We start from the raw sequence: 72,089 nt of genomic DNA, 5'->3' as shown, positions 1-72,089 counted from the left end.
AATTATGATGGAAGCCCATCATATTTTCATCCATGGCCTTATCCAGAAGGTTCCATGGGCTGATTAGAGTTTAAGCTGTCCATTAGGGTTTTGACTGAAACCCTAGCAGCCCACACAAGTATATAAAGGACCCCTTAGGCTCCAAAAACGGGGACAACTGATTCTCTAGGGTTTCTGGCCGTTTTTGGTGCCTCCCCTCTCTTGTCTTCTTCATCCAAGTTGCATAAGGTGTTTGTGACTCCATTAGAGGTGCAACATTTGAGGCACTAAGCTTTTGAAGCCAATTCAAGCAAGGATTTGATTGTTATTGCTATATAACAATCAAAGGTAATTCTATAAACCCTAATTCATTTTATAATATGTTAGATCTAAGTTTGTTAGTCTTGGATTCAAAGCATGTACAATAGAGAAACCTACATCCAAGCATTAGGGTTTGTATGAGCACATAGGATTGTTCTTATGCATAAAACCCATCAGTGGTATCAGAGCCTTGATTGGTTTCAGTTGTATGTGATGCTTAACTGCTTTTTTGCTGAAAAAATTCGATTTTTGGCCTCTGCCCGACTTGACTCGGCGAGTCAGTGGATGAACTCGGCGAGTCTGTCCCTGACTCGGCGAGTCCAGTCCCTGACTCGGCGAGTCTGTCCCTGACTCGGCGAGTCCAGGGGTCAGACAGAGGGAATTCCGGGTTTTTGCTGCTGTTTTGACTTGGATTTGATACCTAATTCGTTTTTTGAAGTTAAAATCCGATTTTTATCTTAAATTAGTGATTATCCTTGCCAAAACAATAGATAATTTCAAATCTTTTAAATAATAGTTTGTTATATGATAAATATGGATTATTTCAAATTATTTGGTAATTATCTAATGACTAAAATAAGATTAGGTCAAATATAGATAATTGTGAAATTAATTGTTTAATTTGAATTATTTGTTATTTGATCCCTTATGTTTTGAAATGTTTCAAAAACTTGCCCTCAAGTTTTTTTTGGAATTTAAAAGTTAACTAAAAGGTTAATTTTGAAATGTTAAATTCTAAAACCCTAGTATTTTGAAAAGTTCAAATCACACCCTTATGGTTTATTAATTAAAGTGTATAATTAAAAGTGATTTAATAAACCCATAAAGTTTTGGTTTATATTTAATTAAATTAAAAGCATAATTTTACTAAATTAAACCACCTAGTGTTTTAAAAGTGTAAAATACACCCTATACTATATATAATATTAAAAGTCTAATATTATATATGTATGAGTAAACAGTCAGTCTTACCGTTAGTAGGCCTCATTCACGAAGCTGGTCTATAAGGGGTGTTTAAGGAAATTGCCTATAAAATGGCGATTGAATGGGTATCCACTCTTACCCACCGCACTCTTGACTAGTGGAGGGTCGTTAGCCGAACGGGTAGGATAGGACAGAAACCTTCCATTATAAGTATAATGAAGTACAAAGTAACTAAATGCTTTTTCAAATTCCCAAATCATAGTTACTTTAGGCAAAATGTGAAATTGTATGCTAACCCATGGAATTACACTTCGTACCCTTGTCAAACGTTAGTGGAGCGTGTGTGGTTAACCGGCACACTAATTTGGGGATGACATTGGTGGCGAAGGGTGGCTCGATGCTTATCATAGATCAATGGAGCGTGTGTGGCTAACCGGCACATTGATTAGGTGATTATAGCATTGGGTGCACCACATGATTCATATGGTTATTCACACCTTGTTTGTGATCCTCGGCATCCCAATCACAAATAGTAGGGCATAATCGAGATTAAACATGCCATTGAAAAGTTCAATGAATCTCAAAAGATCTAGGAGTTTCAATTCATTTAAAACTTAATCTTCCTTTTCGTTTTTCATGGTGGAAATTGGTAAATCGTCATTTACCTACCTTCAAATATTCTGCAACTAGATTACGACATCCCTCTTCTAGGTTGTAGAGTATTGTGTTGGATCCTAGCTTGATGTTTCATTTGGGTGTTGCATCAAGAATTCTAATCAAGTTAACTTGAATTTTCTCCCATTTTGTAGATGTCTACATCTTACAATGGTCTTCCTAAATCCTTTGGAACAAGCTTTCCAAATGAAGATGACGGAAATGAGAGTCATGCTTCACTTCCTCCACCTCCTCCAATTATTCTCCCTAACCCACAAGTTCAAAGGCTTGAAAAGTTCAAGCTCACTCAAGCCCTTTTGGCAAGTAAACACGAAGATGGGAAACCTGTGTGTGCACACGTCTTAGAGATGAAAACACACATTGATAGGTTAAACATGTTGGGTGTCGAGATTTCAAGTGAGTTGGCTGTTGACTGGGTTCTTCAGTCACTTCCTGAATCATATAGTGAGTTCGTTAGAGAGTACTATATGATGGACCACGACGTGACCCTTATTGATCTCACCTATTTGCTTATAGCTGCTGAATCAGCAATGATTTGGCGTGCTAATCAAGCAAATTTGTCTGGTGAATCAAACTCCCAAACTTCAATGGACATTGGCAACATTGGAAGTCCAGAAAGAACTAAGTCTGTGATTGTCCGATGTGCTGTGCCAAAGGAGTCCATTTTCTTTTATTGCCAAGAGAAGAGGCATTGGAGACGAAGTTGCCCTAACTACCTGAGAGATCTAAGAGATGGGAGAGTCAAGACGTATGGCTCTACTTCAGGTAAAATCCATTATCTAACTCTTTTAAGTTCCTATTCTAGATTCTTAATACATGATGTGATAAGATTGCATTTTGATGTTTTGTAGGATCAAAGAAAAGAGTGGAAGCTTAAGGGAAGAAGTGAGTTGAATCTAATCGTGAAGAAATGGATTTCGATCGCGTTACTTGAAGAATGGATTCTTGAGCTACTACTTGGAGTTAGAATAGATTGTTAAGAAATATGTAATGACATAGTTTTTCAATTGAATTGCATTGTAAGGACAAATTTTTCCGCAATAAAACGAATTTTGAATTTATCTTATTTGTTTATCCTTGCAATGAAATATATGAAAAATTGATGTTTGTGTACTTCTATTATTAGCAAAATGGATTTGATTCTTAATTATGTGATTTGTGGAAATGTCAAAAGTTTACCAAATAGGGAGAGTTTCTCATCGCCCAAGTTTCAATTGGACAGAAACTTGGAATCATGCAATATGTATTGTATGATGAATGAAAAACTTTCACATTTGGGAAACTTAAACTAATTCTTTGGCAAAGTGTCTATTGAAGGACAAGGAGATCAAGTACACAAGGTTGTGCGTTGATCAAGTCCACCACAAGAGTGAAAAAGATATTCGTCATGATTTACTAAAGTTTAGTAAATATGGTTATACTTATAAGATTGAGTATAACTCTGAGTTAACTGAAATAGTTTCAATCAATAGCAGAACGAATAAGAAGAATCAAGAAGGCAGAAAGATAAAAGTTTCTCCATTCTAAGAAGAAGGGAGAGTACCTTTTATTGTGTTTTATGATGAAGTCTTAATGATTAAGAACCATATCTCAATTGATCCTCTAAGTGAGTCTTAGTGCATTTGCATGTCTAAGAAGAGGAATCAAGAACTGTAGAAATGGTTAAATCAAAGAGTCAATCATACTTCGTTCCAATATCAAGTCTTGGAGTCATACTCCAAGATTGTGACATTGAGTGAAAAGTCTTAAGAAGGTTTATAACACTCATCAAATGTGGAATTTGGAAAAGTTTTCTTATTCTTTCACATTAGAAATTGGTAAGTTGTGATGTCTTGGATAAGACGAAGGCCAACTAGGACCAATTTATGAAGTGTTTTGACTTGATAAGAACTACACTAACTCTTGAGTATTTGCTTTGTGAAGAAATGTTTCTTGACAAGAGAATCTTATATGTCAAAGAGTCAGTGGGAGTCTTAATGGTCCTGAAAGGTTTCAAGAACAAATCAAGAATATACCTTATCGATTATCACTAGCACACGACTTGAGGTTTGTAACCTATCGTGCTGACATTATTTTGTTTCTATGCCATTACAATTAAGTTAATTGTATATGTGAGTTCTATGAGTTCTCATTTGAATGCATACTAGAGCCTTAGTCGATGCAAAGTACATTGATATGTAAGGACAAGTTACTAAACTACTTGAAAGACATGGTGGGCACTCGTGTTACCATAAGGCAAGAAATCAAGATTAAGAAAATTCAGTCCATATGAGTTTGGATTTGTCGCAAACCTTGGTTTTGGCAAATTCACATGGATAGGAACTCATACACCATAAAATCTAAGTGTCATAAGATTCCCTCCTTCATGAAAATGACTGTGAGGAAATGCTTTCACTAAAAGAGATTTTAAGAAGATAGCGATTGTGAAAATTGTATTCTCAAAATTCGATTATGGTTACTACATCCCTTTCCATAGTTCGAATTATGAGATTTGGCAATTAGTTTGAACATTTGGAACTTAGTAACATAAGTTCTAAATTGTTTAAGCACACATATGAGCTGTTTTAGGCAAAGGTGTATAAGTTTAAGAAGCTTAGATAAAGGCTTATCGAAGCATCTGGTATTAGAAATATGAATTTCAGAAATTCAATAGGCATTGTTTTCTGGAAGTTCATTTGTTTTCTGAATACATGTCAAAGCTAGTGGGAGCATAAGTGTTATGCTTATATGATAATAATCATCATGATAGTGGGAGCATAAGTGTTATGCTTGTACGATTATTATGGCGAGTATTGCAAGTTAGCAATATTAATTATAGAAAAACAAAGATTCAATTTGCAAAGTTGCATGGGTTGAAAAGTTGTTTTAATATAATTAAGGGAGAGAATATTATACTCCATTTCAAAATCCAAAGCTTAGATTAAGAAATTTTAATAGTTTCAGTCAAAGGATACATTGTGAGTTCTTAAAATTCGATTATGATTATGGCATCCCTCTTCATAGTTCGAATTATGAGAACATGACACATAAAATATTATGGCAAAAGATTGGTAAAGTATCATATCTTTATGTGAGACATTATGCATCGTGTCCCATACACTTCGGGTATAGGATCGATTGCAAATGCTATAATAATTTACCATTCTAAAATTTTTCAAATGTCTAGAGCATTAAGAGGGAAAAAGGACTAGAATGGGTTTTGACTAAAATTATTAAACAACTATCAAAGGACGATCCAAAGTTCGCTGAGGATTGGTCGCTTGTGAGTAGTTGGAAGTATGATATTGGATGGACCATATCGACATTATTATGAATAGATAAGATTCTATTAAGAATGAGTTGTCATATGGCAAATGTGGAAATGTTTCCATATTGGGAGTTGGATATTGAGAATCTATGTCTAGATTAGAAACTTTTATGCAAGAAGGATGTTCAAAGGAATGTACTTTGAATGTGAGACTTCACGTCTATGGAATTGTCTTGTAACAATTTCTGAGAAAGTACTTTGTAATTTCATTAGCCAAGTCTTGGTGACCTTTGTGCTATGACTTTACGAAAGGATCGTTGCGTAAAATGTTAGAATCTAGCATATTCTAATAGTAGCAAAGAACCTTGTGTTCTTACACTAATGATAAGAATTGGGAATTGTGAAATTAGCATCATTAAAAAGGTTTTTCAATTGATCTATTTCAAAAAGTAAGGACCATAGGAAACATAGTATGCATGCTTTATGCATGGGATAACTATTGTTGTAATTCGAGTAATAAGTTGATTTTCTGAAACAGTAAACGATAATAATGAGTAATCAATATGGTGGTTAAATAGAAGTGTTTTATTTACTCTCACAAGTTTGAGGCCATATAGGATTAAGTATTATTGTTATGTTTCAATTTGCATGTTTTGACTTCCATAATAACTAGGTTATTCAAACATCCACAGTCGGTCATACGTTGGGAGTAGGTATGAATAAAGACTGTCATGAATCTGTCTGTAGATTATCTGAAGTGTTTAGACATGGCACAAGTTTGCTGCAGAGTTCACTAGTGCTTTGATAAGATTAGAGTATTGGATTAAACCCACGCTTACTTGGATCACTTCATGGATTTATCACGAGTGATTAGTGAGACAATAATATTGTATATTCTTGAAACCGAGACATGTGAGTTGTTATTTGTTGGTCGGTTGCACATTGATAATAAGTAAACGCACCAGTAACTTGGTGTTATAAAACTTATTGTTGTGTGTGATTCGATCAATAAATGCAAGCGAGCATTTGAGTCAAAGTTTATCCATTCCTTTTACTCAAAGTGGGATAAAAGCGATATATGTGGGCCTCTCGATGATTTAGTGATGACACCTAAGCGCTTGGCCAAGTCGGGGCTAAGTTGATGTGTTCAATTGTAGTCTGTTGTCAGTCGTCATAAATCGGAAGTCGGGAAATAGTATAGAGAGAATGATTGAAATTCATGTCTTATGTCTATACGATATCTTGAGAATGGAGGAATATATAATCCCTTATCTAAAGGACACGCTATTTGATAAGATCAGAGTTGACAGCGGCTTTTGAAAGCTACGATTGTTGATCAGGTTCTGAAGTCAAACGGAAAATAGTTATTAGACTTATCCAAGTGGGAGACTGTTGGATTAGTGTCTAAGTCCATAACTATTTTGTTATGTACTTGACCCGATTATGAGCATGGTCCTTTTGGGTTGCCTTCACCATTGCAATATGTAGGATGATTTAGGGAGAGAAAGGTTTAAATATGATTTATTAATATATTATGAGAATTATATATTAAAGGAGAAATCATATTGTTTAATTAATATTAGTCAAGAATTAATTGTTAATTAATTTTGTGGCTAAAAGAGATTAATTAAACTTAGGGGACTGGACTGCAATTATTGGATAATTGAGTTATTGGGCTAAGGAATGCTAAAGGATCAAGGGGTGAATGAAATTATGATGGAAGCCCATCATATTTTCGTCCATGGCCTTATCCAGAAGGTTCCATGGGCTGATTAGAGTTTAAGCTGTCCATTAGGGTTTTGACTGAAACCCTAGCAGCCCACACAAGTATATAAAGGACCCCTTAGGCTCCAAAAACGGGGACAACTGATTCTCTAGGGTTTCCAGCCGTTTTTGGTGCCTCCCCTCTCTTGTCTTCTTCATCCAAGTTGCATAAGGTGTTTGTGACTCCATTAGAGGTGCAACATTTGAGGCACTAAGCTTTTGAAGCCAATTCAAGCAAGGATTTGATTGTTATTGCTATATAACAATCAAAGGTAATTCTATAAACCCTAATTCAGTTTATAATATGTTAGATCTAAGTTTGTTAGTCTTGGATTCAAAGCATGTACAATAGAGAAACCTACATCCAAGCATTAGGGTTTGTATGAGCACATAGGATTGTTCTTATGCATAAAACCCATCACTATATTGGGAAGGTTGGTGTGCCTCTTTAGCCTTATCTTGGAGGTCCGAGTTTGACTTATTCTCTCTGGAGTTTGGAGTGCTTGTGAAGGCCAAGAACACCTCAAGAACATCTTGATTTCATCTCTTGATTATTGTGAAATGTTTGGTACAATCTCATCTAACTTTGTTCCTTTGAGTTTACCCATGCCTGGCTAAAAAAATATTGGTTGATTTCTTGTTGAATCCTTTTAACTTTTGTTGATTGTTGAAGAATCCATGAACTTGTTCTTAAATCTTTATGGAAATGTTTTGTGTCTTATCTTGTTATCACTACTAGTATGTTTTTATTCATGAGTTTAAATGTGTTTGTGGTGATTAGTTGGCTAATTTCTTGATTAAGTAAATGATCCTCAAATTAGCAAGCAACAAATGATTTTTGTGTTATTTTTGCTTCACACAATCATAAAAGCATTCCCTCCAACATAGTGGCGAAAGCATTTGACCCCTTTTGGATTTGGTGACTTTTTGGTTCTTAATGCTAGTTGACTTTCACTAATCACATGCTATTTGGAATTAGTGACTTTGACTAAGGAAATTGTTATGAGCTTCTCTAGCCATTTCAACAATTAAGAAAAGTCTAGGTAATCTCAAGCTCCTTGGATTACTACAGCCAAATTAAGGATTTAAATCAAAATATTGCACCATTGGATTCTAATGATATGTTCATCAAAAGTCAAAGTGAGGAAAGTTTAAGTCAACCATCTCTCTCTTATTGATTTTACATCAAATCCTTATTTTTGTTGAAATTGTCTATTTAATTCATAGTTAAATCTAGTTTGTTTAAAGTATTTCAATACACCAAATTCCACCCATTTTATTTTTATTGTTATTTTACAAGTATTTTTACAAAGAGATTTTTCATAGAGTTATAAATTGAACTAATCTTCGTGGATTCGATCCCTTTACCACTATACACTATTTTAGTGTGTAATATTTAGGGTTATTATTTGTGTTGGCCTCGACAACCACCAAATTTTTGGCGCTGTTGCCGGGGATTGGTTTATTTTTAATCAATTTGTTTCTCTATGCCCAGATCTCAGCATACATGTGACTTGACTTACAACCCAGAAATCGAAAAAGAAGCAAGGCGTTTGGCTAAGGAAAAACGAGTTGAACGTGGTCAAACTTCTAACCCCCACGGGGACCCGGAGGTTGAAACCGCTTCATTAAGTGATATAGAACCCGATTCTAGTCCCGTCCCTCGTCAAGAAATTCCCGAAACACCACCCCCACAACAAAATCCAGCCATTATTGAACCAATTGCAATGGCGGACGGAGGAGAAGTTCCCGAGAGAATCTTGAGGCAAATGATGGAGACCGATGTTACACAAACTCCAACCGGTATCAATTACCCGGTTTTGGAAGGAGGTTCGGAATTGAAGTCAAGTTTAGTCCATCATCTCCCAACTTTTAATGGATTGGAGAACGAAGACCCGCATAAGCACTTGAAGATGTTCCACATTATTTGCACTAGTATGAAGCCACAAGGGTCAACCGATGACCAAATCAAGCTAAGGGCATTCCCCTTTTCATTGGCCGATAGAGCAAAAGATTGATTATTCTATCTTCCACCGGGGTCGATCAACTCATGGATCGACATGGCAAGAGCTTTCCTTGATAAATTCTATCCCGCCTCAAGAGCCTCAAGTCTTAGAAACGAGATTTGTGGAATCCGCCAAGGTCAAAATGAGACTTTTCATGATTATTGGGAGAGGTTCAACAACTTGTGCTATAGTTGCCCACAACACCAAATTCCGGAACAACTCCTCATTCAACAATTCTATGAGGGATTGTTGCCAATGGAGAGAAGACTAGTTGATGCCTCAAGTGGTGGAGATGTCTTTAGTAAAACCCCATAACAAACAAGACAACTTTTCAACACCATAGCCACAAATTCACAACATTTTGGCCCTCGCCAAGACATGAAGAGAGACATACAACACAAAGTCAATGAAGTGGGGACATCAAATCTTGAGTCTCAAATAAAAGATCTAACCTCCGTTGTCCAAAAGCTAGCCATGGGACAAACTCCACAAGTGATGGTTTTTGGAATATATGCAACAATAGGACATCCTACGGATATGTGCCCCATCCTTCAAGAAGATGCGGAGCATGTGAATGCCACGGGAGAGTTCCAAAACTACCACAACAAACCATCTGGTTACCAAAATGCATATAATTCAAGTTGGAAGCCAAATCCCAACATTAGATACAACCCAAGACCATTGCCTCAAAATGCATTGGTTAGACCATCCTATCCACCACCACAACCTCATTACCAACATCAACAACCACACTATCAACCCAAACCGCACCCTCTACATCATCATCAACAACCTCCTCAATCTCAACCAAGTAGCTCCAGAATGTCTCTTTAAGACATTGTCAAGTCCCTAGCCACTAGTACCCAACAATTCCAAAAAGAGACAAGGACTAGTATCTCCAACCTTGAAGCACAAATGGGAGATATAGTTACATCCATAAGCAAGTTGGAATCCCATGGTAAACTCCCTACTCAAACCGAAAAGAACCCAAATGTCAATGTGGTGACCTTGAGAAGTGGCAAACAAGCCGGAGAAAGTAGTTCAAAGAAGAAGCCAAGGGAAGAAGAGGAAGAGATAGAGATCATTCCCATTGAAGAACCTATAATCAAGAATGATGCACAAGCTGGAGTTCCAAAGAAGACTACCCCTCTAGTAACACCAATATCCACTCAACCACCATTCCGCTCCCGACTTGCGACTTCAAAGAAGAATATGGAGGATAAAGCGATTTTGGACACCTTCCGAAAGGTGGAAGTAAACATCCCTTTACTTGATGCAATCAAACAAATCCCAAGATATGCAAAATTCTTAAAGGATCTTTGCACCAACAAGAGGAAGTTGAAGGGAAATGAGAAAATTTGATGAATGAAAATGCATCCGCGGTTTTACAAAGGAAACTTCCACCCAAATGCAAAGATCCCGGAATGTTCACGGTTCCTTGCAAGATTGGAGATGTCACGTTTAGTAGTGCTATGCTTGATCTTGGTGCCTCTATCAATGTCATGCCCTATTCGGTGTATGAATCATTAAATTCGGACCCTTAAGTGAAACCGGTGTCATAATCTCTCTTGCGGATAAATCAAGTATCTTTCCTAGAGGTGTTTTGGAAGATGTCCTAGTGCAAGTGAGCCAATTAGTCTTCCCGACAGATTTCTATGTGATTGATCTAGATGAGCAAGTGTCCTCCAAATCGACTCTAATCTTGCTTGGGAGACCGTTTTTGAAGACGGCTAGGATGAAGATCGATGTGTATGCGGGAAGTTTGACAATGGAGTTTGATGGCGAAACAATAAGTTTTAATATCTATGATGTCATGAGATATTTTAGTGATGTTTCATCTTTGTACTTTGTTGATGTTGTTGAGCCAATTACTCAAGAACTGTTTAACTTATCTAATGGTGATATGTTGGGGATGATCTTAAGCAAAGGATTCAATTGTGGGAAGCTAGACGAGCAATTAAAGCTTTATTCTTTGGATCCGGAAGTTGAGAAGTTGGTAAATAAAATGGAGATGAAGAAATCCACGAGATTAGATGTCAAGCAAATTGAATTGCCCCTAACTCATACAAAATTGTCTCCATCCCTTGTTCAACCACCCGAATTGGAATTGAAGGTCTTACCTCAACACTTGAAGTATGCCTACTTGGGAAAGAATGAAACCCTTCCGGTTATCATTTTAACTCACTTAACCGAATTCGAAGACGAACAACTCATCAAGGTGTTGAAGGAGCATAAAGAAGCCATGGGTTGGACGATTGTGGATATTAAAGGATTGAGTCCCTCCACTTTTATGCATAAGATCTTAATGGAGGATGAATGCAAGCCAAGCTGGGACGCACAAAGAAGGTTGAATCCGCCAATGATGGAAGTGGTCAAGAAAGAGATTTTGAAGCTGCTAGATAGCAAGTGGGTGAGACCGGTGCAAGTTGTTCCAAAAAAGACGGGAATCACGGTGGTCGAAAACAACAAAGGTATGATGGTCCCTACCCGTGTGCAAAACGGGTGGAGAGTATGTATTGACTACCGCAAGCTCAATGTAGTGCAAAACGGGTGGAGAGTATGTATTGACTACCGCAAGCTCAATGCAAGCACACGAAAAGATCATTTCCCATTGCCTTTCATTGACCAAATGTTAGAAAGGTTGGCCGGGAAATCTCATTATTGTTGTCTCAACGGGTATTCCGGTTTTCACCAAATCCCGGTGGCACCGGAAGACCAAGAAAATATGACATTTACATGTCCATTTGGTACTTTTGCATACCGGAGCATGCCATTTGGATTGTGTAACGCCCCGGCCACTTTCCAACGTTGTTTGGTTAGTATCTTTTCGGAATACGTTGAAAACATAATTGAGGTTTTTATAGACGATTTCACGGTATATGGAAACTCTTTTCAAGAATGTTTGACCAATCTTACAAAAAATTTAAAAAGATGCATTGAAACAAACTTGGTTTTGAATTTTGAGAAATGTCATTTCATGGTGAGTCAAGGTCTCATTTTGGGTCACATTGTGTCTAAAAAAGGAATTGAGGTAGATAAGGCCAAAATTGATGTTATTCAAAGCTTACCTTACCCGACTTGTGTTCGGGAAGTTCGTTCTTTTTTGGGCCATGCAGGTTTCTACCGAAGGTTCATCAAGGATTTTTCAAAGATAACAAGACCAATGTGCCAACTCTTGCAAAAGGAGGTTGATTTCGATTTCAACGAGGCGTGCAAAGAAGCTTTTGACAAGCTCAAAGAGTTGCTTACATCCGCTCCCATCATGCAAGCACCAAATTGGGATCTTCCCATTGAGATCATGTGTGATGCAAGCAACTATGAGATAGGCGCCGTTTTGGGTCAAAAGAATGGGAGGGCCTCCCACGTGATCTATTATGCATCAAGGACACTAGACAATGCTCAAAGCAACTACTCTACCACGGAGAAGGAGCTATTGGCCATAGTGTTCGCTTTGGAGAAGTTTCGGCAATATCTACTTGGCACCAAAGTTATAGTGTATTCAGATCAAAGCCGAGACTCATCCGGTGGATCCTATTGTTACAAGAATTTGACTTGGAAATCCGGGACAAGAGCGGATGTGAGAACCTCATTGCCGATCATCTAAGCCGGATCACTTCAAATGAAACTCCTCTCCCGTTGCGGGACGAGTTTCCGGATGAGCATCTCTTTTCCCTTACTCAATCTGCTCCTTGGTATGTCGATATCGTTAACTTTTTGGTCACAAAAAGGTATCCTGACACATTCATACGTGCTCAAAAAGACAAGATCAAAGGTGATGCAAAATACTATGTGTGGGATGAGCCTTATTTGTGGAAACATTGTCCCGATCAAATCATTAGGCGATGTGTACCCCAACAAGAGCATCAATCTATTTTTCAATTCTGTCATGAATTTGCTTGTAGGGGACACTTCGGTCCTAGCCGAACCTTGAGAAAGGTTCTTAAATGTGGACTATTTTGGCCAACCATGTCACGCGACTGTTACTTGTTTTGCAAAAGTTGTGAACGGTGTCAAATGACGGGAAACATTTCGCAAAAGAACCAAATGCCACAAAATCCAATCCTCGTTTGTGAGATTTTTGACGTATGGGGGATTGATTTCATGGGCCCATTTCCTGTTTCGTTTTGCAACGTTTACATCTTGCTCGCGATTGACTATGTTTCTAAGTGGGTTGAGGCTAAATGTAACACCCAAAGTTTTGAAGGCCAAGAAAGGAAAGAAAACCCTAACTTTAAGGGGGGGACTCGGCGAGTCCAAGGAACAACTCGGCGAGTCCAAGCGGGATCCGGGTCGAGGAGTAAGTGACCGACTCGGCGAGTCGGCCAAGGAGACTCGACGAGTCAGGTCTGTTCGAGGAAAACCCTAAATACAGGACTTTGGGCACTATTTAAACTCCTTATTCTCTCCATTAGGGTTCCTTAGAGCCTCCCTCATACAGAAAACGAACCCTAAGCCCCCATTGTTGTGCATTCAAGCGTCCAAGTCATTTTTTGGGTCATTTTTGGGTGAATTGAAGGAAGAAGAAAGAGGGAAATCATTGAAGTCTCAAGGATTGGCCTTAGATCCAGAGTTTGTGGAACCTTTCTGAGTTATTGAAGGTAATAAGTCGTTTCTTTCCTTTAGATCTTCTTTGGTTGTGAGATTTGGGGCTTTTTAAGCCATGGATAGTCATCCATTTGAGTTAGAAGCCGGATCTGGAGTTGCTACTTCAGATCCAAGCATATTATGGTCTTGAGAAGCATAAAGTTTCAGCCCTTGAGTTGATTATGGAGCCTCCTTGCCTTAAACCCTAGTTTATGGTGTATCTTGCCTAGATCTCCTTCTCTACACGTAAAGTTTGCAACTTTACGTGAGGAATAGGCTTGGGAAGGGTAGATCTACGGTTTGGAGTCCATGCATGACTCAAAAGTCCTCTGCATGTATAGAGATCTGAATGGACTCGGCGAGTCCTTTGAGTGGACTCGGCGAGTAGCATGAAGATGAGGAGGAACTCGATGATTGGGATGAACAGCTCGTCGAGTCAGATGAAGTTAGGTAGGAACTCGACGAGTTGGATGAACAACTCGATGAGTCTGTTGAAGGTTGTCTTGGACTCGGCGAGTCTGATCTTGGACTTGGCGATTCAGGTCACGAAACCTCAAACCCTTCGAGTTGAGACTCGAATCAGTGAGTCGAGTGGAGACTCGGTGTGTTGGACAGGTCAGGACTCGGAAATCGGTAGACTCGGCGAGTCATGGACTGACTCGGCGAGTCGAGACACGAATGGAAGAACTCTGAACATATGAACTCGGCGAGTCAATAGGGTGACCCGACGAGTAGGGTTGACCTGGAAGGTTGACTTTGACCAGGACTTTGACTTTGACCGGAGTTAACTTGGTTGACTGTCGGGAGTCAGCTAAACTAAGTGTTACATTGATTTTGGTAGCTCGGGGAGCTAGTGGAGCAGGAGTTCAGAGAGTTGCCGGTCAGCAGCCAGTGGGATCATCAGCGAGTTCAGCCAGTGCAGGTGAGTTTCCCTTGTATGAATGGGTCTACGACCACAATGCCAGCCCATGTAGTTATGAGTAGAAGACTCGGGGGTTAGCCCTAGGCACAGTATGCTAGTATGATATTCGGGACAAGGTCCAATGATAGAGGGCGGGTGCCCAAGGATTGGTTTATGTGATAGTTTATACTTGTTGTCTGTGTGATACTTGTATGTGCCTGGTAGGGAGGTGAGTGTGGGAGAGGTCCTGTATCTCACCAATAGCAGAGTGTGGATGGTGTTCCACATCTCAGTAGCAGCAGATCAGGGGCGAGGCCCAAGTTAGGGAAGGAGTGAGGGTGGGCTGGGCCCATACCTCACTATCAGCAGGAGTATAGACGGGGTTCCATGACTCATCAGTAGCGGGACAAGGGCGGGGCCCAGAGATAGGCGAGGCCTTAGGACAAGATCCGTTAGAATGTGTTAAGCTTATGTGATGTGATGTGATATGTTTATATGTTATTATATGTTAGTGGGCAAGGCCCTGTGACAGGCGAGGCCTAAATGAAACAGATATGTATCCGAGCGGGGCTCGAAGCCAGGCGGGGCCTGGAGTGGCGGGGCCGTTGTAGCGGGCGAGGCCCGAGGTAGGGGTGGGCGAGGCCCAGGATAGCTGGCGTGGCCCAGTATGTGCAGTATGTGGTTATGCATGGTATGTGGTAGGGTGGGGAACTCACTAAGCTTTGTGCTTACGGTTTTTAGTTTTGGTTTCAGGTACTTCCGGTAGCAGATGATGGAGCTCGGGGTGATCGCATGGCACACACCATAAATTAGTCAGCCTGGGAATGTTTACTCTGATAACAATCATGTATTTTGGAAACTATTACTCTGTTTATGTTTTGAAAAGATGAATTTGCTTAAAGTGATGTTTTATTAAAAGAAATTTTTAGTCTTGAATTTTGGAACGTTACAGGTTGGTATCAGAGCCTTGGTTTGAGGGATTCGGACATGCTCTCGGGGTTGTCTGAACTCAAACTGAGGAATTGGTATAGAAGTTTTCAAAAGGAAAAGACAGATTTGTAAAAATAGAGTTTTGGGAAAGAAAACAGTTTTAGAAAGGCAAAAATAATTCAGAAAGAAAAGAACTTTGAAAAGAGAAAAAGGGTATGGTGCATGCAATCAACCGAGCTCAAGTAAGTAACCCAAAATACCCATACAAGTTTATGATTTGATTATCAGTTAGTAGAACAGCATGCTAGAATAGGGCTAAGGATCTAGGGATGATGCTTTATGTGCCTGTTATATGTGCTTTCGAGCTGCATGATAGTGCTAATTAGATAGTAGTAGGATAGCATGTTTAGGTTATGCCTAAGTCTATGAGTTGTGTTGCATGCTAGTTCAGATTCTTGCTGCGTGGATGTGATTGCTTGAGTATATTATGGTTAGATTTTCCCTTGTCTAAATGCTGCTTGCTTTGTGCATTATGGGATACTAAGTGATGGGAGTTAGCCATTAGGTGGATACGACACGTCACATGTGATCAGGGTTGAATAATCTCAGAGTGTTGGATTTGGTCCTATTGCGCAGCTCTTGTTTGAGTCCAACCGTTGTAGGGACGAGTCTTTTACTTGAAGGATTATCTGAGCCTTGTCACATGTGATGGTATTCAGGTGATGGCTAATTCGCATCACAAGGAGACCCTCAGCAGCTGAGGACTGGTTTGAGTTGAGTTAGAGGTTTTCCTAGGGTAAGCCTAGGATGAGATAGTGCTGGGAGCAGTAGTAGTGGTTAAGGGACCTGGTGGAGTCAAAGCAGTTCCTGAGGAAAGTACGGATAGATGTGAAAGGTAGTATGGGCCCGTACTACTGAAAGCAGAGGATCCGTACTCGATTCGGGAAAGGCCGAGACAAGACCGAGAACCTGGTAGGGTGTGTTTGGTCTTGCATCAGTGATGAGTATTCTGATAGTGGTTGTGGTATATTTTCAGCATGGTGACGTTGCGAGAGAGACCAGCTGGCGGATCAGGCGCCGGAGAGGGATCAGGCTCGGGTTCAGGGGCCGAGCAGCTCGAGGAGCGAATGAGGGAGTTGATATTCGTCGAGGTTACGCGCAGTATTTTGAATCAGACTCCTGTGATCTTTGGCACGGTCAAGGAGGGTATATTGGAGATTTTGGATGAGAGGTTGGGAGCCTTCCGAACTGAGATGATGGCTTTAATGGGAGTGCGTTCCTTGACATTTCGGTATTTTAGGGCTTGCGGGGCACCAAATTATCATGGGGCTAGGGACCCCATCTCTAGCAGCAGATGGTTGGCTGATGTTGCCAATGCATTTCGTACGAGCCGATGCCCTGAGGGGGACAAGGTTAGACTCGCTTCCTGTCTTCTGAAGGACAGAGTGAAGGATTGGTGGGAGGAGATTGGTCATGCTTTGGGGGATGATGCCGCGTTGGACACGATGAATTGGAGCGATTTCTCGGCCAGGTTCAGGGTGGAGTTTTCGCCGATTATTGAGGTGCAGCAGTTGGCACGGGAGTTTCAGGATTTGACGCAGACCACTGAGACTGTGGCGGAGATCACCGCCAAGTTCAGGGAGAGGGCTCTTCTTGTACCGCAGTATGTCGCGGACGAGGAGATGAAGAAGGCCCGATACCATGAGATGTTGAGGGATGACATCAGGGAGTTCGTGAGCAGATCCAGCTGTAAGACGCTGGAAGATATGATTTCTCAGGCTAGAGAGGGAAATTGATTTGGAGCAGATCCGGAAGAGGAAACCGGATGAGGTTCAGGTAGCTGTAGGTTCGGGCAAAAGGCCCAAGGGATCGGATTCGAGATCGAGGGATTATCAGGACCGCAATCAGTGCGGGAAGTGTGGTAGGGCGCTCGGGGGCACGTGCAGGAGTGGTTGTAGTGGTGAGTCTGGCTGTTTCAAGTGCGGTCGGACTGGTCATTTCAGCAGGGATTGTACTGTTACCACCGCGCAGGGATCAGACTTGTTATGTTTTCATTTCCATCAGCGGGGCCACAAGAAGGCCCAGTGCCCCAGTTTGTTTTCAGCAGGGCGGGTGATGGCACCTGCCCCTGCAACTTTGAGGATCATAGACGGCCGTCAGGGCCGTGTAGAGGCCCCTGCGGTGGGAGGCAGGGCTCTTCAGATGACTACCTTAGAGGCGCGAACAGCACCGGACGTTGCAGGTATGCGATTTTTGTTCTCAGTTCTTTTATCTGTGCATGATTATATTGTTATGGTTCTGCATCATTATCGGTATGAGTATTTTACTTTTTGAGCGGTTGATTGTGATCGAGTTATATGCCATCTGCATACCTTGGATATTCGAATGGTAGTGAGGGGATGTGCCCTATTGGAGAAGGTTACATGGGATGCAGTAACTGTAGCATGCTTGGGAGGGACTTGGTATGTCTCGCTAGATCGGAGTTGTATAGTGTTAGAAATGGATTGGTTAGATCCCTAGTTATGGTAAGCTTGGGTTCCTCAGCAGATCGATTATGGAATGGTAGCAAGGATTTCTTTTGAGTATTGAGCAACAAGGGGTAAGCAGGATCGAAGTGGGGGAGAATCCTCTGAGTGTGCAAAGGTAGGAGCACGCATACCCGGAATGAGCGCGCGACCTCCGAGAAGGAAAAGAAGTGGTTCAGCGTTTGACGGATTGAGGATTTCAGGGTTGGGAGTTTGAGAAAACTCCCCATCAGCTAGTGCGTGTGATGGTAATGGTTAGTACGTGGTTGGGAATTCAGGTTGTGGATCACCCGTAGGACTCGAGGGAGTTGGAATGAGGATCTTGAGAGCTAATGGCACATGGGTGCTTTCGTAGTAGAAGTCAGTGGTAGAAAGTGATGTAAGACTACGGGGCAGCCGTAGCATTCACTAGCAGTCAGTGGTAGAAAGTGATGTAAGACTACGAGGCAGCCGTAGCATTCACTAGCAGTCAGCAATGGATGGTGATGTAAGACTATGGGTAAGCCGTAGCATTCCTTAGTAGCTTCGATAGCAGAGTTGGGGCGAGGCCCTTACCTCCTAGTGATCGGTCAGGGATCAGGAATGGGTAGTGGATGAGAATGATAGGGAGTTTGCCTATATAGCCCTAGAGAGGTGAGACCTTGGGAGAGGCCGCTCCAGGATATGGTTGGGTGAGACCCGTGGGCGAGGCCCGAGCGAGAGTGATTAGAGTAGTAGGACTAGAAGGATAGAGGCGGGTGGGACCCGTGGGCGAGGCCCGTGAGTTTTAGTAGCGCAGGTGGGACCTGGTAGGGACCTTAGTGTCGATTTAGGGGATCGGGGATCCTAGGATTGTAGCTCCTGAATGGCAAGAATAGGTTGAGCAGTTATAGGTGGTCGAAGTTTCTTCGGAAGTCGCTGGGAGCGACTAGTGGTGGTGTTCGGACTAGCTACCGGTGTGAGCCAGTAATCCAGACATTGATAGGTTGGTAGGGACCAGGGTGGTCTTAGTTCATATGGAAGGCAGACAAGGAATAGCATAATTTTCAGTCAGTAGTACTGCGGGTAAGCAGTGTATGATGGAATTCAGTTAGTTGAATCGAGGGGTGCTCGGCACCAAGTTTTGAGAGAGAAGAGTGCCATTGGTTACTGACGGTGATGACCCGTACTGGAAATAGCGGGGGTGATGGAGTTGGTGAAGAATATGACCTTCACAGTAACAGAGGAAATAGTTGGATATGGAGCATCGCCTTAGGAAGGCAAGGGAATCGCGTAAGGAAAGAAGGGGTCAACCCCTATGAGTTCAAGTGCAGTACTCGGAGAATACCAGAAGGATTGTCGGTTGAGTAAGTTGTGTTTCTAAGTTGTCCAGGGTCAGGTTTGACCCGAGGTTTTATCCGCGAGGTTTATGTTAGTCAGAATGACCAGGTGGAAGACCAACGAAGGTAGGCAGCTGGTGTTGGGATAATTGGTGGGTTTTGGAAGCAGATCGCAGGCGATGGACCATGGCAAACTTCGAGGACGAAGTTTAGTTTAAGTGGGGGAGAGTTGTAACACCCAAAGTTTTGAAGGCCAAGAAAGGAAAGAAAACCCTAACTTTAAGGGGGGGACTCGGCGAGTCCAAGCGGGATCCGGGTCGAGGAGTAAGTGACCGACTCGGCGAGTCGGCCAAGGAGACTCGGCGAGTCAGGTCTGTTCGAGGAAAACGAACCCTAAGCCCCCATTTTTGTGCATTCAAGCTTCCAAGTCATTTTTTGGGTGAATTGAAGGAAGAAGAAAGAGGGAAATCATTGAAGTCTCAAGGATTGGCCTTAGATCCGGAGTTTGTGGAACCTTTATGAGTTATTGAAGGTAATAAGTCGTTTCTTTCCTTTAGATCTTCTTTGGTTGTGAGATTTGGGGATTTTTAAGCCATGGATAGTCATCCATTTGAGTTAGAAGCCGGATCTGGAGTTGCTACTTCAGATCCAAGCATATTATGGTCTTGAGAAGCATAAAGTTTCAGCCCTTGAGTTGATTATGGAGCCTCCTTGCCTTAAACCCTAGTTTATGGTGTATTTTGCCTAGATCTCCTTCTCTACATGTAAAGTTTGCAACTTTACGTGAGGAATAGGCTTGGGAAGGGTAGATCTACGGTTTGGAGTCCATGCAAGACTCAAAAGTCCTCTGCATGTATAGAGATCTGAATGGACTCGGCGAGTCCTTTGAGTGGACTCGGCGAGTAGCATGAAGATGAGGAGGAACTCGACGATTGGGATGAACAGCTCGTCGAGTCAGATGAAGTTAGGTAGGAACTCGGTGAGTTGGATGAAGAACTCGACGAGTCTGTTGAAGGTTGTCTTGGACTCGGAAAGTCTGATCTTGGAGACTCGGTGAGTTGGACAGGTCAGGACTCGGAAATCGGTAGACTCGGCGAGTCATGGACTGACTCGGCGAGTCGAGACACGAATGGAAGAACTCTGAACATATGAACTCGGCGAGTCAATAGGGTGACCCGACGAGTAGGGTTGACCTGGAAGGTTGACTTTGACCAGGACTTTGACTTTGACCGGAGTTAACTTGGTTGACTGTCGGGAGTCAGCTAAACTAAGTGTTACATTGATTTTGGTAGCTCGGGGAGCTAGTGGAGCAGGAGTTCAGAGAGTTGCCGGTCAGCAGCCAGTGGGATCATCAGCGAGTTCAGCCAGTGCAGGTGAGTTTCCCTTGTATGAATGGGTCTACGACCACAATGTCGGCCCATGTAGTTATGAGTAGAAGACCCGGGGGTTAACCCTAGGCACAGTATGCTAGTATGATATTCGGGACGAGGTCCAATGATAGAGGGTGGGTGCCCAAGGAATGGTTTATGTGATAGTTTATACTTGTTGTCTGTATGATACTTGTATGTTCCTGGTAGGGAGGTGAGTGTGGGAGAGGTCCCGTATCTCACCAATAGCAGAGTGTGGATGGTGTTCCACATCTCAGTAGCAGCAGATCAGGTGCGAGGCCCAAGTTAGGGATGGAGTGAGGGTGGGCTGGGCCCATACCTCACTATCAGCAGGAGTATGGACGGGGTTCCATGACTCATCAGTAGCGGGACAAGGGCGGGGCCCAGAGATAGGCGAGGCCTTGGGACAAGATCTGTTAGAATGTGTTAAGCTTATGGGATGTGATGTGATATGTTTATGTGCTATTATATGTTAGTGGGCGAGGCCCTGTGACAGGCGAGGCCTAAATGAAACAGATATGTATCCGAGCGGGGCTCGAAGCCAGGCGGGGCCTGGAGCGGCAGGGCCGTTGTAGCGGGCGAGGCCCGAGGTAGGGGTGGGCGAGTCCCAGGATAGCAGGTGTGGCCCAGTATGTGCAGTATGTGGTTATGCATGGTATGTGGTAGGGCGGGGAACTTACTAAGCTTTGTGCTTACGGTTTTTAGTTTTGGTTTCAGGTACTTTCGGTAGCGGATGATGGAGATCGGGGTGATCGCATGGCACACACCATAAATTAGTTAGCCTGGGAATGTTTACTCTGATAACGATCATGTATTTTGGAAACTATTACTCTGTTTATGTTTTGAAAAGATGAATTTGCTTAAAGTGATGTTTTATTAAAAGAAATTTTTAGTCTTGAATTTTGGGATGTTACACCAAAGCCACAAGATCAGATGATGCCAAAATGGTTATCGAGTTTTTAAAATCTAATGTGTTTGTGAGATTTGGTGTACCTAGGGCTTTGATTAGTGATAGAGGGACGCACTTTTGCAACATAATGATGGAGGCTTTATTGAAAAAGTACAACGTGACCCATCGTGTCTCTACCGCCTACCACCCTCAAATGAATGGTCAAGCGGAGGTCTCGAATTGTGAAGTGAAGTCTATTCTAGAGAAAATGGTGAATCCGACAAAGAAGGATTGGAGTTTGAGACTTGACGATGCCTTATGGGTCTATCGGACCGCATATAAGACCCCGATAGGAATGTCACCCTTCAGATTGGTTTTTGGAAAACCATGTTATCTTCCCGTCGAATTAGAGCACCGTGCATTTTTGGCGGTCAAGCAATGCAATTTCAACATTGACGAGGCAGGAAGGCATAGGAAACTTCAACTCCAAGAGCTAGAAGAATTGAGAAACGACTCCTATGAAAACACAAGGATTTACAAGGAGAAAACGAAGCTCTTCCACGACAAGTCCATCACCCGGAAGCATTTTGAACCGAGGCATAGGGTCTTACTATACCATTCACGATTGAAGTTATTTCCACGCAAGCTAAGGTCAAGATGGATTGGACCTTTTGTTGTGATAAAGACCTTTGACCATGGGGCGGTGGAAATTCAAAGCAAAAAGACGGGACAAATTTTCAAAGTCAATGGGTACCGGTTGAAGCCATGCTATGAAGGTTTCAGTTCTAATTCCCTTGAAATCATCCATTTGGATGACCCAATGTGTTGAAGAAAGCTAGGAAGACGTCTCGCCAAAGACGTTAAAGAATGGCATTTTTGGAAAGCAATGTGCTTTCACCATTTTTCAAATTCAAATAAATCATTTTGCAAAGCGTTTTTTATGGGATTCAAATAAATTTTTGAAAGGTATCACCAATCGTTCCCCGTTTTACTCCAAATTTTGTCAAAAATTTGATACCGGACCTTAAGGGGACCGTTTTGGCTTAAAAATCAAGTTTTTTGGAAAAATCTCATTTTTGATGTGCAGACATACCCGCGGCCCGCGTAAGATGCATGAAGGATTACTCGTGGCCCGCGTAGGTCAAAAGATCCAATTGTCAATCAGTACCCGCGGCCAGCCCACGGCCCGAGCCCAACCCGCGTGACAGATTAGAGTTTTTCTCAGCAACTAGACGCGGCCTACCCGCGGCCCGAGCCTTGCCCGCGTGGAGGATTCGAGCACTTAGAATTTTTTTTCCCATTCCGTACCCGCGGCCCGAGCCCAACCCGCGCGTAATGATCAGAAACTCAGTAGATTTTTGGGGACGAGACGCAGCCAACACACGGCCTGCGCCCTGCCCGTGTGTTGGTCGTTTGGCTGATTTCTTGTAGCTGTTGACTGCTTTGACTTTTGTTGACCAAGAGGTTTAATGAGTTGACCAACATTGACCCGGGTTTGACCCTTCTTGACCTTAGATTAAACTCCTCCTGCCTTCTTCTTCCTCATTCAAACTCCACAAATTCCTCCATTCTCTCCCTAGAAGCTCAAGAACACTAAACCCACTTCTCACAAAAATCCACTTTCCCGGAGTTCTACCGGTCGGAATCTCATGAAACCACCGCCATTCTTCGCCATTTTTCACCCTCTACAAACCCCACCCAAATTCCGGTATGATTTGTGGCCGGAATTCCGGGTGCCACCACCACCCACCACCACCTTCTTTCGCGTTTTCCGGCCAACTCCGGCCACCATTGGAGATTCTGAGCACGGGGTTTTGTTTCTCTCATCAATGGCTTTCTAACCATACCAATCTTTCCGCAAAAACTCACGAAAAAATTCCGTCTAATTCTGGGTGCCGCCACTGTAGTCGCCGAAAAGTCATCTTGAAGCTAGTTTGTGGGGTTGTTTTAGCGATTAAAGCGTCAAATACGGAGGAAAATTGCAAGCTTGGGGTATGTCTTGACGAAATCTTTTTGGTGCCACTAGTTCATCCCGGGTCTAAGAAATTGGGTAATCTCATTCCTTTAACTTGATTGTTTACATCCCAATTTCCCATTTGTCGTTGGTATTGTGTGCCTTTGTTATGGCTTGAAAGTTATTATTGGTAAAATTTTGTCCCAATTAAATGTCCAAGCGTGCAAAAACGGGGACGGGAGCAACTTCCTCTAAAGGAGGGTCGAAGGGAAAATCCAAGGATCCCCCGTTTCGTTTGTTGAATCGCGAGGACCGTAAAACTTATGATTTTCTCGTTTCAAATAAGCGTCAAGTCAAGTCAACAAAATTCCTCCATAGGGAATCTTTTTCTAGTCTTGGGGTGCTCGATGGAGTCCAAGCGTTATTTAACAACATAGGGTGGGGTCAATTCCTCTATAACCGCGCCGCCACCTATGTTGAACCCACCTTGGAATTTCTTGCCACATTCAATCCCGAGGAGGAAGCTCAAACCGTCACCTTCCAAATGCTCGGTGAGAAATGATCCCTACCGCATCGGGTCGTGAACGCCCTGATGGGCACTCCAGTGGACAACCTATATTACCAACAAGACCCATGGCCTGGAAACTTCAATGAGCATTACTTTTGGCAACAAATTACCAACGAGCCATAATATTCATCGTCTTCGTCAAAGGCCTCCTCCATAATTCACCCATGTTTGCGCCTAGCGCATCGTGTTCTCACATGCACCATTTTCGCCCGCTCCGAAGTGGGACAAATTTCAAAGGCGAAATTATTTTTTATTTTGTGCATGACTCGTGAGAACGGTCAGCGGCCGGATTTTGCCTCCTTTTTCTTCACCAAATGTTACAACCTCACAACTATGGACAAAGGAGACATTTTCAATGGGGGATTGATCACCCTCATTGCATCTCGGCCACCGCTTCAACTTCATCTCTCTACTCTTCCATTCGAGAAGGCTTACGACCCCTCTAGCCTTGACGGCCACGCACTTCGCCGAATGCAACTCATCCGGGATTCGGTCGTCGGTCCCATGTGGATTCTTGACAACCAACCATACCTCATTCTCCCCCATGAGTATATAGGGAGTTTTGAGCCAACCGATCCCGAGACTACCCTCCACCTGTACATGATGAGGATGACTAGTTTCAGCCTGCACAACAATTCGCCGAGCCTCAGTTTCAGCCGCAACAGAAGGGGGGACACGAAGTCCCACCATATTTCCCCCCTACGTTCTTTGAACAATTCACCACCATGTTCTCCACGGTGCAGCGCATCGATGCCCAAACGCAAGAGAACACCCGGGCTATCCATGATGCGGTGACCCGTGTTGACCAGCTGGAGCAGTCTTTCTCGTCCACTTCCCGCCAGGTCCAAGATATGTGGGACTACCATTATCGCCACGGGCATTTCCCGCCGCCCGACCCCCCGATTTAGGTCCTTTCCGCCCTTTCCTTAAGCATTGAGGACAATGCTTGTTCTTAAGCTTGGGGTGGGGCATTTCCCTTATCTTTTACTTTTTCATGCATTTTTAGCTAGGTTGCATAACATTTTAGTATTAAGCTAATTTTCATTCATTTTTTTTTATTTATTTAAAATTTCAAAAAGATTTTATTTTCTTCTTTGTCACCTTTTATATTTTTGCATAACATTTAGCCTAAGGCATTAGCATTCATGCATTTTTGTTGTCTGTTTATTCTCACCTCTCTTGGATGCCATGGAACAGGTTCACAGTTATTGTATCATTATTGGTCCAGGATCTTGTCGCTATCTCACCCATCGAACCGGGACCACTAGTTGTAGTTTGGGATTTCATACTTAGGATCAGATGCTGGTAGCTTAAAGGGGTAAGTGATCATGGCCAGGTAGTTTCATGAAAAATTATGCATACAATACTAACAACTGTAGGATATACTATAGCAATGGATGTTCTTAGCCTTGCAGTCACTACCACTGAGAGGATCACACTTGATCATGTTTGAACTGTTAGGATGAAGCATTGGGGCTTGTCCCCGAGTAGAATCCATATCCGGTCTCTTTACATCACCATATCTTTTTTGCAATTTTCTTAGAATTTTAGAGAGTCTTTTAGTCCACATTTGGACATTTTCATTATCTTTGAAAAACCACAAGTTTGAAAAGGGGCTTACGCTACATCTTTATGCTCCACACATGGTCATTTTCACACTTAGGCCATTCGGATTATATCATTACCCTTTCGGTTCCATTTACACACTTTTGGGAACCAAATTTTGAGTCAAAGGGTTTTCTTGTTAAAAAAAAAAAGAATCATGCAAATTTTCAGTTGCAACTATCTTAGATAGGTGGTCGGTTCAATTATTGAACAAATTTTCCAACATCTTGGTCACCCGGCGTTTGAAGGTCTGTTTTACTGTATATAGATCGAGTTGTTTTTTTCGCAAATTGGTGATGTTAGGGAGACTGTCGAGTCGGATACTACGGGAGGTTTGGGCCAACACTAAGTGAACTGATTCCTACAATGGTGCCCGAGCGATTAAACCAAGTTACACATGAGAGAAACCGGCAGACGTGAGATCAGAGTGTGCACTTAAAGAAGAGCTCCACCCGAGCCCATCCAATTGTTTTCTCCTTACTATGGATGCTCTTCATTGTATGCATGTTCCATTAAGACTACGACTGACCATCCCTCCTTATTCACCTAGAGGAGTTGTCCTGACTGTGGTTTATGGTCCCATTGTTATCGGATGAAAAAGTTGTGAGACAGCAGCGAGATCAATTCTGACCATGTTGACTAGCATCGAACAGGTTCCATGGTTCTATCCATTCTTTTTATTTCTAGGGTAGTTCGTCCCAAGTTCATTTTAGTCTTGTCTTACTTGAGGACAAGTAAGGTTTAAGCTTGGGTTGATTTGATAGCTTCATTTTATTTACTTCTTTTTAAAGTTTTTTTAGCACATTCCATTCGCATTTTAGTTAATTTCCATGCATATTCTCCTTTTTGTTATTTTTATGACCATTTCGGGTACTTTCTAGTTTCTTGAGAATTATTGCAGATTTTAAGGAAACTAGAGGAGCGGGAGTGTGCGGGATCTTTTGGAAGGCGATTGGAGTTGAAGAGCAGTGGGGATGTCATGCTTGATAGCTTTGGAGGTGATCCAGGGAGTAGGCTTGTGCATTGCTTGAAGGCGCTTAAATGTTGAACTTTAAATTTGAAAGGGCGCGAGAGAATTCTTGAGTGTGCAAGATCGATGTTTAAGAGTTTGCGGAAGTTTTGAGTGATGAGGAAAGACAAATTGGGCTTTAATTGAAGAAATATTGAAGAAAAATGGACTAGGAGCTGATTGGATTCGAACTGGGCCAATGGATTAGCTTTGGGGGCCCAAGACTTGAAGAAGCCCAAAAATCCCGTCGAAGCCCGCGGCCCGCGTGAGATTACCCGCGACCCGCGTGGATTCCTGACAAGGGCATTTTCAGGATTTTGCTTAGAGCTCTATATTGGGAAGGTTGGTGTGCCTCTTTAGCCTTATCTTGGAGGTCCGAGTTTGACTTGTTCTCTCTAGAGTTTGGAGTGCTTGTGAAGGCCAAGAACACCTCAAGAACATCTTGATTTCATCTCTTGACTATTGTGAAATGTTTGGTACAATCTCATCTAACTTTGTTCCTTTGAGTTTACCCATGCTTGGCTAAACAAATATTGGTTGATTTCTTGTTGAATCCTTTGAACTTTTGTTGAATGTTGAAGAATCCATGAACTTGTTCTTAAATCTTTATGGAAATGTTTTGTGTTTTATCTTGTTATCACTACTAGTATGTTTTTATTCATGAGTTTAAATGTGTTTGTGGTGATTAGTTGGTTAATTTCTTGATTAAGTAAATGATCCTCAAATTAGCAAGCAACAAATGGTTTTTGTGTTGTTTTTGCTTCACACGATCATAAAATCATTCCCTCCAACATGGTGGCAAAAGCATTTGACCCCTTTTGGATTTGGTGACTTTTTGGTTCTTAATGCTAGTTGACTTTCACTAATCACATGCTATTTGGAATTAGTGACTTTGACTAAGGAAATTGTTATGAGCTTCTCTAGCCATTTCAACAATTAAGAAAAGTCTAGGTAATCTCAAGCTCCTTGGATTACTACAGCCAAATTAAGGATTTAAATCAAAATATTACACCATTGGATTCTAATGATATGCTCATCAAAAGTCAAAGTGAGGAAAGTTTAAGTCAACCATCTCTCCCTTATTGATTTTACATCAAATCCTTATTTTTGTTGAAATTGTTTATTTAATTCATAGTTAAATCTAGTTTGTTTAAAGTATTTCAATACACCAAATTCCCCCCATTTTATTTTTATTGTTATTTTACAAGTATTTTTACAAAGAGATTTTTCATAGAGTTATAAATTGAACCAATCTCCGTGGATTCGATCCCTTTACCACTATACACTATTTTAGTGTGTAATATTTAGGGTTATTATTTGTGTTGGCCTCGACAACTACCAGGACAGTACTTTAGTATCATGTTTTATGATTGTCTTGTTTATTATGAAACCATATCACAATTAATCCTCTAAGGACACCTTAGTGCACTAGTATGGCTAAGAAGAGGAATTGGAAATTGTTGAAATGGTTAAATCAAAAGGATTAGTCATACTTCGTTCCAAAATCAAGTCTTAGAGTCATACCCCAAGATTGTGACGTGAGTGACACATCTTAATAAGTTCTAACACACTTATCAAATGTGGAGTAGAAAAATGTTTTCTTACTCTTGCATATTTGAAATTGGTAAGTTGTGATGTCTTGGATAAGACAACGACCAACTAAGACCAATTGTGTGTAGTGTTTGTCTTGATAAAAATCCGCACTAACTCTTGAATATTTGTTTGTCAAGAAATGTTTCTTGACAAAAGAATCTTATATGTCAAGAGGTCAGTGAGAGTCTAAATGATCTTGAAAAGGTTCAAGAACAAATCAAGAATAAACCTAGTTAAACACTGGCACATGACTTAAGGTTTGTAACCTATCGTGTTGACATATTCTTGTTTTTGTGCCATTCCAGTTTGGTCAAATATGCATATGAGTTCTATAAGTTCTCAATAGAATGCATAAAGATAAGCACCTTGTTCAATGAAAGTACATTGACTAGTATAGGTGAGCTGCTAATAAACTTGGAAGCAATGTAGGGACCCTTTATGGAAAGAAATTAAGAATGAACAAGTTCAGTCCATATGAGTTTGGATTTGTCACAAACATTGTCTTTTGATGATGGTTATGACAAATTCATATGGAGAGGAACACATACACCGTAAAATCTAAGTGTCATAAGGTTTCTCTCCTTCATGAAAATGATTGTGAGGAAATGCTTTCACTAGGAAGATTTTAAGGAGATAGCGATTATGTAAACTGCATTCTCAAATTCGATTATGATTATGGCATCCCTCTTCATAGTTCAAATTGTGAGATTTGACAATTAGTTTTAACATTCGAGACTTATTGTTATAAGTTCTAAAGACTTATCGAAGCATGTCGTATTAGAAATATGAATTTTGGAAGTTAATAAGTATTGCTTTCTAGAAGTCCAACTGTTTTCTGAATACGTGTCAAAGCTAATGGGAGCATAAATGTTATGTTGGTATGGATATAATCATCATGTTAGTGGGAGCATGATTATTATTATTTTAAGTGTTGCAGGATATCAATATTAATTATAGAAAACAAAAGTTTCACTTTGCGAATTTGCAAATTAAGTTTGAATAGTTGTTTTTCTATAATTAAGGGAGAGAATATTATACTTCGTTTTGAAATCTAAAAGCTTAGATCGATAAATTTTAATTGAATTTAATCTAAGGACATATATGGAAGTTATGTTGAAAAGATTAAACATAAAGGAATTCTATATATGGCAATATTATAGCAAGAAACTGGTACAGTATCACGTTTTTCATTATGGATCGTGTCCCATACGCTTCGGGTATAGGATCGATTCCATTTGCTGTAATATTTGACTGTTCTAAAATTTTCCAAATGCCTAGGGCATTAAGAGGGAAAAGGGACTAGAACCGAATTTGACTAAATTAATTAAACAACCGTCAAGTACAATCTAAGGTTTGCCAAGGATTGGTCTCTTGTGAGTAGTTGGGAGTATAGTAATGGATGGACCATATTGACATTATTATGAATAAATAGGAATCTAGTTAGAATGAGTTGTCATATGGCAAGTATGGAAATGTTTCCATATTGGGAGTTGGACGTTAAGAATTTATGTCTAGATTAGAAACTTTTATGCAGGAAGGATGTTCAAAGGAATGTACTTTGAATGTGAGACTTTGTATCTATGGAATTGTCTTGTAACAATCTCCAATAGAGAAATTTGTAATTTCATTGGAAAAGTCATGGTGACTTTGGCTCTATGACATTACAAAAGGATCATTGCATAAAATGTTAGAATCTAACATATACCAGTAGTGGCGTGAACTTTGTGATCTTACACTAACGATAAGGATTAGGAGTTGTGAAATGAGTATCATTGGAAATGTGTTCAATTGATCTACTTCACAAAGTATGGACCATAGGATAACAGAGTGTACATGCTTGGAGCATGGGACAACTATTGTTATAATTCAAGTATTAAGTTGATTACCCGACACATTATACAATAAATAATGTGTAATCAATATGGTGACTAAATAAAAAGAGTTTTATTTATACTCAAAAGTTTAGGGCCATATTAGATTTGATTATTCATGTGTTTCACTTTGCATGTTTTGACTTCCCGAATAATAAGATTATTCAAACCATCCACAGTCGATCATACTTTGGAAGTAGGTATGAAAGAAGATTGTCATGAATCTGACTGTAGATTGTCTAAAGCGTTTTAGACATAGCAAAAGTTTGCTTCAGGGTTCATGATTGCTCCTATAAGATTAGAGTATTGGATTAAACTCACGCTCACTTGGATCGCTTCATGGATTTTATCAAGAGTGATTGGTGAGACGATAATATCTTATATTCTTGAAACCGAGACATGTGAGTTGTATTCTGCAACTCGGTTGCACATTGATAATATGTAAATGCACCAGTAACTTGGTGTTATAAAACATATTGTTGTGTGTGATTTGATGAGTAGGTACAAGCAAGAATTTGAGTCGAAGTTTATTCGTTCCTTTTACCCAAAGTGGGATAAAAGCGATATATGTGGGTCCGTCGATGATTTAGTGATGGTACCCTAAGCGCTTGTCCAAGGTGGGACTAAGTTGATGTGTTCAATTGTAGTCTATTGTCGGTCGTCATAAATCGGAAATCGGGAAACAACACATGAACAGAGAGTATGATTAAAATCCATTTCTCACTTCATACGATATCTAGAATGAAGGAATATATGATCCCTTATCTAAAGGACGCTTTACTGATAATATCAGAGTTGACAGCGGCTTTTGAAAGCTACGATTGCTGATCAAGTTTTGAAGTCATATGCAAAATAGTTATTAGACTTATCCAAGTGGGAGACTGTTGGATTAGGTGTCTAAGCCCATAACTATTTTGGTATTTACTTGACCCGATTGCGAGCATGGTCCTTTTGGGTTGCCTTCGCCATAGCAATTGATAGGATGAATTAAGTGTTGGATTAGTGTCTAATCCCATAACTATATTTGGTAAGTACTTGACTTGGTTGTGCATGGTCCTTTTGGGTTGCCTTCACCATAGCAACTTGACAGGGTTAACTTATGGAGAGAGAGAGAGAGAGAAGATATTTTGGTTTATTAATATATTATAAGAATAATATATTAAAGGAGAAATCATATTATTTAATTAATATTAGCCATAAATCAATTAGGAATTAATTTGGTGAATAAAAGAGATTAATTGAAAAAAGGGGCTTAAACTGTCAAATGTTTGATAGTTGAATTTTGGGCTGGGAAGCCTAATGGATAAAGGGATGAACGAAATTATGATGGGAGCCTATCATATTTTCGTCCATGGCCTTATTACAGAAGGTGCCATGGGTTGCTTAATGTTTAAGTTACACATTAGGGTTTTTTACTGAAACCCTAGTTGCTCACAGTATAAATAGAAACCCTAGGGTACAGAAATCGGCCACTCCTTTTCCTAGAACCCTAGAGTTGTTTTTGTGTGCCTCCTCCCGCTGTCATATACTACCCTCTAGCTAGTTGGTGTTTGTAATCCATTGGAGGAGTTACACTTGTGACTCTAAGCTTAAGGAAGAAGAAAGATCAAGAGTTATTCAAGAGGTAATCATCTAGATCTCATTAGTTACATTGATTTTGTAATACATATGCTAGATCTAGGGTTTCAAATCTTGGATGAATTGCATGTTCAATAGTGAAACCTAGATCCAAGTATTTAGGGTTTGCATGTACACATAGGAATGTTCTTATGGCTCAAACCCATCAGAACGTTCTCCAGGCCTTCGACCTGACTGGTACGCCCCACTGGCCTTCAGTCTATCCGGGACACCCTGGGGCTGTTGGCCTTCAACACAAATCAGGTTCGCCTCAACCCACCTACACATAACATGTCGACATATACATAACAATTAAACATATAACCAGTCAATCAAGCAAACAAACAGATCATACAAATCACTAAGCATAGCATCATCTTTTAATCAGGATACAGATCTAACAGATCACTACAATACTCAAACATGTAATAATCAGTATAAAAATCCAAAAGGGCTGGCCTTGGTGCCTTCGACCCAACAAGTATAGTTAGGAACACTCATCTCACAAGTAGTGTTGAACCGGTAAAATCCAACTCCAAAACTCAGCTCCGGGATCAAGAGCCTACAACCACCTTCTCTCTAAATAGTCGTAAGCTCCATTATCAATTATATATAGCACAGTAACATACAAGGATAAGGATTACAATCATTTAAATAAACTAGACCTTATCTATATAACAACTCACATATATACGTTATCTCTAAGGCTTCTCTTTACATTCCCCCTCAATCTTAACTGGTACAAGGTTTAGATTGTATCTTAGATGCTCGAGCATATTGAGAGTGACCGGCTTAGTAAATCCATCAGCCACTTGATCATTGGAAGATATAAATCGGACATCAAGAGCACCCATTGCCACCTTCTCTCTAACGAAATGAAAATCCACTTCTATGTGCTTTGTACGTGCATGGAAAACAGGATTTGTTGTTAAATAGGTTGCTCCGAGATTATCACACTATAAGACCGATGGTCTTGACTGATGCACCCATAACTCTTTGAGTATAGATTGTATCCATACTACTTCCGTTGTACCACTAGCCAAGGCTTTATATTCTGCCTCAGTACTCGATCGAGACACAGTAGGTTGTTTGCGTGAGCTCCAAGAAATTAAGTTTGGACCTAGAAATATTGCAAACCCTCCGGTAGACCTGCGGTCCAAACATCCTGCCCAGTCCGCATCTATAAACACACTCAAAAGTGTAGAACTAGACTTTCGAATACGTAGTCCTGTATTCATCGTGCCTTTTATGTATCTTAAAATACGCTTGACTGCTTCCCAATGAACATCGGTAGGCTTAGAGAGATATTGACAAACCTTGTTAACAACGAATGAAATATCTGGTCGCGTTAATGTAAGGTACTGTAAACCACCAACCATGCTTCTATACTTGAACACATCATCCTCTCTGAGATAATTTCCATAATCCCGTGCAAGCTTATCCGTGACAGACATGGGGGTTGAGACGCTCTTACAATTCGACATGTGAGCTCGTTTGAGTAAGTCAGACGCATATTTATGTTGGAGAAGAGTGATTCCCCCTGAATTGTGAGAAACCTCAATCCCCAAAAAATAATTTAATCGGCCAAGGTCTTTGATAGGAAAAGTTGTTGACAAGTTACATACCAACTTATCAACTAGTTTTTGAGAGGAACCAGTAATCACAATATCATCTACATAAACGAGCATGTAGATAAGATCATTCCCACAATGGAAAATGAAAAGAGATGTGTCAGCCTTCGAAGAATGAAATCCAAGTTGATGTAACTTGTCACTTAGCCGAGAAAACCATGCGTGAGGTGATTGTTTTAGTCCATAGATCGCCTTCTGAAGTTTGCAGACATGATGAGGGTTGTGAGAATCTTCAAAACTTGGAGGTTGCTGCATGTAAACCTCTTCATTTAAGAAGCCATGAAGAAACACATTACTTACATCAATCTGGCGAAGTTTCCATCCTCTGGACACTGCAAGAGCAAGAATCAAACGAACCGTTGTGGGTTTGACAACTGGACTAAATGTGTCTTGATAGTCAACTCCATACTGTTGAGTGAAACCCCGGGCCACCAGACGTGCCTTATGTTTATCAATAGAACCATCAGGATGTTGTTTAAGCTTGAAAACCCATTTGCAGCCAACAACATTTACATTAGATGGCCGTGGTACCAAAACCCAAGTATTATTCTTCTGAAGGGCAGAAAATTCAGCTTTCATGGCGTGTCGCCATGCTGGATCATCCAAAGCCAATCGATAAGAAGTAGGTTCAACAAAGAAGGCACGTCTATTGGGATTATAAAGTATCGTTCCATCAGTAAATTTTTGAGGGAAAGTCTTCCCTGCACGAGCTCGAGTCATGATTCCTGATGTAGATGAGGAAACATCACCAACAATTGGACTTGCTGGAACAGGAGAGGCCGGTGAAGTGTCTGTCGTGGCAGTTATAGTAGTTGAATCAACGAAACCAGTAGGGGTTGTATTGCCACTGTTGTCAACAGTAGCAGCAGGAGCTGCGTTTTCAGTGGTGTCAACAGCAGGGGGATCTGATGACGACATGAATGGTGTTCTTGGCAAGTGACTCTACTATTGTAATGACGTTGGTGGAGACACCTTGATACCTATGTTATTACTGGTTGTGGTTCTTGGCATTTGAATGGTAACCACAGGAGCTAATGGTGCTGCAGCTGCATTAGAATGGTTAGCCAATAAAAAAGATAAGTCATAATTCCGCAAATGGTCATTCGAGATACTTGGTTCAGATTGAGGAAACGATGCCACCTCAGACCTAGGAGATGGTGTGGTAGAGACATAAGAGGTTGCATATCGGAATCGTGATTCATCAAAAATCACATCCCGAGATATATAAATTCGACCAGTATTCATATCCAAACACTTGTACCCTTTGTGCATTGAGCTATATCCTAAGAAGACACACATTTTAGATCGATATGCAAGTTTGTGAGTATTATATTTACGAAGACTTGGCCAACACGCACGCCTGAAATTACGAAGAAAGGAGTAATCAGGGGTGATTTTTAGAAGACGTGTGATGGGTGTAGAATTTTGTATTGTGCGACTAGGCATACGATTTATTAGATAACAGGTTGTTAAGAAAGCTTCTTCCCAAAAACAAAGTGGAAGAGAGGAATGAGCTAAAAGAACCAATCCCGTTTCAACAATGTGTCGGTGTTTTCGCTTAGCCATCCCATTTTGTTGACATGTATGGGGACATGACACGCGATGAGCGATACCTGTTTGCTGAAAATATTTATGGAGCTTGTGATATTCACCACCCCAGTCAGATTGGATAGTACGGATTTTAGTATTCAACAAACGTTCAACATAAGTTTGGAAATTATAAAAGACTTGTTCAACATCAGATTTATGTTTAAGGAGATAAATCTAAGTATAACGACTGTAGTCATCCAAGAAACTAACATAATATTTATAACCTCCACTAGACACTTGAGTTGGTCCCCAAACATCAGTATGAACAAGCTCAAGTGGAAAATTTGTAATATGAACAGATTTATTATAAGGAAGTTGATGACTCTTTTCACGTTGACATGCATCACAAATAGAAGACATATTATCAAAAGAACAACCTAGTTTATTTGACTTTAAAATAGTTTTAACGATTGTTGAAGTAGGGTGACCAAGACGCCGATGCCACTCTAAAGACGAAACTTTAACACTAAATGCGACTTGATGAGGAATGCGAGATGTATAAGTAATGGGCACCGGGAAAAGACCTCCTTTTTGCTTTTAACGAGTAGAAGCGTTTTCTTTGTGACCTTGTCCTTAACAAAGAAAACATTAGGGTGAATTTCAATAAACACATCGTTATCAGAAACAAGTTTATGAGCAGAAAGAAGATGCTTATTGATTTGGGGAACACGTAATATGTTTTTAAGAACAATGGGTCGACTTAGACTGGGAATTTGAGAATGACCAATATGGGAAATATGCAAACCTGTTCCACTGGCAACTTGAACCTGGTCTTTTCCAAGGTATCGCTCCTGAATGGACAAGGGATCCAAATCACTTGTTAGATGGTCTGTAGCTCCGGTATCGATATACCAGTTGGTGTCATTGTTGTAGTTTTGTGTGGTAGCACTATTCCCTCCATGATACTCTTCTGCCTGATAGGCATGATTGAATCGATTTCTGCAAACCAGCACGGTATGACCTGGAATACCACATACTTGACATCGTGGACCACTACCATTTTGCCTGCCACCGCCACGGCCACGACCACGTCCACGACTGTTGCCCCTGTTTCGATAATTATTGTTGAAAGTATTGCTCCCATTGTTGCTGAAGTTGCGCCGAGATCCACTTGACTCCTGCCTTGTAGCATTGTTAGCAGACGAGATGAAGTCTGTAGGTTTGTTCATTGTTATACTTTGAGTCTCATGTGCAATCAGATAAGAATAGAACTCTGGTAGTGTCACCTCTCGTTGGTTGCTGAGAACGGTGATGGCAGTAAATAAGTCCCCGTGGCCTAGACCTAGACCGGCTAGAATGTAGCCTATAACTTCCTCATCAAGCATGGGGTGACCAATGTTTGCCATAGTGTCGCCAAGCCCCGTCATCTTCTGATAGTATTCCGACGCACTCATGCCGCCCTTCCTTGTTGTTGAGAGTTGCGTACGGATCTGAATTGAGTTCCCTCTGTGTTGGGCAGAGAACATTGTATGGAGAGCATCCCATACCTGTTTTGATGTAGCAGTACAACGAGTAAGCTGTGACAATACGTCTTCTGTCATAGACGACAATAATCCTCCGAGGATTGCTTGATCTTGAACAACCCAATTCTGATAATCAGGATTGTCGGCCGTCTTTGCTTCTGCACTGGTTCCCATAGTTATCTTGGCAGCAGGAACAGTTTTTGTTCCATCAAGATATCCATAGAGTTGGACACCACGAAGAATAGGAACAACTTGGTCCGTCTAAAGTAGGAAGTTTGTACGCGTTAATTTGAAAGTGATGGCAGTGGCGATTTTAGAAGAATTAATGAAAGAAGGTGCCATAATGAAGATGATATAAACAAGAACCAGATTCCGTGAGTAAAAGTGGAGGGTAAAATCAGAACCCTAGGGATCTGGCTCTGATACCAAATTAACAATGATAAGAAAGTATAAATTGCCTCATAATAGTCATAGGCTCCGTTATCAATTATATATAGCACAGTAACATACAAGGATAAGGATTACAATCATTTAAATAAACTAGACCTTATCTATATAACAACTCACATATGTACGTTATCTTTAAGGCTTCTCTTTACACATGTGACCATTTCTATCAAAACCCCCAAAATACCCAAAATGCCCTCAGTCAAACTTGGTCAACCATGATCAAAGTCAAGGTCAACAGTCCATGTTAAACCAACTCGTCGAGTGCACACACCAACTCATCGAGTTACTACGGTACTCCGAGAAGTGGGGAAAACCCGAGCCAACTCGCCGAGTTGTCAAGACAAATCTTTGAGTTCCTACAGTATCCAGAAAAGCGGGAAAACCCAATCCAACTCCCAAGTTGTTAGGACAACTCGTCGAGTTTTCCCAATCTTAACATATGCAACCCCTTCTTATCGAAACTAATGCCTTAAACTATAGTTCTGATACCCAAGAGCTAAAATACCACGTAAAGTTGCTAACTTTACGCCCATGCATGCCACAAAGAGGCTCCAAGACTCAAGAAAGGCTTAATAAGGGACCTAAAGCATGAAGAAGGCCTAGAATTTGATAAAGCTTGCAACTTTAAGTCCAATGAGGCCATAAAACGTCCAGAACTGAAGTGATAACTTCATGAAATGCTCAATCCCAAGAATGATCCCATAATGAGCCAAAAATGACAATAAACTTCCAAGGAAAAGATCTAAGCAATAGATGAGCAAGTTTTCGACTTTTTACCTCAAAAGACTAGCTAAACTCAAGGAGATTCTGGATCTAAAGCTTCCCCCTTCAAGCTAGGCACCACCAACCTCAAGCTCTTCAAAAGAACACCAAGAAAACACTCTTCAAGCTCACACACACTCAAATATGGGAGGGAAAGCACGAGACTAGGGTTTCTGGACAAAGGAGGCGATTAGGGAGGCCATCAATAGGACTTAAGGCCTTTAAATAGGCTGCAACACCCTAAAAATTAGGGCTTCGTATCCAGCCACCACCTCGTCGAGTTGGTCCAAAAAGATCCGCGATCCATAGACTTTCAACATGTCGAGTTGAGGCCATCAACTCAGCGAGTTCCAAGGAAAATTGCCTTTTTAATAAAAATTCTCATACATGGGAATCAGGATGTTATAATGTTCACATTCGTTTAAATAATGGACAACTCATGTATTTCGTCAAAATTTATGTATTGCTCATGTTTTGGTGTCTATTTCAAGTAATTTGAAGTGGAGCGGTAGTTTGGAATCCTTTGGATATAACTAGAGCATATATGGAGATTATCTGTAGTTGAATCGTTGAAAAGACCAAGCACAGACCATGCTTGACCAAGCACGGGTCATGCCTTACCTCTGGAGAAATTCTGAAGGATTTATGATATTTTTCTAAAGTCTGATATCTACAAAGCCTAAGCACGGGCTATGGTTCCTTCCCAAAGCCCAGTTTTCCATTTTTTTGAGTTTTCGAGTTTCTTTTACACTACGTTGAGCAAGCACGAACTGGACACCCCAAACACAGCCCGTGCTTCATGCTCGTGCTCCAAAAAAAATGCTCGAAATATCATTCCACTTCATTAAAAGCCATTATGGAGATTTTTTGAATTTTTCTTTTTTGTATTTTTCACAATTTTTCGAAAATCCGGCCCCATCAGCCCAAAATCCGTATCTAACCCTACTTGTTACCTATAGATACACTTCCTGACTTTCATATCAAGAGAGACGGCTGTAAAGCCATTATAGGCTATTTTTTGATGATTTTTTGGCGAAGCTAACGTTTTCCGACGAACTACAAAGATTTGAAGATTGCGACTCAACCAATTAGTTTAGTTTTTTTATCGTTTTTATGTTACAACCTTATATTTATTGTTTTAGACTGTTTTTTTTTTCATGTATGGTTAAAAACTCTAGTTTGCAGTTCAACAAAGACTCATACTTTTTATGTAATTGATAATTAGATTTGGTTTTTAATTTATGATTCTATCTAGTGGTTTCAGTTTTGTGCTTCATAAATGTTTGATTTTTAATTCTTTTTAGACTGATCAGCCGATTTGAATTAAATCATTCTAAATAATCTGTTATTGAAATCCGTAATTGTTTTAATCATCTGATAATAAGTAACAAGTACCAGATTGGTTCCGTGTTGGGATTTGATTTTGTTATAAACTGAAAAGCACATATTTTTACGCTTACGAGCTTGTGAAAAATATTAAATATTGTTGGAAATTTACATTGTTCATAATGTTGTATTTTTTATTTGATTAAGAGCTTGTTTAATTTAGTTAATAAAAAGTTATGATTAACTGAAGAATTTGTTTTGGTTAATTAACTAGGTAAAAGAGAATTACTAGAGTTTGTTAGTAATTTTCAGTACCAAATTAGATAGAACACATCTTAAATAACCAGATCTGGATTGATCGCATAATTAGGAAAATCGCAGCAGAACTGAAACACTTTTTATTATTGAATTTTATTAAATTTATTTTCACTGCTATTTTTAGTTTTAATTCTAAACAAAAGCCTCATTTTTATATTTTTCTATTATATTACTAGTATGTGTCTTATGCAAAAAGATATTGATTGTAAGTCTGTATCCCTATAGATTCGACATGCTTTCATGTGTTACCCATTAGTGCAACCAAACAGTGATATTTTATTTGTTTAAACGTTTATGGCATGTTTAACGATCTTCTTTGAAAGAATCGCTCGGTGGTTAGACAAACGACGGTCTAAAGTGATACCTGAGAAATTGGGAATGCAATTAAATAAACCCTCCGAAAATAAAAGGATATAATATTCTCATTTTAGAAGTTGGAGCATTAGACCAGATGCAATTATAACCATCGGGAGCTACGTCAACCAGCTTCACTTCAATAATAAAACCATTGAAAGCATTAAGAACACTTTGATGGAAAATAGATTCCTCTTTTTGGAAGAATCTCTCACAACATTAAAATCCCCTATAACCACATCACCATCATATACTATCAAGCGCAAAATATTCATCCATAACACTCATTTTTCTTATTAACATCTTACGGAGCATAGACGTTAACAAAGAGTTTTTTTTGACCAAAATAGTGTTTTTTTAAAAAAATATTTATCAAAAAGGTATGGTTTTAAAAATATTTACCAAATAGATGTAATTTTAAATTTTTTTATTTTTCTTAAAATTTCAGTTTTTTTTAATCATTTTGCTGATTTTTTATCATACATTTTTTATTTTATTTTTTACTTTTTGCTATAAAAAAGGTGTTTCTTTTGTTTACATACATCAAACAAGAGAAAAAAATGGTTTGTACACTGCTCAACGGATTAGAAAACAAAAAAATGAGAATGTTTTTTTTTCTAATTTATTATTATTATAGTATCTACATAAGAAATAAAAATCATTTTTTTTATTGTTTTGTATTATTCATTGATTTTTTTTCCTTTTTGCATCTAAACTCTAGATATACAAAATGAAAAGAATTGTGTATTTTTTGCTAATATATATCAAATCAATTGAAAAAAAAATTGTTTGCTGGTCTGGTTGGTTTTAACTAAAAAAATTATTGGTATAATGTTTTAAGTACCAAACCAACAAAAATTTTAATAAATACAAAACAAAATAAAAAAAAATATCTGAAATAGCTTGGTTCGATAACCATTATTTGAAAAAAAATTAAAAGAATAAGACATAAAGTCGAATAAATCAAACAAAATATACGAAAACATATTCAATATCTTTTAGTTTGGTTCATTCGACCCTTTTTTTTCTTTTCAGATAGTGGTTATCGAAATAAACTATTTCGAAGTTATTTATTTTGTAAGAAGCAATTGTTGGTTTTGTAAACATTATACCAACAATTTTTTAATCTAAACCAACAAAGACTTTTTATAAAAATTAACAAACAAATTTTTTTTTCAATATGAACCGATAAATATCATTTTAAGTAAAAACCATCTGAATAATTAATATACTAATAAACTGGAACATGGGAAAATAATTCTAAAATTAAACAATTGATTTGGTATATATTATTTTTAAATATATATATGTCGTCACAAAAAAAATAAGAAAAAAAAACCATTCACTTTTTTTTTGTGTTCTAATCCTTGGAGCAATGTACAAACCATTTTCTTTTTCTTTTTCTCTTATTAGATGTATATAAACAAAAGAAACACATTTTTTATTGCAAAAAGTAAAAAAGAAAAAAAAAATTATGCTAAAAAACAGCAAAATGATTAAAAAAAACTGAAATTTTAAGAAAAATAAAAAAATTTAAAACTACACCTATTTGATAAATATTTTTAAAACTATACCTATTTGATAAATATTTTTTTCAAAAACATCATTTTGTCAAAAACTCCGTTAACAAACATAACTTTTAAATTATCATTCACCTATAAACCTTTAACGTCAACAAAGTTATCATTACAATTATGAAGTATGAAATACGCTAGGAGATTTTGAAAACCAACGTTGCAAATTCGTTGTTTGTCTCTTTTTATGATTTACAGAATCTGCTCTTAAAATCTAGACTTTAAACATTACTATGCATTTTTCTCGTCCCATTTAGTCCTTTACAAATGACTCGATCGTTGTAAACTTGTATGTATAATTGTTATTTATTTTATGTGATAAAATTAAAGACATAATTAATTAAATAAAAACAAGATGTTACAACTCTTCCTTAAAGTGGTAATTTGCATCTTATCCTACATTTTTATAGGGTGTAGATATTTTCTTTATTATAATGTGTTTTAAAACCACAAGGGCGACAGATCTCACAAAAACTTTATAATTAAATGTTTATGAACGATAGCAATTTCAAGATTAATGACTTATTGGGAAGTTTCCGTATCGGATGGGTCCAAAATGGACTATATCGTGGTTTATATTACATAAACCCCCAACATACATGATGACCTTACTAAAAACCCTCGACATATATTTATAAATATTTGGAATAAAACAGGAGATTTTAACCTTATCATTACATAAGTCACTTCTAAATATCAATTGTGTGACCGATCGATTCTAAGAAAACCACATCCACCTCAACCAGTGGCGGATTTTAGTGGGGTATTTAGGGTCCCGGACCACTGCTTAATTTTCGGCACGCAGTGTAATTTTTTTTTTTTTTTTTGGTTTTTTCTATTAGGTGCACCCGTTTGAAAGACGAGGGACACCCCTACTAAAACAGTTTGCGTCCGCCACTGTCCTCAACATCGCTCTTCCGGTCATATCCTTCTTGAGAACATTTAGAGTAAGAAGTCAATACCTTGTTAACTTGCTATCTTTGAAATTGCACCATTGGTTTGCTTGCAGCCTTGCATGTACTACCGGCTTGCTCACATGATCATACCTACCAAACCTTGGCTTTGATGCAAACAACCCGACTTGCCCAATCAACGGGTCGCATAAGAGCTTCAACAATTTATCCATATCTTTAACCTGGATCAACCGAACAAACCCGAACCTCGGTGATTAGGAAAGTTCGTTACATACAACTCTTTACATAAACCGATTGTGATATCTTTTGAAGATTCATTTCATGTGAGTCCTTCCCTGATATGTGTTTTGTCCTTATGTGTGAATGTAATGTTAACTAAATTGATATGTAAATAATCTTTACTTATTCCAAATAGTGTAGGAGAGTTAATCGTCATATAGTTTGCAAGTAGACAAACTGTTTTTTTTTGTTCCATCAAATATTAATCTCAATTTCTGTTAAAGACCGTGTTCATCTATTTATTAACAAAGTATTTACAAATTTTATATTTTTACAGAATAAGAAAGAAAGGGAAAAAGAAAAAAACAATTCCTCATTTTTTTTTTACACAGATAAAAGAATCTGAAATTGAGCTAGGGCTTAGTTCATCATGGCCCTGAACTCATCGAAATCCAGCACCCCATCGCCATTAACGTCGAATCTTCCGATCATCACCTTGCAGTCGTTCACGGTGGTCGACTGCCCCAACTGTGTCAACATCTTCTTCAAGCTCTTGGGCGTGATCACAGATGAATTCCTTGAATACATCACAAACGCCTCCCTCAACTCCCCCTCCTCCCCTTCCTTCATCATCTTGGCGAAATCATCCAACCCTAACATCCCGTCTCCGTCTGCATCTGATAACCTCACCATCATCTCCGCCTCCTCGTCCGATAACTCATGCTCCTCTCCTCCTACCCCTTTCAACCTGTTCTTCAGCTCCTCAGGCGATATCTTCCCGTCTCCATTCTCGTCAAAGTAATTAAACACCTGATGAATATCGTCATCGGAACCACCAGAAAGCGGAGCTGAAAACGACGCCTCACATGTATCTTTCGGGGATTTCTTGGTGGGGGATGCTAATTTCTTGAAGAATCTAGCGAAGGAAGAAACTGGAGAAGTTGTAGCTGAATTTGAATCACCTGGATTCATATCTAAATTACTCGCAAAGTAAGTGTTTGAAGAAATGCTTGTGGCCTTGTGTGTCCAATATAGTGGGGAATAGAATCCGAGGGTTACTTATATAAGGAAATTATAGAAAGGTGTGCGAGTGCGTGTGTAATCTGTAGATTTGTTTATGGATAAATATGGAAAGGAAGGAAGGAGGTGGGTCTGTGGAAGCTGTGGGCGGTGTGTGGCGGTGATTGTGTGCCGACTAAAACCATTGCCGCGTTCTCCCCAAAAATGGTTTAAGAATTAAGACTTATCCTTTTATTAATTATTGTTTAAAGTTTTTTCCTTATTCAATTGTTTTTTTCGTTTAAACGTATGTATTTGTATAAGATACTAAAGTAAACTGTAGATACTGGAACACGTCATATTTATGTTTCACGTTTATGAAGTATGGAATCGATTACACAAATACTTCTAGAATTTATAGGAATTCAGACTTTTAAGTTGTTTGTTTTTAATACGTTTTGGACTAATTTACAATGATACATCAAATATTAGATGTTAAGTCGGATAACAGTATCGTGCTTTTATCTAACACGATAGCACACATCAACTTTTAGATACACAAACACGATATACACAATGCAGTGTTACTTTACTCACACAAAAACAATCCAACATAGCAAATTTGGATTTAAATTGTCTTAATTTCGTTTTGGAGTCATATTTTTGTCCTGTCGTCTAACAAATGTACAATTTTCTAATAAAAAGGTAAATTTTAAATTTCAGCTCTTAGAGACATTACGTGTGTGTGTGTGTATATATATATATATATATATATATATATATATATATATATATATATATATATATATATACACACACACTAGCCGTTTACCCGCGCAAAGCAACGGGTGCGGATCAACAAAATGATATAAAAAATTTGTTAAACAAAATGACGAACAGATAGAGATTTCTTATACCTGGACTAGGATTAAACATAAGACATTTTTGGGCTTATTCGATTTTAATAGAAAGAAAAACAAAGGAGGAGGTAGCGAGCATGAGAGAGAACCAAGGTTTTGTGGTCAATGACAAGACATTCATGATAGACGAATGCTAGATCAATGCGCCTCTTCCAGTTTATATGAAATGTTTTATAACCTGCACATCGTATTAGACCGATTCAAATGGATATGAAGAACACTTGGTCAAACTTTGACCCATTCAACATCTTATCTTATTTGACTTTTTCATTATTATTGACAGATTCAGTATTTAGCGATTCAATTGGATATGAGGAACGCTTGGTCAAAGTTTGACCCATTTAAAATCTTATCATCATCATCTTATCTGACTTTTTCATAAATGTTGACCAGATAAGATATAGTATTTACCGATTCAAGTGGATATGAGGAACACTTGGTCAAACTTTGACCCATTCAAAATTTTATCATAATCTTATTTGATTTTTTCATAAATGTTGACCGGATAAGATTTAATATTTACCGATTCAATTGGATATGAGGAACACTTGGTCAAACTTTGACCCATTCAAAATCTTATCATCATCATCTTATTTGACTTTTTCATATTTAACCCATTCAATTTGAAGATAAGCTTAAAAGACCTATTCAAAATCTGTCTTTGACCGGATAAGATCTATTATTCTCCGATGCATAAAATTATTGTATATGATGCTTAAAAGCTTGTACCTCTTAAAATTCAGCAAAATCTAGCAAATGTTTTATATATATATATATATATATATATATATATATATATATATTCAGAAATTTCAAAAACAAGTCTGAAATCTAAATAAAAGTCCTGGAGCAAATATTTTGTTCGGACGAAAAGTAAAAGAAATATAACAATGCATGAAATGTGGCATTTAATTGAAAATCAAATATATTTGATATTTTCGATTTTTTGGGGATATTGGGACTTTTTAATAGAATTTAGTGCACATACAAAAATTATTTATCATTGAAATTGAAATCCAAAATAGCAATTTAAAAAATGGATGGTTCCACAAATCCTTAAAAGTTGAGTCACTTTGATATACATTCCAAAATCATATGGCCATTTTATTATTATCTCTATTACAAATATGGTTTTAATTTTGAACTTTTGTTTTTTAGTTTGATTCAAGGATAAAATAATCATATTTTAGATAACAATTGTGATGTGGATTTAACGACTCAAAACTACACCAATATGAATCTTAAAAAACCGTATGTGATTCAGAAAACGAACTAAAGTTGTAAACTTTTATGGAGATCTTAGAGACCATTTATGTAATTGGCTCTTAACTATAAGATTAAACTACAAAATTGTTCATGTGGTATGATGTTTTTTTTTGTTTAGGTGACTTTTTTTTCAAAAAGCGTTCTTAAAATAAAATAACTATCATATCATTTAGATAAATATTATTTTTTTATTTTTTTAACCATTTCCTTTTTGTATTTCTTATTATTAAATAAAAAAAGTATATGTATGCCAACTCAACATGTAACACCCATGATTTGAGGTTAGATTTTTTTGGAACCGACAAACAATTTATAAAGGGTCACCGCCTAGCAAGTAACTAGGCGGAGCAAACAAAAGAAAGAAACAATGATAAGTTTTCTAGGAGATGACAAACAATTTAGTAGGCAAACACATTACTAGACCACTTATAGGTGCAATTAGTTTTCCTATGTTTCACACATGTATATACCAGAGACTTGATATTATCTGTTATCTTTGTCGGGAGGTCCGAATTTTTTTGGGTACCCAATCACACCTAGCTTTCCTGATCAGCGAAATAGCGCCATAACATACACTTATGATATTCTTACTTCGTTTCAGATAGTTTCCCTATTTACCTATAAATGTAATCAATTCACCAATATTTGCAAATTGGGGGACCAGGATAGCTTACCATTTAAATATTCATTCCCAAACTGTGGAAGCAAGGTGACATCGCATCAAGATATGATCAACATCTTCATCAGCCAGTGAACAATAACCACACAGTGTGGATGTGATTGACACACCTCTTCTCTTAAGCGAACAGGCAATGGGAATTCACCCCAAATTTGCTCTCCATATAAAGCATGTAACTTTAATCGGGACTTCATGAATCCATGGTATAACTCCTTCATTAGCCGCCAGTTGAGTATGATCAATTATTTGTCTAAGTACATCCACATGATACTTGCCATCATTGGATAGATCGCATTTCCAATGATCTAACCTCACTGTTGGCTGGAATGTACCAATCTTAGATGAAATAATGTTGAGATTATGCACCTGATCTTCAGAAACTGGGGGTGATCTCCAATCCCAGGTAAGACCTTCGATTTGTACCCTATCTTTTACTTTGTAAGTTTTATATTTCTCCGGTTGGTACTGGGAATGCATCTTTGAGAGATTGTTACCACACCAAACATTCAACCAAAATAAGGTATTATCTCATGCACATACTTTTTTGTGATGACATCGTTAATGTCAATACCTATTTTCTTCAGATCGTTTTTTGCCCTTGCCCCATTGCTCTAAACGCCAGTAATTGATTTCTTCGACATACTGTCTGAAGGTTTGTTACTAAGATTATGAATGCCAGTGATCACACGAGACCATAATGCCGAGCCATCTATTCGTAGTCACCACCACCATTTGGTGATCAAGGACAAGTTGAAAGCTCTAAGTGATCTCAATCCCAGCCCACCTATTTCTTTTGGTGCTACTATTTTTTCCCATGTCATCTAAGTTATTTTATATTTATTGTCCAGTCCGCCCCAAAGGAACTGCCTTCAGATTTTTTCCAATGTATCAATCACTCCCATAGGTGCAACAAATAAAGAGAAGAAGTAAGATGGATAAGATGGAAGGCTGCCTAAAACTACCTTGGCAAGGGTTAAACGACCTCCAAATGAAAGGTTTTTTGCCTTCCAAGGAGATTGTTGGGAGTGAAATCTTTCAATTATAGGCTTCTAGTGTTTTCTCAAGTTCGTGTTTGCACTTACTGGAAATCCAAGGTAGGGCAATGGTAGTGTGGCAGGTTGACAACCTAAGGGTAGGGCCCATCGAGTTAAGCATGAAGATACTATTAAAGGATGTTTTTTTTTATTACATTGAGTTAATGAATCGAGTGTCAAGGAAAAAGCTTTGATGACGATTTAATTAAAAAAAAAAAAAAAAAAAAAAAAAAAAACATTCTCAAGTGAAAATATGGTAATATGTGGTGTGAAGTGCATTGTTATTTAAGATTTGGACTTAACTGTGTTAAGATATGAACATTTATTAATTTTGGTAATTAACATTTCTTGGGTGTATGACTTATTTTAAAAGGTTAAAGTGTGTTGGTATATTCACATATATATGATGATATAATTTTACATTTTCTGTAAGTGACAACTTTCGTCCAAATCGCAATCTAAGGGTTGAAGTAGGAAAAAGATGACAAATCAAGCCTTGTTTTGCTACAGGTTTAGTTCCCAGATTAAGGAATGGTTTTAGATGCGTGTATTCTAGAGACTAGAGAGAGACGGGGGGGGGGGGGGGGGGGGGGGGGTATGGTATCATGTGAATATGAAAAAGTAATTTGTATCTACATATTTAGCCAGCATCAAAACCTCGAATTGGAACTCTAAAGGTATGGCTATATCCATATTTCAATTGTTTAAGAGGTTCATTTCATAAACGATTATATATATATATATATATATATATATATATATATATATATATATATATATATATATATATATATATATATATATATATATATATATAGATAGAGAGAGAGAGAGAGAGAGAGAGAGAGAGAGAGAGAGTGTGTGTGTTTCAAATAAGGATTGACATCTATTGTACGGAAGTATTGACAGCTATTCTATGAGAATGACCAATTAAATATGTTGCTTGATAATGTGAAAACATTTAATCTTACATATCTATTGTCATTATCACGCATTCTCACAAATTAAACCGTCTATAAGGTTATTATAGATTTTTTTTTTATTATTATTCTTATTTTGTCAGAATGTTATCATAATGTTTATTAAGTCGTATTTTATAAGAATGAAAATGATTTACACTAAGGATAACCATACGACCCGTTGGATCGAACAAGACCGAAAAAAAAAAAAAAAAAAAAAAAAACTGGGATCATACCGAATATTCATATTAGTGGGCTGGTTTGCGGGTTTTGTTTTTACCACTAATCGAGTTTCGGGTTCGGGTCAGACCGTTCCCAAAATACGGGATTTAACCCGGGACCGAACCGGAAAACATTTTCACCTTAATTCTTTTTATAGATATCACATGCAAATATTTATTGCTAATCTAATAATATATTTATTACGTTTCCAAAGAGAAATAAATGAATTTTAAGGATCTAAGTCATTGTTATTATCATCCTCTAATAATTATAAAAGCTAAATAAGAATTATTTTGATGAATATCAAGTAAGTTAAATATGTAATAAAAAAAGATATGATTAATTGATTATAATAATACTTTATTTTTTCACCAAAATATATTGTATTTGTTTTGAAGAACACGACATAAAATTTATTATATTTATCTATTACAGTACAATGAGTAACATATAATTACGAGACTTCGATTATATTAAAAAAACGTTGATATAATGCTACTTATTACCTTTGTATTCATCTTCTTTTATGTATTTTTTAGTCGAATTATGCAAACAATAAAGATACGAATTATGGATGTACATAGTAAGATTATAATTTGAAATAGTATGATAAAGACTAGAGAGTAATATGACAAACAAAACCCGAAACTGTAGCACTTGGTTCTTGGTACGTGTTCTTTTGATTAAATCTTTTAATATTTTGCATTTGGTCTTGGACTCGGCGAGTTGAAGAACCAACTCGCCGAGTAGAAGCGAGATGAGGCGCGGAGTTAAGTTGTGGACTCGGCGAGTAGACCCTGTTTGGGCAAAAACCCTAATCTGAGGGTTTGCACCCTATTTAAACACCTTAACTCGGCCTCCTTAGTCCCATTTTCTCCCAGAAGACCCCCATAGCAAACCCTAGCCGTTATTGAAGCAATCTAAGGCTTTTGGAGTGATTTTGGTGCTTTTGTGATCCAAGGAATGAAGGAAAAGCTTGAAGGATCAAGAGGAGGCTAGAAGGATTCGGTTTTGAGCATCATTTGCTGACTTCAGAAGGTATAAAGTCTATACCTTGCTTGCTCTTTTGATAGATCCCATTTTGTGGAGTTTTAGGGCTTTTCTAAGCCATTTTGGTCACCAACCATGATTGCAAGCATGGTTTGAGGTTGATGTTTCGGATCTAGGTCCTTTGAGGGGTTACAAGGCAGAAAGGAGTGGCTTTTGCACTCAAGGAAGGCCCCATGCATTGTGAGAGGTTGTTTTAGGACCTTTTGAGCTTAAAGTCCCATGCAAGCACGTAAAGGTTGTAACTTTACATGCTAGATCGATTGTAGAAGCATAGATCTACATTTTTATCAAGTGTTGTACATCAGAAAGTGAAGATTCAGTGAGTGGTTGTGACCAACTCGACGAGTCTGTTCTTGGACTCGGCGAGTCCAAGGTTCTGTCCCATATCAGTTGAGGGTCATAAGGACCCAGTTGAGTGTGGAAAGGTTTTAAGGGAGTCCCAAGGGGTGACCCAACGTTCTGGACTAAGCCATTGTTCTGGAAATTTATGGGACTCGGCGAGTGCATGAACAGACTCGGCGAGTCAAGGGCAGGACCTGAGTATTAGTTGATGATGAACTCGACCAGTTGTTCATACAACCCGACGATTCGGATGAGGATTCAATCGATGTTCATTTAGAAGGAAAACTCGTCGAGTCATCGCCTAACTCGACGAGTAGTACGGGTATGAGGTCTAATGGAAGGATAGGGACTTGGCGAGTTGGCGAACCAACTCGGCGAGTCGGGTCAACTAGAAGTTGACTTTGAATTTGACTTGATCAGGGGGTAAAATGGTCATTTTACCCTAAGAGTAGATGTCCGTTTCTGACTAAGTGTTTTGTGGGAATTTTAGCCGAAGGATTTCCGGAGCAGCAGCAGCAGCAGTCAGAGGATTCCCGCATAGTTCAGCAGCTACTACGAGGTGAGTTACCTTCCAGTAGCGATGGGTCTACGGCCACAATGTCGGCCCACTAGTAGGGATCGTATGCTAGAATTTTGTCTTTGTGATACTCATCTGTGTTTTTACTACCTGATATGTTATATGCTAGCGTGATATGGTATGTGATAGTGATAGAGTTCGGTTGTTAGGACCGAAGGGTAGGTTAGGCACCCTAGATATGCCTAACAGTATGTTATGACATGTTTAGCTGCTAGCATGATATGTTACACGAGATAGAGGTAGTAGGAGGGGGAAGAGTCCCCAAGATTCGGTTGTTAGGACCGAAGGGTAGGTCGGACACCCCAAATATGGCTGACAATAGATTATGCGATGATATATGTGATAGTAGTAGTAGGGGTTGAAATAGTCCTCGGGGTTCGGTTGTTAGGACCGAAGGGTAGTCAGCACCCCAGAATGACTCGACATGGGTAGGTCAGCGCCCCAGAATGGCTTGACACGGGTAGGACGGCACCCCAGAATGGCCGCATGGGTAGGTTGGCACCCCAGAATGGTCGTACGGGTAGGTCGGCACCCCAGAATGGCCGTACCGGGTAGGTCGGGCACCCCAGAAATGTCTGGCAGTATGTATGTGATATGATTGTATGGTATGTGGTACGATGGGGGAACTCACTAAGCTTTGTGCTTACAGTTTTTAGTTTTGGTTTCAGGTACCTCTTCAGCGAAGGGGAAGGAGCTGGCACGGTAGCGGCACATCATACACACACTTTGGTTTTCCGCATTATGAGATGTTTTGGGATTGTACTCTGACATTATTATTATTTTCATGTTTTGGATTTTCAGACACGAGATATGTTTTATGAAATGATATGATCGGATGATGTTTTACTACAAATGTTTTACAAACCACTTAATTTAAATGAAATTTTTGGGCGTGAAAATTGGGTCGTTACAGATACCGTAAACAACAAAGATGTGAATCCCAGTTTGGTGCCCGGAACCAGACCGTACCAAACCCAGACCCGATATACCCAAAAACGGTTTGGTTTTCGGGTAAGGTAATTCATGATTTTTGGTTTTCGGTCTTCGGGTTGTTTCGGTTTGGGTCCGGCCCATTGCTCATCCCTAAATTTTACACATCATGTGATGGGCATTGGGATGAGTCCAGCATGGGTTCCTCCGCAGTTACACCTATATAGACCAAAATAGAATCCACACCATGAAAAATTTAATCTGAATATCAGACACAAAGATAAACTTGGAAAGGCAGTGTCTTCTTTGTCGGGTTAACCCGGTTCTGGAAGAGCAAATAGAATAGGTTAAAAGGGGGATAATTGTTGCTTTATAGTAACTACATGATATATATATATATATATATATATATATATATATATATATATATTCAACGGCTTGATCAAACCTGAATCATAAGTGATACCATTATCAACAAGCATAATTTGTTAAAGTGGGTGTAGTGGGTGCTTCTTCTTATTCCACGGTTGCTAGGATTAGTTCTATTAGAACTCTTATAGCAATCTTAGCCTTGAAATGACTATACATTGATCAAATGGATATTCTTCCTAAATTATTATCTCAATGAGGAGATCTATTTGGAGCAACCTAAAGGTTTTATGGTACTCGAACAGGAAAACGAAGTGTCTAAAGTTATTAAATCCATGTACGGTTTGAAGCAAGCTCTTAAACAATGACATAGGAGATTTGACATCAATGTGAGTTCTTTCATATTTCAGCACAATAATGATGACATGTGTATTTATTCTAAATGCATATTCGAATACACAGTCATTATATGTCTTTATGTTTTATGTTGATGTTATGTTGATCATTGATACTCATGTGGATGGTATTCTTAAGAAGAAGAAATACATATCATGTGAAATATCTAGGAGAAGTGGATACCATTCTTAGTATCAAGGTGAAAATATCACATAGTCATAGTTATCTCGTTAATCTCATTACATAGAGAAAATCCTGACAAAGTTTCAGCATTTCAATATTAAGGAATTCAACACTCTTTTGTATTCAAGTGTGAAACCAAATGTAAACTTTGGTTTAGTAATGGATCAACTAGAATATGTAAGTGAAATTGGTAGCATGATGCATGTCATACATTGAACTTGACTTGACATCATATTTTCTGTAAGCAAACTGAGTCAATATTTTGTCTACTTAGGGACGAAGCACTGGAAGGAAGTGGGAAGACTACTAGGATACCTAAAGATAAGTACTTTTGAGTTGATATACCCATCACCTCCCGTAATACTATAAAGTTATTCTATTGTTAGATGGATAGATCACATCAGTGATACAAAATCCACTACTCATTGAATTTATACTCTAGTTGGTGGTGGTGTTTCTTGGGTGAGCAAGAAACGAACATATATAGCTCACTCAACGTTGGAGGTCGAGTTTATTGCCTTAATAACAACAGACAAAGAGGCATATTGGATTAGAGATCTACTATTGAATATATGTTTGTGGAATATTCTAATGCCATTTATTCCTATGTACTATGAGAGTGGGCCACACTGTCTAAAAATACGACGTTATGTAAAATTGGAAGTTAAGACTTGTTAGTCTATGACAAAATTTAATTAGAGAACTAAAGTGGTGCCATCAAAGTTGCCTATGTCAAGACAAGTAGGAACTTGGCAACCCTACTAAAAAAACGTTTGACAAGAGATTTGGTTACATCTACCAAGATAGTTATAGGTATAACACCATAATATAATCGTTTAGTGATGGAGACCCACCTTAACATCAATGCTCATAATTGTCAATGTTAAAAGGTAGATTGAAGTAACTAATGATAGAAGGTACTATCAATTATGATATACTCGTGTGAGGTATGATAGTACGTCGTTGTCGAGGTAGAGGATGAGTTAACGCTCTTAATAAAGTTTTGGATACATTTAAGCAATGAAGATGTTGTAAAACTTTGTCTATATGATCTAGAGGTGGTGTCAGCTCAAATGACGATAATGTTGGATTAGTGTCTAAGTTCATAACTATTTTGGTATGTACTTGACCCGATGGTGCATGGTCCTTTTGGGTTGCCTTCACCAAAGCAACTTGATAGGATGAATTATGGAGAGAAATGATTAAATATGATTTATTAATATATTATGAGAATAATATATTAAAGGAGAAATCATATTGTTTAATTAATATTAGTCAAGAATTAATAAGAATTAAGTTTGTGACTAAAAGAGATTAATTAAACTTAAGGGACTGGAATTGTAATTATAAGATAATTGTAATTTGGGCTATGGATTGCCTTATATTAAGGAGTGGACGAATTCTATGGGGAAACCCATTAGAAATCGTCCAAGGCCTTTAAGGAAAGGAGTCCATGGGTTGCTTAGGGCTTAAGCATCCAAATTAGGGTTTCCTTGTTAGATAACCCTAATAGCCTCACTATTTAAAGAGCCCTTATGCCCCCAAAACGTGGATAAGCTTCCTTCTAGGGTTTCCACATGTTTTGGGCAGCCTCCTTCTCTTCTATTCTTCATCCTCTTGCTATTGGTGTTTGTGAACCATTAGAGGAGTGACATAAGCTTTCTAAAGTCATTACAAGGAGAATTGTGATTGTTATTGCTACATAACAATCAAGGTAATATCTTAAACTCATTCTTATGTTAATATGATTACTTGTATGCTTGAATTAGGGTTTATAGTCTTGGATAACTTGCATGTACAATAGAGAAACCTAGATCCAAGCATTAGGGTTTGTATGAGCACATAGGATGTTCTTATGACAAAAACCCATCAGATAAGTGATTTATCTTCTAAAGGATCGTGAAAATGGTTTATTGCAGATGACCATATTAACACTTAGTGAGAACACAAAGATCGAAGGTGATGTGTTGAGGTAAAGCAGAGGTCGCAAGGTTCTTGGTTTAAATCCTTAAGTATACCATTGAATTGGTTTCTTATTGTTTATTCACATCGGTGGAAAGCGTGAATGAAAGGAAACTTTATAACGGGGGTTGTTGGAAATTTAAGGGTATATTTGCAAATATGCAAGTTTCCATTGTTCCACATTGGTGGATGAACAATTCTAGGATTTTAAGAAACTACTTCATTTTTTTTACTAAAATTTAACAAAAGTTAAAGAAACATAAGTTGGAAATAGATATGATACAAAAGCTTAAAATGTGTCAAATTATTGAAAAATGAATGATATTAAACATTTTTAAATTGCTATTTCGGACTTGTGTAGATATTTTTTTTTTTTTGGAAAGTGTTTTGTGCAAATGATAAGGAAAATACATACTATTTTTTTTCTTGGTCCAAAATGACTCATTCTAGACTCCATTGTCATTTCGGTAAAGTGCAAAAAAAAACAAAGAAGTCAAATCAAAATTAAAACAAAAAACATGGTCATTTATGTTAATATCACAACATATTAGGAAAGAAATTAGATAAAGTTAACTAAATCATTTTACATGGTTTAGACAATTATAGAGAACAATGTCAAAACAAAATTCAAAGTTGTGGACCAGCAAATTATAGACTTCAGATGGGGTTAAGTAATGTTGTACTAACAAAAATAAAAAATCATTCCCATATCATAGTATAGTCATATTGTTCTAATAAAATTGTTATAAAGTAATATTAAGATGAAGGAAATGCAAATTTACAAGACTAGTGATTAGCAAATAATAGTATTGTTGAGAAAATAGTCACACTCCCATTTCATTTGTTTACCACCAGATTACATAGTTACACCATAAAAAACAAAGTAAAAAAACAACAACATCATAATAGACAACACCAAGCATCCAATCCATCCATCCATCCATCCATATCCATCCATCACTGCTTTTCAAGGACAGGAATCAAGGAAGAAGAAGAAGAAGAAGAAGAAGATAGCAGTTTAATACATACAGGAATCACAACTATGCAATTCAATTCCCCCCTCCTCCTCCTCCTCTCTACCATTTGGAATTCCCTCTACTCTCTCTCAAGCTTCTCCCTCTTCTATACTCAACTTCTGCATCAGAATTCGATTGCCCCCTTCCCATATGATATTGATGATGATACTTCCCATTCATTCTTGATCCCCCCATCCTTGAAAATATATCTTCATCATCCGTCAAACTATGCTCAACATCTAAACATGATTTCATAAATCAGATAACAACTATGGTGGAATCATCTAAACATATGATTTCATTAATCAGATAACATAGCATAGCAGATATCAAAACTGTACTCACCTTTCTGGGATTCCATTTTGCAAGATTTTGGGGTTGGGACGGTTTTGCCCTCGGAGGGCATCATGGAGAAAGAATCATCCATAACATCAGAGATCTCTACATAATGAGCAGTTGACACAACTTCATCAGCACTAAACCCAAATGAAGCTCTATAAGCTTCTAATTCTTCAATATCCTGTTTGCATGCTTTACTCGGTCTGCTTTGAACTCCGGAAACACCATTTCCGTTTCCGTTGTTGTTGTTTCCGGCATCTGATTCCTTGGAAACACTTAACCGACCACCGGAATGAGGGAAGGAAGATTGATCCAGATAGAATTGTGCAAATGTTTCAGGGCAGAAGAAATTCGCGTCTTGGGGTTTGTTCTCTTGAGAAGGTGTTGAAGGATTCCATTGAGGGCTGAAATCTCTATCTGGAAAAGACGATGATAGCCCTTCACCGGATGTTCTTGAGATGGGTGACCGGAGAGTACTCGCCGGACTTCCGGGGTACAGAGAATATGTTGCTTGGAGGTCATTTGCAGTCATGTAATTTGTTTTATCTCCACGTTTGAGATTCAAAGTAGATGAAAGGAATTGAGCGTAAGGGACATCAGGGGAGGAAGGGGTGGTCAGATGAGCTAGCTCCGGTGGTGGTGTGAGTGGAGCTGTGGATGGTTCAGTGGTGAAGGTGGAGAAGACAGGAGGAGATACAAGCTGTGTCTCATGGGCATATGGTCCGGTGGCAAACATGGTGGATGAAGGACCTCCGGGAGAGTTTGCAGAGAGGAAACAGTTCGGTGATTGGACTGTAGATTGAAGTGCAGAATTTGAAAAGGATGCCGGAGAAGATGGTGGAGCTAAGAGTGATGGGTGTACTGCGTTGTTCTGATTGGTTAATCCGGCAGCTTGAGGTCCGTTTTGCTGGTTTGCTGTTGCATGGGTTTCTGGCATACGAGATGCAGGTACAACACGCTTTCCACCTTTTTGCAACCCGAAACAAGATAAACCAGTTAAACATCCTCCCCATCTCTTTCGCTGCAGATTGAGATCAAACAAATTGTTATTCTTTCACAAAGAGTATCAACATGTGTGGAGTGTGATTTCATGAATTGTAATCATGGTTAGACTGAAATTAAGTAGGTTTAAGAGAAAACGAAGACACCGAGTGTAACAGATCTGCGATAGCTAATCTCTTTAACATCTTGGACATAAGAGGGAAACCTAACACTCGCACAATGTAGATCTGGAAAAGGATCATCAATTGCATAGTTTACTGAACCCCCAAAATTAAAAACAACAGGCGACTAGAGTGTAGAGTAAAGATGACATTATTTACAGATCTGAACAAGTACTTGATGCGTTCTTCCCCAAAACCAGCTAATTCAAGGAAAATTGCACAACATGAAAATGGGTACGACGCATTACACAAGTAGTAATTAGATCTAGGGTTTATGAAAATTTACCCGGGAAGACGCAGGTTGTTGTTGTTGGTGCTGCAGAAATCTGGTCTGCTCTGATGCCATTATGAGCGAATCAATGAATGAATTCCTTTGAAGTTGAACCTCCTGAATTCTTAGGAACAAAGAGGTGCATCCACCTGATTACAGACTGATAGGTTCAGTTGTAGTTACAAGGCTTTTACCCTATTTGACATTCGATCTGTAGAGGTACATCCATGTACATGAGTGTGTGTGTGGGTGTCCGGTTACAAGGTATTAGATATAGTCATGAGTTCTGTAGCAGAAGCTGACAGCTTACAGATTTGGTAAAGAGAGATGAAAGATTTACAACAGTGAAGAAAACCAATATAAAACACAAAAGAAATGGGAAATTGGGAAATTGGGAAACGGGAAATGGGAATCAAAATGAAAGAAGAAGAAAAAAGGATGTATGTGGATGTGATGGTGCTTTTTTGAAGGTTTGGGGACCCAACTCAATGAGGTGCCTAGGGTTTTGAGAAAAAGGGAATGGTGGATCAATGGAGTAAGTAAAATCAAAAATGGGGATGATCAAAAGATGAAAAGAGAGGATGCCATTGTTAATTGTTATTGGTGCTTTATTGTCTTGATTTTTCCTTTATGATTTTTCCTTTGTGGTGCTTTTCCCCTGATATACAAGTAGAAAGAAAAGAAGGTGTGAGAGAGAAAGGGAAAGATGATAACAGAAGAGAAGAGAACAGGCTTTGGTTTTATTTGGAGGGCCTCAAAAGGAGATCAGACCAACAGGCAACAGGGAACAGTGTATGCGCGTGCCAAATAATCAAAGAGAGAGGCTCTGAGGGTGTATATATGTATGTCTAGTAATTACGTCAAGGGTCAATTATGTAAATTACTTCAACTTTGCACTTTGCAATTGCAATTGCATGTGTTTTTTCATAGAATAATATTTATGACAAGAATTACATAATTACTAATGGTAATAAGACAAAAAAAGAAAATAATTGAGTATGAATCTAGTATTCTAAGATTAATTCTTGTTATTTAATTAATTAAAACATAAAATAACGAATAATCTTTTGTGATGGAAATAAGAGACATCATATGAAATGAAACTGAAGTTTCTAGAATTAGGTTAATAAGTGGTACGACGTAATTTGTTTTATCTTGTAAAAAATAATGTTGGTATAGTTAGTACGAGATAACTAATGTAATAATTACAAGAACTCCTAAATAACATTTACTTCTTTGACCTAATAGACTAAGGTGTTGTTAGTTTTTTCTAAAAAACTACTTCTAACCATTTATTGTTATGTCACGCGCAGCACTTAACTCTTCGCAGTTGTTTGTTTTTCAGAAGACTCCTGATTTAAAAACTGTTACGTGTGTGTTGCGTGGCGCAACACTTGACCATATGTTTCAAACATCTTCACGCCTTACTTTAACTTATTGCAACAGTCTGTAGAGATTAAAAAACAAACAGATTTTTTAATACATGTTGCGGCCGTTTGGTCCCCCTCTGCTACAGAGGGTTGCAGAGGTGATCCGCCGACTTCAAAAATTTCCGTTTCGAAAAAACAAACAGCACCTAAGATGTATACATAGACGTGAAAATTTTTGACATGATTTGTTACATGATACGAGTATGATATGAAAATTAAATGATTTGAGTTGAATTTTTTTGATCCATCAATCCACCAAACTGTTTACTATACGGGTCACGTTCTTCATTGCAAATAATTTTACGGGTTAACTTATAAACCCATTTATTTTATTAGATTATATATATATATATATATATATATATATATATATATATATATATATATATATATATATATATATGAGAGAGAGAGAGAGAGAATAACAAGCAAATATGTGATAAATTTGGGTTAGGGTTACAAATATTTATATAGGTCATTTCTATATTGAATTTTTATGACACATCAACTTGAACATGATATGATTGTCACCCTTAGTTATACACCATTGTATTTCATGGTGTAGTATGGTTGATGTGACAATGTGGATGGGAAAACACCTACTCTTTACACCATGTTCTCAAGTTTTTTTTAAGGAAAGCAATAGAAGGAAAAATGTGTTCTGAAGTTTTTTTAAAAATTGAAAGAAAATGAAAGACAATAACGTGTGTTAACAAGTTTATTTAAAGAGGGAAATGAAATGAGCATTGTCACATCAATATTCACGAGTTTATTTAAAGTGTGTTCACAAGTTTATTTAAAGAGGGAAATGAAATGGAAGAAAAGTTGAGCTTTTTTTCTTTAAAATCTATCTCCTAAAAAAAGAGATGATTATGGGAATGTAAGAAAAAGTACCCTCCATTTTCTTGCCTTCCTTTCCTTCCCCTTGCCTCGCCTTTATGGTTGATGTGACAATGTGGGAGGGAAAAAAATGATTATGGGAATCTATCTCCTAATATTCACTTTCATTCCCTTCGCCTCAACTTTAAACTCGAAGAAAATGTGTTAGTTTTTTCTCTATGTAATGGGTACAAATACGGTGAGAAACCACAACAACAAAACTCTATCCTCTCCTTTTTATCCTAATTCTCAACAACTATTTTTGTAAAATTACAATTTATAAATACTGACATTTTAACACTCAAATTCACTCAATCTTCTATCATTGTACTTTCCTTTAGTTCTTTTTTACATTAAAATGGATTCAGACAATTCTCCTAACAATACTAACCTTAGATGCGATTGAAACCAATCACATGTTACTACTTCAAACAACCTACTATAAGTATTTTTGGTTTCGATCCTTCAACACCTTATTACATACCATAATTAGATGCGCCCATACTCATTCACCCAACCAATTTCAATTTCAAGGTATGCAACTATTTTATCTTATGTCAAACAAACCCTATTTACCAACTTTTCGCATCTTCTAGAATATATTTCATGGATCGATTCCCATTCGATATGAAAGTCAAGTACGTTCCCAAAACCTAATATTCATCGAAGACATTCCTGAAAACTCAACCCGTAGTCGAACCATCCTAACCAAAAGAAAAGGAAAACTACAGGCTCAACCGTGGACAATAAAGGAAAAAGTTGTGTTGATCCATTTGTGGGTTGAGATATCAAGGACCCGAAGATCAGAAATTCGCAAACGACGCAACGTTTTTAGAGACGCATTATAGATTGTTTTTCACAAAGAAATTCATTGTGGAAGTTATCGTTAAAAAACCAATTGACCTTCAAGTATTCAGACATTAACAAGGTACTTACAAAATTCAACATGTTGTACCACAACATTATAAAAACACAACGTAAAGGTCGGAAAATGAACAAAAACATTTTCGAGTAGGTACTAAAATTACACTAAAACGTAAATAAAGGGAAGTTGTTCAAATATGTCGAGTTTTGAAAGTTTGTAACACATAGCCTGAAATGACATGAGGTAGATGCACAATTCATTGCTTTAGAATAAACAAAAAAATATATTAGTTAAGTTATAATACTTACTTAGATGCTCATGTCGGGTTAGACTTAAACAACGATGATGACAAACTTGAACTCGGAGAATTAGTGTTGACTAGAAAAACAAGAAAGCACACGAAATCACACACACAAAGACATACTATTTAGTGTGGTTCGATTAATTGTGGCTTAAGTGTAACACCCAAGATCAGAAAGGCCAAGAAAAAGAAAGAAACCCTAAGTCAAGGAGTGGACTCGTCGAGCCCAGGGAGGAACTCGACGAGTCGGAGCGGGATCCGGGGGATTGAGTAAGTGACCAACTCGGCGAGTTGGGTCTGAACGAGGAAACCATAATTTCGGGACTTGGTACCTTATTTAAGCATCTTATTCTCTTCCCTAGGGCTCATTTGCGGCCCTATAGTCCAGAACCAGAAACCCTAAGCCTCCATTGTTGCTCATTCAAGCTTTCTTGCCATTTTGGGTGATTTAAAGGAAGAAGGAAGAAGGCACACATTGGGGATTCAAGAATTGACAGTAGATCCAGAGTTTGTGAGGTCTTCCAGAGCATTTGAAGGTAATGAGTCGCTACCTTCCCTCTCTTGCATATAGATCAACCTTTATCATGGGATTTGGGGCTTTTAGGACAAGTTTATGAACCATTTCGAGTTAGAAGCCCAGATCTGAAGTTGCTACTTCAGATCTATGTGTATCTTGGCCTAGAGAATCATAAAGCATCAGTCTATGGGTTGATTGTTGAGCCCCTTTGTCTCAAACCCTAGTTTATAGTGATTCGAGCCTAGATCTCGTTAGCTACACGTAAATTTTGCCACTTTACGTAAGGAATAGGCTTTAGAAGAGTGGATCTACAGTTTGGAGTCCATGCATGACTCAAAAGTCCTCTGCATGTATGTAGATCTGAATGGACTCGGCGAGTCCTTCGAGTGGAATCGGCGAGTAGCATGAAAATGAGGAGGAACTTGACGAGTGGGATGAACAACTCGTCGAGTCGGATGAAGTTAGGCATGAACTCGGCGAGTTGGAAGGACAACTCGACGAGTTGGTTGAAGATTGCCTTGGGCTCGGCGAGTCTATTATTGGACTCGGCGAGTCAGGTCGCGAAACCCCAAACCCTTCGAGTTGAGACTCGAATCAGTGAGTCGGGTGGTGACTCATCGAGTTGGACAGGACAGGACTCGGAAATAGTTGGACTCGGCAAGTCATGGACTGACTCGGCGAGTAGGGTTGACCTGTAAGGTTGACTTTGACCAGGATTTTGACTTTGACCAGAGTTGACTTAGTTGACTTTTAGAGGGCTGTCAGACTAAGTGTCATATTGATATTGGTAGCTCGGAGAGCTGGAGGAGCAGCGGCTCAGGGGATTGTCGATTAGCAGCCAGAGGATTATCGGCAGAGCTCAGCAGTTCAAGTGAGTTTCCTACCAGTAGGAACGGGTATAAGGCCACAATGCCGACCCGTTTAGCTAGCAGTAGTTTCCGGATTTTGATCCGATGCAGTAGTTAGTATGTTTGATGCCTTCGTGGCTCAGACAGGATTTATGTGTTATGTGTTCCGGGCTACGGCCCGATGCAGTATGCAGTATATGTGTGTTCATGCTAGTTGATATGTTTATGTTATGTGATGTTCAGTTAGTTTCGGACTTCGATCCGATGCAGGGGGCAAGGCCCCAGTTAGTCCGGACTTCGGTCCGATGCAGGGGACAAGGTCCCAGTCAGTTTCCAGACTTCGGTCCGATGCAGGGGGCAAGGCCCCAGCTATTTTCTCAGTCTATCATGGTTCGCATCACTTCCTGAACTTCTGCCATTGTAATAGGTTCGGGTGTAGGCGCAACGACCGATGTATGACCCATCACATTCTTAGGCTCAGGTTGTCATCTTCCTCTTGTTTTGTACACCCAAGCAGACGTTCGGTGTACCAAGACGAGAATTTAAGATAGGAAAGATCTTATTTACGATAGACGTATAAATCTCCTTATTACTCTGAAACGTTACATGCTAGTTTTAATATCGTAATCATACGCTTAGAATCCTTAACATATAAGGTTTCGAGATCCAGTCGGCAACAGACCATAGATCCGAACAAATAACAGCATATAAGGCATTTTTATAGCTATAACATAAATCATTTAGCACATAAAACATTTTAGGCATTTTCCTAAAATAAACTAGTGCTCGTGTCTAAATTATAGCAGACACTCATATCACAATCATCGGTTAGCATTCTAAGTTTAAGTCTAGAAATAAATCCTTATTCCTAGTTCGCTTAAACTAATGCTCTGATACCAACTGTGACATCCCCAAAATCACGGCCAGAAAAGACCGGTTTGTTTATGCTTTGTTTAAAAATCAGAGTAACATTTTAAATAAAAGTGTTGCGGAATTTGTCCCAAAACAAAATATGATAAAGATTTATCAAAAGCATTTCCATAGAAATGTATTTCATTAAAAGACTTGGGATGTCATGTTCGTACAGATCAAAAGCATAAACAGTACAATATAAGCCTTACTACATTATTTCATATCTACAGGCCTATATCCGTAATCCCTCGTCCAAACATCATAACTATGCTCAAGCGCCACTACCTGTAATACATAAAACTGAGCGGGTCAGGCTTGGGAGCCTGGTGAGCACATAGGGTTTTCAACCCACAATAAATAAGTTTATTAACTTCATTAAATTAAACAAACCCGATTACTCGTTCCCGTTATCCTCACATTACGTCCCTAAGCATCTATCATAAGGGACCTATCCTAAGGATTATCATTGGGACGGACACTACTGCTAAGGGGATTCCTCATCAATAAATGTCCTTAAGGAAACCATGTGGGGGATGGAGTACATCTGGTGAGCACACAGTTCAAATAAACACACAGTTCGAATAAACACCTACAGGTTGCGAGTCTGCTAGTGTTCCACTGGACTGTCTAGAATAGTCCGTGGTCGTCATCTATACTCTGATAGATGACTGGATCATCAATATCATCTATAACGAGGTCTCTCATCGTTTTATCTTGTCACACAGCAACTATTACATCTACCCATGTTTTACCCAACACATTTTGTAGATATAAAATACATATACTGTTTAAATCATTGAAAACATGTATAAAACGTTCATCCAGCATAGATAGCAAGTATTCAGATAATATGCACACATAGCACGTAATTTATATAAAATACTTCATATCTATGTGTAAGCTGAAAGTAACTATGCACTCACTTGTTAAAGTGATGATTCCAAAATCGGGCGGCGCTTGCTTCTAACGATTCTATTTTCCTTCGACGAAACCTAGCATTATTATCGCTAAGTTTTAGTCTAATATTTACCGTGACCAACTATTAGTCTTAGTATTATTATTATTATTATTATATAAGCATTAAACAATATTTTCCAACCACTATGTACAGACAGGGGCCAGATATAAAACACCGGAGGGCAGGACCATTTTGGCATATAGCACTTCTGAAATCCAACAACCCTATGCGGCCCTTTAAACCAGATTCCCCGTTCCGCGAGTAGTTAAAAAAATATTATAACGACACTTATATAAGTTATAATAATAGCTCAAATATTTATTAAAAGTTCATAATAACAATACTAATTTTAAATATAAGCTATATTAAAATAAGGTAAGCATAACTTACTTACAAGGGGGTTTTAGCTAGGAGTCGGGCTCTGCAGGGGCAGAACTTCGTCGCTGAATCTTTCTAAGAAAGATTCGTGCAGCGCTTCAGCGCTTACCTTACTATACTAAACTACAGAAAGAGAAGTCGAATCACGAGGGACCGAAATGCTCGGGGGATAAGGAGAGAAAGACTCTTGAATCAAGAGAATGGTGCAAGAAATATGAGAGCCCAAGGCTCTTATTTATACTAATTGAATTTTCAAAAACTACCCTCCATAATTACTTAATGACCTTTTAGTTATATAAACAACTAAATACCCCTCTATAATACTATTTTAAATGGATTTAATGATATTTGTACTAAACTAATGTCGAAAGAACTCAACATTAGTCTTATAATGACCGCATCGTCGATACCTTTCTAATGATATATACATATGTATGTATATATATATATATATATATATATATATATATATGTGTGTGTGTGTGTGTGTGTACGTATACATGATTTATACTTTATTTTAATACGTAAATATGCTATTATAATTTGTAACTCGTTCATACGAACTCCGTTTTTGACGTTCTTTATATCCACGCGTAGGTGGAGACGTACTCTACAACTTTCGTTTAGACTCCGTCGGCTAATTTTGACTTTATTTTTAAAGTTATATTTTTAACAGGCCGAGACAGGATTGGTCCGTTAAAATCTCATAACTTCTTCATCCGATGTCCATTTTTCTCTGACTTTTTATCGTTACGCTACTAATAACGAGATCTTCGATTCTCGTTTAGGTTGTGTCGGCTAAAAACCGCTCGATCTAATACTCGAACTTCAGGCTGTACACCACTAAGCCGAAACTTCGGAAAATCATAACTTCCTCATACGAAGTCAGATTTGGGCGTTCTTTTTATGGACGTTCTCAGGTTAACATATTATACAAATTTTATTTAGATTACTAAGGCTAAAAGTCGCTCTATCATAAATTCACTATTTACATCTTCGCAGTGCCGTGTCAGTTCCGTCGCTAAACTTCGACGGGCCATAACTTCTTCGTTATAACTCGGATTTCAGCGCTCTTTATATGTACGGAACCCTTGAGAAATATTCTACAACTTGGTTAAGATTATTTATTCTAAATAATCTTTTGTGAAAAAGTCGTTTTCGACCCCTATTATCTCTAAATTGACTAGCCTGGATCTACGGGCGTTACAGTTGGGGATGTGCACCCCAAACGCAGGTTCTCGGGATGTAGTCCCTAAAGCAAATACAGTTAAGGATCGAAGGGTGCTCAGTCAGATAGCAATAAGGGTGCGGATCTGGTAAGAGTTAGTTGGAGCGTTGGCAAGGGTAAACGTTGGCGGACAGCATATCGCCCTTTTGATGGAAGGAAGGTTGGGAATCCTTTTGACCAGTGAGCAGTAAGGAATTAGCCGAATCCAAGTGGGGGAGAAACCTCCGAGTATACAAGGATAAGAGCCACGTAGACCCAGAATGAGTATGCGGCCTCTGAGAAGAAAAGATAGTAGCACAGTGATTGATGGATTTAGAAGTTCAGAATTGGGAGTTCGAGGACCTTCCCAGCAGTTAGTTCATGTAATCGAGATGGTTAGAAGCTGGTTGGGAATCCAGGAATGGAGGACCACCTGTAGGGCTCAAGTGAGTCGGAATGAGGATCCTGAGAACGGTTAGCAAGAAATGCTTTCGTATTAGTAGCCAGTGACAGAGTCAGCATGCAGAATTGTATAGATTCAGGAGTTGGGAGTTTGGAAACTTCCCAACAATAGCTTCTTGTATCCGGATTAGTAGACGGTTGGTTTGGGAACCAAGACGAAGAATTCCTCGACGAAGCGCTAAGTATATCAAGGATATAAGATGTCGAGGTTGATGCAGTATTCAAAGACTGAGGGCCGGTTTTGAGAAATCAGGATGAGGAATCCCTAGCAGGACTAGGGATAGTCAGGATGTCCTCAGATAGTAGTAGTAGTGTTATAAGTCTGCGGGGGTAGCCGTGGCATTCACTAGCAGTCAGATAGTAGTAGTAGTGTTATAAGTCTGCGGGGGTAGCCGTAGCATTCACTAGCAGTCAGATAGTAGTAGTAGTGTTGTAAGTCTGCGGGGGTAGCCATAGCATTCACTAGCAGTCAGATAGTAGTAGTAGTGTTATAAGTCTGCGGGGGTAGCCGTAGCATTTACTAGCAGTCAAATAGTAGTATAGTGTTGTAAGCCTGCGGAAGTAGCCGTAGCACTCGTCCAGTTAGTAGATAGCATGAGCGCGTTATTGGACGCGGGGGAAATAGTAGTACCCACCAGTTCGGGTGCAGCAGTGAAGATATGGGAATCCCGGGTTAGATTTCGGATTTTCCAAATGGTTCAGTTATGGTTAAGTCGGCGATTCGACAGTCGGATCGTCACCACAGTTATGAGATCAGAGTAGCAGTGGACCGTTGGGGTTCGGGTATGTTAAGGGCTACCATCAGTCTGGGAGCCATCATGTTGTTAGTCGTGGAATTAATGATGTCAAGATGTGACGTCTGGACCTAATCGGTGGATCGGAAGGTTGTTAGCGCCACAGTGACAGGATAACTAGTGGAAACTAGTTCCAGAGAAAGATTTCATTCAAAAGTCGTGGGAGCGACTAAGTGAGGAGTCCTTTGACTCCATAGTTGAGTTGGAACTCAGTGTCTCAATCAGTTCAGTGTATCATGCAGTTCAGTGTTTCACGCAGTTCAATGTTTCAAGCAGTTCAATGTTTCAGTCAGTTCAGTATTTCAGGCAGTTCAGTGTTTTAGGCAGTTCGGTGTTGCAGGCAGTTCCGTGTTTTGGATAGTTGCAGTGTGAGGATCAGTATTAGTATATTTGGTTGATTTGGAAATGGCAAGTCCCTCTCAGCAGGATCAGTTGAGCCTTCTGCCAAGTATAAGTGATCTGTAAGGATAGCTAGGCAGGTAGCTTTTCTTTCAGGATGGAAGGCTCGAGTTAGTAGGAGTTGAGTAATCAGATGGGAGATAAGCAATCTGGTTCCAGCAGCATCGATTCATTATGGATGGCAGAATGGATAGAACAGTTATAGATGGTCGAAGTATCTTCAGGAGTCGCTGGGAGCGACTAGGAGATTGCGATGGATTGTAGTGACCGGTGGGAGTCCGGTAACTCAGATATTGGCAGATTAGTTGGACCAGGGTGGTCTCAGTGCATCCGGTAGGTGGATGAGGGGTAATAGAATTTTCAGTCGGAGGAAGTAATGATAAGGAATGTAACGACCCAAAATTTCACATCCAAAAATTTCATTTATAAAACATTACATAGAAAACATTAACAATTAAAACATTGTTTAGTTGAACCATTTCACATCGAAAACCAAATTGAAAACCACAACATTTGATCAACCCAAAATATCAGAGTATCAATCCCAGAATAAACTCATAACTGCGGAAACAAGAGAGTGTGTGTGACATGCTGCTACCGCGCCGGCTCCTTTCCCCTAGCTGAGGAGGTACCTGAAACCAAAACTGAAAACCGTAAGCATGAAGCTTAGTGAGTTCCCCCATAATACCTCATACCATGCAGGCATATAACAAACAACGTTCAGCTAGGAGTTACGGGCCTCGCCCACACTCGGGAAGATACGGGCCCTGCCCACACTTCGCTAGCCGGGAGATACGAGCCTCGCCCACACTTGTGAAGATACGGGCCCTGCCCACACTTCGCTAGTCGGGAGATACGGGCCTCGCCCACACTTGTGAAGATACGGGCCCTGCCCACACTTTGCTAGTCGGAAGATACAGGCCTCGCCCACACTTGTGAAGATACGGGCCCTGCCCACACTTCGCTAGTCAGGAGATACGAGCCTCGCCCACACTCCACTCTCGGAGAGATACGGGCCCTGCCCACACTCAACTGCTAACCCATAATATACAAGTATCACACAGACAACAAGTATAAGCAACTCTATCATATTGGCACATATATCATACTTGACTAAACCCAGAGATACGGGCTCGGCCCACACTCTAGTACTAACATCTCGTCTACACGGGTCGTCCTTGGTGCCTTAGACACGTTCCTACTGGAAAGGAAACTCACCTTGAAATAACTGCTGGTCTGTGTGGGAATCGATCACCTACTGCTGCTGCTGCTCCGGAAATCCTCCGACTGTAATTCCCACAACATACTCAATCAAACACTGCTAACTGTCCTTTGGGTAAAATGACCATTTTACCCCTAATCATGTCATAAGTCAAAGTCAGAGTCAACTTTCAGTTGACCCGACTCGCCGAGTTGGCTCTCCAACTCGCCGAGTCCCTATCCAATCGATTGTCCTGGATCCCGTCCCTACTCGTCGAGTTAGGCGTTGACTCGACGAGTTCTTCTTCTAAACTGATGTTCAAGTCCTTCATCCTACTCGCCGAGTTGTATGAACAACTCGCCGAGTTCATCTTCATCTGATGAACACTTATGCTAAGACTCGCCGAGTTGTATGAACAGCTCGCCGAGTTCATCTTCATCCGAAGAACACTTATGCTACGACTCGCCGAGTTGTATGAACAACTCGCCGAGTCTGTTCTTGATCTAAGGAGATTGCCTTGAACTCGCCGAGTCAGGGCATTGACTCGCCGAGTTCCTCCATGGATGAGTTCAGCTTCCGACTCACTGAGTCACACCCTGTGACTCACTGCTCACACTCGACACTACGAAAAGGGGACAAACTCGGAGACTCGCGAACCGACTCGCCGAGTCGTTACCATGCAATTACTATATGGTCGATTCTGCTTGAATCCAGCTCATGCCATACATAGATCCGTGATCCTGGGGCTTGATTAACACGTAAAGTTTCCAACTTTACGTGTAAATAGACAACCATGAGGGTTTTAAGGTCCAAAATGCACCAAAAGGGGTAGATCTAGGGCTTTCATGCAATATGGTTCCAAAAAGACAGTAGATCTGAGCTCCTGGAGCTCAACCATGCCTAGATCTAAAGGTCAATCAGCTTATTACAAACCCTCAAACATACACAAGCTTGGAAATGGTTCAAAGAGGACTTTAATGGAGCTATAAGGGACAATAAGCTTAAAAACAGAGGGGAAACGAGCTATACCTCAGGGGAAACATTAGAATGACACAGAGATGCTTGGCCTCCTTCTCATCTTCTTGATTCACTCTTCTTTCTCCTCAAAAACCTCAAGAACACCACAAAAACACTTCAAACTCACAAGGAAACAAGGCTTGAAAGAGGTATAGGGCTCTGAGGGTGAATGGGGGCGAGATTGGGGCGGAATGAGAGTTTAAATAGGGTACAAACCCCTGAAACTTAGGGTTTCATCCAACAGCGGTGACTCGCCGAGTACAGGATATGGACTCGACGAGTCGCCAACTTAAACATGTCCCGGGTCCCGTCTCTACTCGGCGAGTCGGACCTATGACTCGCCGAGTCCAAGGCTAAAAATGGAAAATACTCAATTAAGATTTACGTACCAGGAACCAGGTGCTACAAGGAAATTATGGAAAAGAGAAGGATTCAGTATGTACCAACAGTAGTGACCAACATTGTGAGTGGCTGGAGTGATGGACAAAAGGGTGTTAGTTTTCCCAGATAAAGAGTTGGAGGCAGTTCGCAGGACAGTTGGCCATAGCAAACTTCGAGGACGAAGTTTAGTTTAAGTGGGGGAGAGTTGTAACACCCAAGATCAGAAAGGCTAAGAAAAGGAAAGAAACCCTAAGTCAAGGAGTGGACTCGTCGAGCCCAGGGAGGAACTCAACGAGTCGGAGCGGGATCCGGGGGATCGAGTAAGTGACGAACTCGGCGAGTTGGCTCGTGAACTCGACGAGTTGGGTCTGAACGAGGAAACCCTAATTTCGGGACTTAGTACCCTATTTAAGCATCTTATTCTCTTCCCTAGGGCTCATTTGCGGCCCTATAGTCCAGAACCAGAAACCCTAAGCCTCCATTGTTGCTCATTCAAGCTTTCTTGCCATTTTGGGTGATTTGAAGGAAGAAGGAAGAAGGCACACATTGGGGATTCAAGAATTGACAGTAGATCCAGAGTTTGTGAGGTCTTCCAGAGCATTTGAAGGTAATAAGTCGCTACCTTCCCTCTCTTGCATATAGATCAACCTTTATCATGGGATTTGGGGCTTTTAGGACAAGTTTATGAACCATTTCGAGTTAGAAGCCCAGATCTGAAGTTGCTACTTCAGATCTATGTGTATCTTGGCCTAGAGAATCATAAAGCATCAGTCTATGGGTTGATTGTTGAGCCCCTTTGTCTCAAACCCTAGTTTATAGTGATTCGAGCCTAGATCTCGTTAGCTACACGTAAAGTTTGCCACTTTACGTAAGGAATAGGCTTTAGAAGAGTGGATCTACAGTTTGGAGTCCATGCATGACTTAAAAGTCCGCTGCATGTATGTAGATCTGAATGGACTCGGCGAGTAGCATGAAAATGAGGAGGAACTCGACGAGTGGGATGAACAACTCGTCGAGTCGGATGAAGTTAGGCATGAACTCGGCGAGTTGGAAGGACAACTCGACGAGTTGGTTGAAGATTGCCTTGGGCTCGACGAGTCTATTATTGGACTCGGCGAGTCAGGTTGCGAAACCCCAAACCCTTCGAGTTGAGACTCGAATCAGTGAGTCGGGTGGTGACTCAGCGAGTTGGACAGGACAGGACTCGGAAATAGTTGGACTCGGCGAGTCATGGACTGACTCGGCGAGTAGGGTTGACCTGGAAGGTTGACTTTGACAAGGATTTTGACTTTGACCAGAGTTGACTTAGTTGACTTTTAGAGGACTGTCAGACTAAGTGTCATATTGATATTGGTAGCTCGGAGAGCTGGAGGAGCAGCGGCTTAGGGGATTGTCGATTAGCAGCCAGAGGATTATCGGCAGAGCTCAGCAGTTCAAGTGAGTTTCCTACCAGTAGGAACGGGTCTAAGGCCACAATGCCGGCCCGTTTAGCTAGCAGTAGTTTCCGGATTTTGATCCGATGCAGTAGTTAGTATGTTTGATGCCTTCGTGGCTCAGACAGGATTTATGTGTTATGTGTTTCGGGCTACGGCCCGATGCAGTATGCAGTATATGTGTGTCCATGCTAGTTGATATGTTTATGTTATGTGATGTTCAGTTAGTTTCGGACTTCGGTCCGATGCAGGGGGCAAGGCCCCAGTTAGTCCGGACTTCGGTCCGATGCAGGGGACAAGGTCCTAGTCAGTTTCTGGACTTCGGTCCGATGCAGGGGGCAATGCCCCAGTTAGTCCAGACTTCGGTCCGATGTAGGGGACAAGGTCCCAGTCAGTTTCCGGACTTCGGTCTGATGCAGGGGGCAAGGCCCCAGTTAGTCCGGACCTCGGTCCGATGCAGTGGGCAAGGCCCAGTATGTGCTTTATATGTTATTGCATGGTATGTGGTAGTTTGGGGGAGCTCACTAAGCTTCGTGTAACGACCCAATTTTCATGACCAAAAATTTCGTTTTAAAAACATTACTTTAGAAAATACTAAAAGCTAAAAACATTGTCTGATCAAATCATAACACCAGTGAACCATGTCTAAAAGCCATTTCATACATTCAATCAAAATATCAGAGTACAAATCCCAGTGAAGCCCGTAAATGCGGAAACCGGAGTGTGTGTGTGTGTGACATGCTGCTACCGCGCCAGCTCCTTTCCCCTAGCTGAGGAGGTACCTGAAACCAAAACTGAAGACTGTAAGCACAAAGCTTAGTGAGTTCCCCCGTCGTACCACATACCATACAAACACGTAACATACATACTGTCAGGCTATTCTGGGGTGCCTGACTACCCGATACGGCCGCTCTGGGGTGCCGTCCTACCCGTGTCAATCCATTATGGGGTGCTGACTACCCATGTCAAGTCATTCTGGGGTGCTGACTACCCATGTCAAGCCATTATGGGGTGCTGACTACCCATGTCAAGCCATTCTGGGGTGTTGACTACCCGTCGGTCCTAACAATCGACCACAGGGACTGGTCCCCTCATACTACCTCTATCGCATATAACATAACAAGCCAGCATGCAAACATATCATCATATACTGTCAGACGTATCTGGGGTGTCTGACTACC

At 39.4% G+C, this 72,089-nt stretch overlaps 1 protein-coding gene, 2 long non-coding RNA genes and 1 pseudogene across 4 annotated transcripts; 2 read left to right on the top strand and 2 right to left on the bottom strand.

Moving 5' to 3' along the window:
• Positions 1-42,521: 42,521 nt before the first annotated feature.
• LOC145065870 (calcium-binding protein CML39 pseudogene) lies at positions 42,522-43,454 on the bottom strand (annotated as a pseudogene).
• A 2,497-nt stretch (positions 43,455-45,951) lies between these two features.
• LOC145065871 (uncharacterized) lies at positions 45,952-47,491 on the top strand. The gene is made up of 2 exons (XR_013688545.1): positions 45,952-46,516; positions 46,698-47,491. It is a non-coding gene; the product is annotated as an uncharacterized LOC145065871 (long non-coding RNA).
• Positions 47,492-48,837: 1,346 nt separating this feature from the next.
• LOC145065872 (uncharacterized) lies at positions 48,838-51,157 on the top strand. The gene is made up of 3 exons (XR_013688546.1): positions 48,838-49,366; positions 50,211-50,279; positions 50,966-51,157. It is a non-coding gene; the product is annotated as an uncharacterized LOC145065872 (long non-coding RNA).
• Positions 51,158-54,946: 3,789 nt separating this feature from the next.
• LOC145065958 (hydroxyproline-rich glycoprotein family protein) lies at positions 54,947-57,735 on the bottom strand. 2 transcript variants are annotated; one of them, XM_079013081.1, is made up of 3 exons: positions 56,942-57,735; positions 55,499-56,855; positions 54,947-55,392 (listed from the first exon to the last, which is right to left on the bottom strand). In XM_079013081.1, exons 2-3 carry the CDS (start codon positions 56,427-56,429, stop codon positions 55,214-55,216), a joined length of 1,110 nt encoding a protein of 369 aa, XP_078869207.1. In that variant the 5' UTR covers positions 56,430-56,855; positions 56,942-57,735; the 3' UTR covers positions 54,947-55,213. The 2 variants fall into 2 exon arrangements, with proteins under 2 accessions (XP_078869207.1, XP_078869206.1); XM_079013080.1 differs by having other exon boundaries at positions 55,499-56,513.
• Positions 57,736-72,089: the final 14,354 nt, after the last annotated feature.

This window comes from Lactuca serriola, chromosome 8, assembly GCF_051521515.1.
Source record: "Lactuca serriola cultivar US96UC23 chromosome 8, Lser_US96UC23_V15, whole genome shotgun sequence".
NCBI lineage: Eukaryota > Viridiplantae > Streptophyta > Magnoliopsida > Asterales > Asteraceae > Lactuca > Lactuca serriola.
The sequence above is the reverse complement of the archived record's forward strand: the minus strand, read 5'-3'. Positions and strand labels throughout refer to the sequence as shown.

Excerpts from the sequence above, each read along its gene's own strand:
- LOC145065958 (XM_079013080.1), bottom strand. The coding sequence starts at position 57,001 with ATGGCATCAGAGCAGACCAGATTTCTGCAGCACCAACAACAACAACCT. Across the intron at positions 56,514-56,941 it reads AACAACCTGCGTCTTCCCGG|CGAAAGAGATGGGGAGGATG; the intron begins GTAAATTTTCAT and ends CTCAATCTGCAG. Across the intron at positions 55,393-55,498 it reads CAAAATGGAATCCCAGAAAG|ATGTTGAGCATAGTTTGACG; the intron begins GTGAGTACAGTT and ends AATCATGTTTAG.